The 72,089-nt window shown below is 36.4% G+C and overlaps 1 pseudogene across 1 annotated transcript; it reads left to right on the top strand.

Moving 5' to 3' along the window:
• Positions 1-35,949: 35,949 nt before the first annotated feature.
• LOC311604104 (high mobility group protein B1-like) lies at positions 35,950-69,225 on the top strand (annotated as a pseudogene). Its single transcript has 2 exons — positions 35,950-36,025; positions 68,636-69,225. The product of its transcript is annotated as a high mobility group protein B1-like (transcript).
• Positions 69,226-72,089: the final 2,864 nt, after the last annotated feature.

Here is a 72,089-nt window from a genome sequence, read left to right as displayed (position 1 = left end):
TGGACAGATGTTTTGTTCCTTGCTTTCTGTTTCTTCTTTGTTCTTCTGGTCTTTGTGGCTTGGATTTCTGGCACGCAGAATGACTTCTGATTCAGTAGGGAGTGAACAGGTTGGGGTTTGGACTTCTGGGGGCTGACTTGGCCTTTGGTGCATCAGGGGTCTCTGTTCTTCTGACTGGTACGGCCTGAACCTGAACAACTGAAGTCTTCTAGAGTGTGGGGCAGGGTCTGGGAGCAGTGAGGTGGGTCTTCGGGCAGTGGAATGGGTCTTTGGAAGCCAAATCTATGTAGTAGGGCCATTTACCCACCAAACTGGTCACTTGCCTGCTCTTCTGACTGGTGTACTCTAAGTTTTATTTTAACATGAATTTTACATTAGCTCTTTTTCTTAAATTTTTCTCATTTATAGTGTTATTCTTTCTTAAAATACTGTTTTCTGAATTTTTATTTCTCATTAATCTCTTAGATCATTTTTTTTTTTGCATTGGAGTGAAATTTAAAGGCCCTTTTTTTTCCATTATGCCTTGTCCTGTTTCCTGAAGTTTTGAAGTCAACAAGTTTGCATTTTAATAACTTTTATCAATTTTGATTCCCCTGTGAATTTCTGTTCCCAATGGTTTTTATTGACAGTATTGTGGATTATTACTTTGAAAAATTTCATGAGAATATCACACGTAGTATATTTTTGAATGCCCTCTAGAAATATATAAAAGACAGTAAAGCCAATTCATAGTATAAATTTACTTATGTAGAAATCTCATCAGAAATTTCAACTGGATTAAAGTCCATGAGTTTATTAAAGAAAGCTAAGATAGGTTTTATGAAAACTAAATGAAAACGGTGTCGTGAATATTTATTAGAAAACTTAACCTTGTCAACCCTGAGTCATAAACAATTTAATACTACTGAGGTTATTTGCTTCTTGAGTTTCAGAAATATACCTGTGTGGGAAGCAGAGTAAATACGGCAACAACCTCCAGTTTCTTCCCCATTAACAGGGAGAGATCAATTTTTGTAGTGTATTTGAAATGGCCTGAATCTCGTTTGAAAAGTAAGAAACTGGGGACTTCTGATGTTCACATACTTCAAATGTTAGGTCATCAGAGCTCCAGTTCCCACTTTGTCTCTTTGAAATATTTAGAGGCAGGCAGGAGCAATCAGTTACAAAGTAGGAAGCTTGAAATCATTAAATCCCAAGACGTCTAGAAGCCCACAAGGAAAGAAGCTCAGGCTACACATAGGAGGAGACCACATGGAAGCAATGTGCCCCCAGCTCCAGATCACCTAGCCAACTAGTTTAGACTCCATATCTGAAGTAGGAAGCCAGATTTGGTGCAACACTGACTGAAAACAAAGCATCCAACTTTTAGCAAGAATTGCGTCAATACTACATGAGCATCGGGGAAAAGATAATGACTAGGCTGTGAGGTTTTGTGTTCCTCAAGAAACATGCACTGAAACCAGGTCTTCAGTGCAGAATAACAATAAAAGGCTTTCCAGTGATAATTGGAGCATACAGTGCAGCTTCATGAATGGTATGGGTGCCTTTAACATAGGACAGGGAGCTCATTAGCTACTTTTATCAGGTAAGTATGGAGGAATAGACGGTCAAAAAACGAGACCCTGAGTGTGCACACACCTTGATCTTTGCCTTTTCAGCCTCCAAAACTTAGAGCATGTTCCTACTTACCCAGTCCATGGTATTTAGTTATAGTGACTGTTCTTTTTCTGTAAAGAAAAACTTCTGATGAATAAGGCAAATTATAAAAGAAAGCATTTAATTGAGGGGTTGCTTACAGTTTCAGAGAGTGAGTCCATATCCTTTGTGGCAGGGAGCATGGTAGAAGGAAGGCACTAGGTTGCTAGAACAGTAGCTAAGAGTTTACCTTCTGGTCTGCTTGCAGGAGGCAGTAAGAGAGCAGACTGGCCTGGAATAGGCTTTTGAAGCCAAAACTCAAAACCCATCTCCTCCAACAAGGCCACACATCCCAATCCTAGCACAATGGTCCACAAATTGGGAACCAAACATTCAAACATATAAGCTTAACTACCACAGACCCTAACTCACTATGATAAAAGTCCAGATCAATTGGACACATTTGATAAGAAAGCATACAATATTTGATCAGAAAAACTCACCTTACAAATCCCAGGAAGCTCAGTAAGTTACAGGACTCACAAGAATTCTCCTCATGCTTGTAACAAAGAGTTGACTATTGCTGTTAGGAGACTGCTTGTGCTGCCAGCATGCAGGAGTTTTAGAATTCATGGAGGATTTCCTTAATAATAGCACAAGGGTATATAGAGGATGTAATTATGAAGGAAATAGTGAAAATGAATACATATATAATAGATTTACAAATTTAATACACATTAGAATACAATGGATGGACACTAGTAGTTAAATATCCATTTTCAAATATAATTTCTTTATAAAGGTTATATGTGAATTTGATAAATCATCTATTATCTAGCCAATAGGCAGAATGAGTTTTATCATACAATGTTTAATTTTAACTGTTAATAATATCTGTGTATTTTAGGATAATCTTTAACAACACACAAATAAAATATAAAGAGCAATTTCTTATCTTAAAACTTCCTCCATGGCTTGTTGAGAAGCAAATTAAATTGGATGTTCAAGAGGGATAGTTTTTAAAAGAAAAGAAAAATATGAATCTAGCTACTAGCAAATGTCCTTTGTAAATTATTATTGTTAATTTCAAGAAAAGATGGAATGAAAAGTAAGTTTCTTTTTACAGTGTTTTGAATTAAATTATTGATATAAAATATGACACTCTTTTCAGATATTTGCACTTATAATAAATAAGCAATGAATATTCCATTGCCTTCTACAACACTAGTAATTGGGACACGAAATAATTTGGCTGTTTTGTTAGTCTTTGGTTTATGAGCTTTAAAATGGATTGTCGAAGTATTATGCAGTGGCAGATATTTATCAAATACCTTTACATAAAAGCTATGACTGTTGTGTCTTTTTCCAAAATGTATTTACTTTTGACTTCAACCCTACATGGCACCTTACTGCCTCAAACATGACAGTTAGCATGTGAGTTTTATTCATCATAAACAAGAACACTGAAAAACTGAGTATTTGTACATCCCGGATACTTATAATATATCATTTCAGGGGCCTGCATGAAAAAAATGTGCTGTGATAAAGTTTTTTGTTGTTGTTGTTTTGTTTTTTTTTTGGTTTTTTTTTTGTTGTTTTTTGTTTTTTTGCTGAATAAGGAAAGAGACTTTTACACAATTTCTGTGCAGAAAATTGATTTTAAGAAATCATAATTATCTTTATTATTTCAACCAGAATGGTTGTAAGATTCAGTGTTCCTGCTCAGGAAAAAAGAGCCTGAACTTCTCATTCAAAATAAAACTATTAGAAGTAATCTTGTTAAATATTTTAACTATTATAATTTTTATATATTTATTATTATTAATTGGTATTATAATATAATTATATTATTCTCTCCCCGCTTTTCCTCTCTTCAGCCCTCCCACTTACTCCTTGTCTTCGATCACGTTTCAATGGCTGTGAAGAGACACCAGGATGCGGGCAACTGTTATAAAAGAATGTATTTAACTGGGGCCTTGCTTATAGTTTCAGAGGGTTAGTCTATTGTCATAGTGGAGAATGTGGCAGCAGGCAGGCAAGCAGGCAAGTTGCTGGAACAGTAGCTGATAGCTTTATCTCCTGATCCACAGGTAGGGAGGAGAGCCACTGGGCCTGGACTCAAAGTCCACCCCTAGTGGCATACTTCCTCCAACAAGGCCACATGTCCTAATCATTCCAATTATATCAAGAGTTCCGTTTCCCTAGTGACTAAGCATTCAACTGTATTAACTCCCATTTCTTATGGGAGACATTCATATGCAAACCATCACTCAGGGTAACAAGCATGGAAAGAAATCTTCAAAAATGGGAAGTGGGACATTTCTATCCTATTTAATATTTGGATGCAGACCCTAAGGTAAAATAAAGGGTCTGTAATTGGAATTTGATTCATATAATTGACAGTAATGGTGAGAAACTGTGTTGACTACACTTAAGTTTCAACTTTATTTAACCTTGTAAGGAACATGTAAAGACTGGCAGAATGTAACTGGTACCTTCTATGAGGATTTTCCTGAGAAGATAGGTTTTCCTGGTGGTGTACTAAGTCAGAAGGATCAGACTTCATTGAAGGAGACAGTCTTATCAGTCTGGGGTCTAAATAGAATAAAGACAGGGAGAAAAAGTTCATGTCTTTTTCTTTCTTATGGAAGTGAGTACTTTATTCCTCTTGCCCTTGTGATGCAGGTGTTTTTTAGAACAGTGGGACCTATCACAGTCCAGTTGTGTATAAGTCAAGGATGTAAGATACCAGAAAGTTATATGTGTCTCGGATATTGAGATGTTACACCTTAATCTTTCTTTTAATCCTATCCTCTCTTCTTGCTAATGATCTGGAGTCAGAAACTTGATACAGAGGCCATGGAGGAGTGCTGATAATTGGCTTACTCAACTTGCTTTCTTAAAGTTTCCAAGAATACCAGCTTAGGCTGTGGCATTGTCTACAGTGAACTAGGCTCTCCCACATGAATCATCAAGAAAATGCACTGTAGGCTTTCCAACAGGAGCCCTGCTGAGGGTATCTGTAACACTACAGGACCAGACAATGGTATTTTCTATGGATCCTGTTCCTTTGCACAAGCAAGGCGCCATCTTCTGCATCACTTTGACATCAGCCCCCCCAGGCTTTCTGGCTTCAGGAATCCAGGACTTGTAGCAGTGGTTTTCTGTGTTCTCAGAACTTCACACTTGGAATGAGAATTACAGTGGGCTTTTGTGGCTTCTGATTATTAGGCTCCCAGACTTTATATGAGCGCAAGGATCCTAGCTCTGTTTTCCTGGAGATTCTGGTCTTATTCAAACTCTTTCTGTGTGTTTGTTGCTTCAGCTTTTAAGGCTGGGTATAAGTGCTATGATGGCTAGTTTTATGTAAATGACACAAGCTATAGCTGCTTGGGGAGAAAGGAATTTAATTAAGTAGACCCCAGCAGTTTGGCTTTTGAGAAATTCTACAGTACATTTTTAAATTTTTTTTATTAATTTATTCTTGTTACATCTCAATGGTTATCCCATCCTCCCATTCTTCCCTCCCTCCCATTTTCCCCTTATTCCCCTACCCTATGACTGTTCCTGAGGGGGATTACCTCCCCCTGTATATGTTCATAGGGTATCAAGTCTCTTCTTGGTAACCTGCTATCCTTCCTCTGAGTGCCACCAGGTCTCCCCCTCCAGGGGACATGGTCAAATATGAGGCACCAGAGTATGTGAGAAAGTCATACCCCACTCTCCACTCAATTGTGGAGAATGTTCTGCCCATTGATCTGGGTAGGGGTTTAAAGTTTACTGCCTGTATTGTCCTTGGCTGGTGCCTTAGTTTGAGCGGGACCCCTGGGCCCAAATCTGCCTATCATAATGTTCTACTTGTAGGTTTCTAGGACCGTCTGGATCCTTCTACTTTGCTATTCTCTCATGCTTCTCTCATCTAGAGTCCCAATAGGATTTCCTACCCTCTCTCCCAGTTTCCTGGTAAGTGAAGGCTTTCGTGGGACATGCCCCTTGGGCTAGTATGCAAATATAAGTGAGTATATACCATTTGAGTCTTTCTGCTTCTGGGTTAACTCATTCATTATGATCATTTCTAGCTCAATCCATTTGTCCACAAATTTTGGGAATTCCTTGTTTTTAATAGCTGAGTAGTATTCCATAGTGTATATGTACTACAGTTTTTTTTTATCCATTCTTCTATTGAGGGACACTTCGGCTGTTTCCATGTTCTGGCTATTATGAACAAGGCATCAATCAAAAATGCTCAACGTCCTTAGTCATCAAAGAAATGTAAATCAAAAAGACTCTGAGATTCCATCTTACACCCATCAGAATGGCTAAGATCAAAAACTCAGGTGATACCACATACTGGTGAGCATGTGGAGAAAGAGGAACACTCCTTCATTGCTGGTGGGAATGCAAACTTGTACAACCACTTTGGAAATCTATCTGGCACTTTTTTAGAAAACTGGGAATAGGGTTTCCTCAAGAACCAGCTATTCCACTCCTTGGAATATACCCAGAAAATGTTCCACCACACAACAAGAACATTTGCTCAAGCATGTTCATAGCAGCCTTATTCATAGTAGCCAGAACCTGGAAACAGCCTAAATGTCCCTCAGCTGAAGAATGGATAAAGAAATTGTGGTATATTTACACTATGATATACTACTCAGCTATTAAAAAAACAAGGGAATTCAGAAATTTATGGACAGTTGGATGGAATTAGAAATGATTATACTAAGTGAGTTAACCCAGAAGCAAAAAGACTAACATAGTATATATTCACTTATAATTGGACACTAACCCAAAAGGCATATCCCATGAAAGTCTTTACTTACCAGGAGATTGGGACAGATGTTAGGACATCCCACTGAGACGCTATGTAAGACAAATATAGGAGATTGGGAAATAGAAGGATCCAGAGGATCTTAGAAACATACAAGAAGAACATCATAACGGGTGGATCAGGGCCCAGGGGTGTCTGCTCAAACTATTGCACTAACCAAGGACAATACAAGTAGTAAACACCAAACCCCTGCTCTAATCTAGCCAACAGACAGGATATTCCCCACAATTATGTGGAGAACAGGGACTAACTCTTACATGAACTCTGGTGCCCCATATTTGATGACCTCCCCTTGGTGGGGAGCCCTGGTGGCACTCAAAGAAAGAATAAGCAAGATATCAAGATGAGACTTGATAGCCTGTGACCATAAAGTGGGGGAGGAGATCTCCCTTGATCATAGACCTAGGGGAGGGGAATAGGTTAGGGGTGGGAGGGAGGGAGGAACGGGAGGATACAAGTGATGGAAGAACAATTGAGTTGTAATCTGAATAAATTTATTAATAAAAAAACCAAATGTAGATAAGAAAAGAAAAAGAAAGAAAGAAAGAAAGAAAGAAAGAAAGAAAGCAGGCTGAGCAAGCCACGAGTGACATGCCAGTACGCAGCCCTCCTCCAAGTCCTCTGTATCAGTTTATAACTCCAGGGTCTTGTCTTCAGCTCTTGCCTCGACTTCTCCCAGAGACGGGCTACCATCCAAATGGATAAGCTGAAATAATCCTTTCCTCTCCAAGTTGCTTTTGGTCATGATATTTTATCACATAATGGAAAGCCCAAAAGTATTAGATATGGAAGATACACAATTAGACATGAAAGATAAGTATGGGTCAAAGCAAAGTAGATCCTCTGTGTGAAGCTATGTTGACTTCTTCCTGTCACCCAGAATCTAGTTCAGTGCTAAGCCTGGCATTTAGGAAAAGTTGACATTCTTCATTATGTTTGTAAATATACAAGGAATCACGTGGCTTATAGTTGATTGGATTTTAATGACGTGACAGTCACCTGCTGCTCTACATCAACAAATGGGATATGTAGTGTAAGACAGTGTGTGAGAGATGTAGCAGCTCCTGCCTCTATACCAGTTTCCAGAGATTAGGACTGCTACTTTATTTCCTTCATCTAAAGCTCACACAAAAATCCCATGTGGTCAATCCTACTCAAGAAGCACAAGAAAGACGGCGTGTTGGGAAACAGTTTCAGCTTAACTAAGTTGGCCTCATACAAAGACTTTAGTAATGCACTCTGAGGTGCTCTTGAGTATATCTGGAAAGAGATAGTCTGATGGGGTACAGATGTATCTAATTGACGCTGCAACATAGGTATAGTGTAAGCATTAAATAGCCAATAACCTGCTGAGCTCTTCTTAGAACTTCATAGGATGTGTTCTTAAAATAAGGACTAAGCAAATATGATGGACTAACCAGGACAAAAAGAATCATAGAATAGCATAACATTCAAATACCAGCTGGCCTTTCAGGGAGGGCATTTGGTTGAGAGCTTGGAATCACTGATGTATGTATAAGGAGGTTTGAATCCATTATATTTCATCCAATAGACTTTGATTTGGGGTAAAATATCGAAACACTCATTTCCCTAGTACTTTACCATATCATGCATGAAATGAAGTTATAAGCATTTAAAACAGTTTTTTGAGAATTAAATAAATGTGCTATGTAAAGCACAGGAAACGATAATGTGCAATAAAATGTAAATAGCAATATTTTCAGCTGTGCTTCTATTAAATAGGATACTATTTTTCTATGAAGGACTTATAAAATGGATACATGGGCAAGCTTAGATGCAGGCAGAGTCATTGGCCAAATTCTGCCAAGACAAGGTAAGCCAAGTCCTCAATAGTTCCTGCCTCACAAATACGTCTGTCAGATATATTGGGCTAGAAGGCCAAAGATGATGCTCCAATGTTATAGAGAGTGTTGGGTGACTGTTCAGGCACCAAACTGTCTCTGTCATTTTTTCATTTGGAAAGCTACTAACCTGCTCTTCCTTTTTACTCAGGTAATTAATTTTATTCCTTTTCAAGTCTCTGGGGAGGATTGAAGACTAAATAGTTTAATCTTACATTTAAGTTTATTTGGTTAAAGGTTAAGATTTTTTAGATCAAAATAGATGTTTTAAATTAATAGAGATGAGATATGATAGATATTGATTTTCATTTCTAAATTTAGACTCGACAAGGTAGGAAAGAGACTTTCTTCATGTTTGACAAATACAAACAGCCCAATCTATGAATGTAACATTTATATAATTCATGATTGTCTCATAGTTCTTTCTGCTTATGTAGTTTATTTTATTCATGTGTAATAATATAAATGTATATGTTAAAAATGAAACATAATAAATTAAAAAAATAGATACATGTTGAGAGTCTTTGCAATTAATCCAGGCAGTGGTGGCACAGGCCTTTAATCCCAGTACTCAGGAGACAGAGGGAGGTGGATCACTGTGAGTTCAAGGCCAGCCTGATCTACAAAGTGAGTCCAGGACAACCAAGGATACACAGAGAAACTCCGTCTCAACCCCTCCCCCAAGTTGCAACTAAGCATTTGTATTATTTGTGACAAGATGTCTGATAAAAGCAACTACTGTAAATAGGGTTTATTTTATTCGAGAGTACAGGATATCATGGCAGGGAAGTCTTAACAAGAATCATGAGATGGGTAATCAAGGCAGCAAGAGTATGAGATAGCTGATCACATAGATTCCACAGTCAAGAACTAGGCAGAGAAGACACTGGTACTTAGTTCACTCTCAGTTTAATTTTGTCCAGGCCCCCAGGCAATGGGGTTGTAATACCCATAGTCTGGGTGTTTCACCTCACTTTAATAATCTTTCTAGAAATATTTTTGTTGACACACATAGAAGTGTGCTTCCCAGGCGACTCTAACTCCATTAATATGGGCAATGGCTATTAAACATCATATTATTATAACATTTTTTCCTAAGGTAAATACAAAGATACCATATCTCAGATTTGATGGAAATGCAGATTTACTAAAGACTCTATTTCATGTTGGATCCAAGACAAGGTATAGGGTTTTCTCAAAGGTATTTGTGCTGAGTCTGAAGGTTGATATCCAGACCATGCTGTGAATTCTGCTTTCTATTATTTATGTAGTGAATTTTGTCTTAGTTACTTGAAAAGAAGAGATGACTTGTTTCTAGTTATCATTTTTAATAAAAATTGTGGCTAGCTTCTATTTATAATTTTTAAAATTATTTTATTTTTGTACATATACATTTTTATTATTACACATATATACAATAGATTACCTATGACAAGAAGGACAGTGACATAATCAGGAATTATATAGATGTTACATTCTTAGAGTTTTGGCTATTTGTTTTTGACAGCCTTGAAAAAGACATCTTTCCTATCTTGGTTCATCTAAATTTCTGAATGTAAATCAATCTCTATCACATATTGTCATTATCAACTCAGAACACCTATCTTGACCTAGTCTTCAATTCCCTCAGAGACTTAAGGAGTAAACGACTATTTGAGTATGCTGGGAGTTCAGGTTAGTAGCTTTCCAAATGAAAAGATGACAAAGGCAGTTTTCTACCTGAATAGTCACCCAAAACTCTCTATAACGTTGGAACATCTTTAGCCTTCTGGCCCAATATATTTGCCAGACATATTTGTGAGGCAGGAACTGTTGAAGACTTGCTTACCCTGTTTTGGCAGAGTTTGACCATCTACTCTGCCTGCATCCAAGCATGCCCTTTTTTAGGCAGAATTCTGTCTGTGGTAGAAATAAGGACTTTTGTCCAGTGGCTACTTTGCCACATTTAAACAGCAGAACAAGCAGGTAACATATTGCTAATCCCACCATATGGGGCTAGCTCTGAGACTGGCTGAGTCATGAATGTCTTGTTGACTAAAGAACCCCTATGAATTACTATTAGATGTCATTCTTCACATGGCATGAATGAAGATTTACAGATGTCTTCTTTTCTCGCTCAAACAAAGAGCAGAAATCCAGCCTTAATTGCTCCATGCATCACACACACCTTTTATACACTTATAATTTTAGGACTGTATAATGCGTGTAAGAAATTATACACTTTCAGAACAAAAAATAAAAACAAAAACAAAAACAAATAACAACAACAACAACAACAACAACAAAACAGACACTGACATTGGATCAGACCTGACAGGATGCGTTCCTCCCAGCATACTAGGCATTGGCATCCTGTTTGGAGAAAGTGGATGCAAAGAAAGAAGGGAGAACATAGAAATGTACAGGGAAGATAGAACAAAAAGTAGATTAGTGAATCTACTCTTCAATGCCTCAATTTTCACTCACAAGATATTTGAATTCACTGATATAAAATTTTGTATATAGATACAAAATAATTTCTAGATATAACATTATTCTTCACACATTATATATACATATATATATATATATATATATATATATATATATATATATATATATATATCCTCTAACATGAGTTATTGTACCCATATAACTCAATTATAATACAAGGTTTACTTCCAATGCTTGGAAAGTACCATCAAGCTGCTTAGGAGAAATAAGTTATACAAATTAAAAGTTAGTAGATTAAATCATGGTCATGTCAATTGCTAGTCTACTTTTATCACAAGAATATACATTTTAGGTACAGTAGATAGATATTACTCTATAGAAAGACAAGGTCTTCAAAAACCCCAGAGACATACAGAATATGGCATTTAAAAGTGTTTTTACTACTCTAAAGATTCATTGACAATGAGACATGGTAATTCCTGGCAACACCCAGCCTACCTCAAATAAGATGATGAGCATCTAGTTATAATTTTTAATAAAAATTTTTGACAGGCCTCAATTTGGATATAATACTTTAAAGTTATAGCAAACAATCAGATAGAAAAATCTTGGAAAAGAAAAGCTGCCCAGTGACACCAGATACTCTAACTTTCGTGGAACTTCTTCATCTGCTCCTACAAGTTGGAGGTATTGGTACAACTAGCATCAGGGTGCAGAAGAAGCCTAACCTTGCATGGCTCAGAACACTAACAGGTGGCCTCTTTACTTTGATATCCTCTTTAGTGACAAGCTCTGAGACTATACATTCATTGTTACCAGGAGATATGGGGAAGTGATTCATAAGCTGAAGAGAGATAACAAGGTAGTAGGAAACACAGGAGATTAGAAGACTCAATAGATAAAAATGTATGCTTATCTTAGATTCTATCACAAATTAGATAGTTAAAAAACAGTTTCATCATCCTTACTCCAGAGACTGAATATCCTAATTTTTTTCCCATAAGTTGGATGACTTATTAGAAGGAGGCTAAGAAATTTGGAGTCCTTGAGAAGAGACAAGAAGTGCTGTGATTTGAATATGAGATGTTCCCAACAAACTAATTTTGTGAACATTTGCTCTCCAGCTGGTAATGCTATTTGGGGAGATTCTAGAAATGTTACAAGATAAGGTCTTCCTAGAAAAACCAGGCCACAAGATCCTCTCTGCTTCCCCTCTGACGTGTACTCTTTTGCCACCAACTTCCATTGCCACCACGTTGTGCCCAAGTGCATAGAGCTAAGTGGTTGTAGACTGGTCCCTTTGAAACTCTAAGTGAAACTTTTCCTCCTTTATGTTGTTCTGTTTGGAGTTTGATCATAACAATGCAAACTAAATAATATAGAGAGGTACAAATGCCCAGATCTACCTGTAGGTCAGCTTGCAGGATGAGGTTGAACATTTTCACAGATGGGATTTGAAAGTGACCATAAACACCAGTAAGCAGTAGATTACAAATAAGCGGGTAGCTTCACTCAATACCACATTTTTAAGCTACATCTTGTCTTAAAGCATTGACATTTTGTTCAAATGCCTGTGATAGCTTAGACTTGACAAATATTTTGTTCTTGGTTTTTATAATAATAATAACTCCAAAAACAGTACATAAGGCTGAGTATATGGTCCTGGAAGAGTTCAGTTGCTATTATTATGTCACTAAACAAAGCAATCACAAATTTTTGTATTTCATCAAATTAATATCAAAACAAGAAAAGCACACAATGCTTAAAGAATAAAGAAACAGTTTTAGAGCTTTGTTCAGTGGTGGTGAGCATCTGCTGCTTGTGTAAAGGATGTGGGTCCAGCCCCCAGGTCCACAAAACTCACCAACTGTCTGTTACTCCAGTTCCAGGAACTCTGATGCCTTCTTCTGTCTTCAGATACACATGAGGTATACATACATAACACATAATACATATATACATACATATATACATGCATGCATGCAGGTCATACACCTATACACATAAAAATTATATTTTTATTTTAAGAAAAGAGACATGCATTGGTATGTTTAGAAAAATAGCATCAAGATGTCATCATGGTGAAAAATCATGGTTAAGGCATCCACTGTGGTAAAAGCATCATGGTGAGAATAATGTTCAAACAATCATCCTCCAGGTATCATGATACAGGCATTATGGTTATGGTATCATTATAAGGGCATTCTGGTCATGTTTTTTATGATTAGGGAATTAGTTAAGTTTACCATGGTCAGACATATTGGTAAGTGCATCATTGTAAGGACACTATATTTAGGGCATCATGGCAAAGGCATCATTAGGAAATAATGGTCAGGGTGTTATGGTTATGATACCATGTTAAGAACATCATAGTGAAAGCACTATGTTGAAGGCATAATAGTTGAGTATCATGGTTAGACATCAGGATGAATTCATTGTGGTCAGGATACCATCCATGATCATGGCTGTTTGGTTTTGTTTTCATTCATAGACTACCTAGGCAGAACTTAGAGTGACATCTATTCAGGAGACACACACAAGAAGAGATCAAAGCACATTATTTCACTGGAGCACAGGATCCATACAGTGAATCCGTATGATAAAATTGAACAAATGACTTGAAAGGATCTCATTGTGAATTAAATAATAGAGGTAAGAATCATTCATTTTTCCATTGGCTTGGATATTTATATACTTTACTATATATACCATTATGATCAGCTTACTGAAAACTAATGAAGCAAATCACACTATTAACATAATGCATACCTAATTGAGTTAATTCATTTTTCAATGCCCAGTATGATTCCATTAGCAAGTTCACAAAATTTATGTTTTCTTTTATCTATATTTATTATTAATTTATTCATATTACATCTCAATTGTTATCCCATCCCTTGTATCCTCCCATTCCTCCCTCCCTCCCAGTTTTCCGTTACTCCCTTAGTCTATGACTGTGACTGAGGGGGACCTCCTCCCCCTGTATATGCTCATAGGGTATAAAGTCTCTTCTTAGTAGCCTGCTATCCTTCCTCTGAGTGCCACCAAGCCTCCCCGTCCAGGAGACGTGGTCAAATATAGGGCACCAGAGTTTGTGTGAAAGTCAGACCCCACTCTCCACTCAATTGTGGAGAATGTCCTGTCCATTGGCTAGATCTGGATAGGGGTTCGAATTTTACTGCATATATTGTCCTTGGCTGGTGCCATAGTTTGAGCAGGACCCCTGGGCCCAGAGATGCCCAACATAATGTTCTTCTTGTAGGTTTCTAGGACCGCTAGGTGAGAGAAGCATGGGAGAAAGGGGAAATAGAAGGCTGTATGTTTTCTATAAACTAAAATCTATTGATCTATGCCTGGTGACAAAACACATCAACTAATTAAAAAGAACATTTATAATGTATCTTTCCTGATACATGTAGTATCCCAATTTAGTGTGAAACATGTAAAATTAAACATAAAAAATATGGATGAGGACATTAATGCTTTTAAAGTAGAGATGAGCTTTCCTTGAACTGATGTTTCCTTGAATAGACATGTGTTCATGGCCACAAGGGCAGCGCTGTGCTCCCAGAAAGGGCCTCTAATGTTCAGAACTAAACTAACCTCAACTTCCCAACTTCTGCTTAGCTTTTGATTCTTACCTTCCTCATCTTCAAAGTGAGTATAATGACATATGATTTTTTGTTGCGGTGAATTACTAAAAGCAAAAAATGTATCTTCCCCCCCTTAGCTTAAATAATTCTCTACCTTTAACTTCTATGCCACTAAATATTACTTTGAAATAATACAGAAGTTCAATTTTAAACTGGGAAGTCACCTTACAAATCATATAATTTCACTTTAAAATAAATTATAAAATACTTGCATTAAAATGTATGGATTTTATTATCATTATATGGTGAAGTTTTTTCCCTCATGCAACTCAAAGGATTCATTGAATTACGAAGAAAATTCTAAGAAATCTGTCAAGACATATAAAGTTTTTATCACATTAGAAAGCAACTAAAAACAATATTAAATTTTAATACATTTTGTTTTAATTATGGATTTTTATTTTTGTGAAAATGACTGTCCTGAAGTTGTACTGTCACCATTAGAAAAGAAATGTTTGTTTGTGCTTTTTATTGTTTTTCAAGTGTTTTATATACCTGTGCATATACTATGTGTATGGTGAGGTGAGATTAGGGGCTTCTCACAGAATGTACTGGATCTTTGAAACTAGATTTCCAAGTAGTTTTGAGCCATGCAGTGTGAGTACTTTAAAGTAAACCTAAGCATTCAAAAAGAGCAATGCTCATTCTTTTTGTGTTCTTGTTATTTTTTCCTTTTATGGAAGGAAAAACATATTCTTTTCTCTGCAATACATCTTGATTACCATTTTTCCCACCATCTTCTCTTCCTGGTTCCTCCCCAAGCCCCCCCTCCCTTGTCCAGATACACTCCCATTCTCTTTTTCACTAGAGTAGAACAGGATTCTAAGAGATAAAAACAATATATAACAAAATAAAATAAAATAAGATAAGACAAATGCTATTACATTAAAGTTGGATAAGGCTAACCAATAGAAGGAACAGAGCCCAAGAGAAGGCACAAGAATCAGAGGTTCACTTGTTCATATATTTGGGAATCTCATACAAACAGCAAACTGAATGACATACTATATACACAGAAGACCTGTTACAGACTTGTACACGGACGGTGGTTCCTGCTCCAGTCTCTGAATTCATATGAGCTTTGTTCAGTTGAGTCAGAACATGCTGTTCTCTTGGTAGTCTTCATTTTCTCTGGATCTTATGCTTTTTCTGCTTCCTCTTCTGTGAGGTTCCCTGAGCTCCGACAGGAGGGATTCGACAGAGACATCCCATTTAGAACTGTGTGATCCCAGACATTCCTTCTTAATAATAATCCTGGGATATCTGCATCTGATGGAGGAGGAAGCGTCTCTGATAATGGCTGGATAAGGCACTTAATGATCCATTTAAATCCAACCTAACTCAAATACCAGGTCAATTAGGACGACAAAATTTTACTGTAATCAAGCTGCTGCTGATTGATCAGGGCCACAGAACAGACTGCATTGTGACTTTGAAGGGATGTTGTACAGAATATTTAAAGGACCGGACCATAAGGTGAGGGGGAGTGGGGTGGGTTGGTACATTGTCCAATCATATTTGATATAAGAGTTGAGCAAGGGAGTTTCCATCAATCAGGATTGGAGTAGGTTTCTGGGCCTGGGAACATGACCCTTGCGTGACCCTGCCAATAAGGTGGAGAAGTTGCCCCTGAGATGTCTGGATTCAGACATCTGTTTCCTTTCAAGCTGTCCCTGAGATGGCTGTTCTTAGACAACTGTCTGCTTAAATATCCCTGAGATATATGGATTCAGACAACTGTTTCCTTACAATTGAAGATGTTCAGATATTGGGAAGTCCCCATCTCACCCTAGGGCCTAAGACCTTGAATTCAGTTTCTCCCTATGATTAAATGCAGTCTAAAATGAAATGGTAGTACATAGAATAAGTTTCTTTTCCTGGTTCCCAACACTATGAGTATAGCAGAATATCATTAAGAGCCATTTTATCACTACATTTTTAAGACCAACTACTGTGTTCCCTACAACCCTGGCTTTAGTTTTTCCAGAGAAAACTGCATTAAGATATATTCATTATGCTTAGAATAATGACCATAATCATGAGGTAAAACTATGACCAATGAACTGTGCCTGGTTCTGTGAAGATGGAAAATAGAAATGAAATTTCACTGTACTACATGTGCTCATTCGAGCAGCGTCATTTGTATGAAAAAATGACATTTATATTTTCTAACACAGGAACTATTGTCCTTTTATTTTACATTGTAATAATATATGTGAGTATTCATTTCTGGTACATTGCATTGTTCAAGTAATAAAACACCAAGGTAAGTTTATAATTTATAGACATTGATTGAAAACTTATGTCTTGACTTAGATTTACATCAATTATATAGATTTATTAAGTCAAGAATGGTTTTCTTCTGTCAATAATGGATAATAAAATAACAAAAAGATCATTTGATACATACCTTCAATACCAAAAGTCAATTAAAACAATGGTGTTAAAATGAGTGGTGCAATACTTGTAATTGCAAGCATTATAAATATTTCTTGGTGATTTAACTTTATAGCATTATCATAATATTATAAATGATACTAATTATGTAATTAGAAATTATAGGTACAACTAATTTTCTTTTTAAGATATTACTAAGTCAATAACATTGTCATTAAACTCTTGACATGATTAATAAATGCAATAATATTCATAAGGGAAAAATAGTGTATAACCTTCAGTCCTCATTGTTAAACTTTACAATTAGTCTTAAAATGCTTTAATGGAAATAACCACACAGAACACCCCAAATCCAGTTTCCATGAAGAGAAACTACTAGAGCCACATCACTCCAACACTATTGTAATTATTTTTTTTTTAATTTTTGAGATTATAATACAATTAGATCATTTCTTTATTTCCTTTACTACCTCCTACACCTCATGTACCCTTCCTTCTTCTTTTTATTTTAAACCCTTCTTAGAGTAGTAAAGAAAGTTACAGACCATTGTGGAATGACCCAAATAAGTATCATTTAGTTAAGCCAGTGACTGAGATCAGGGTTTTTCCCCACAAAGAACTTTCAGCACAGAAGTTCTAGAGTAAAGCATTTATCAAGGTTAAAGCCCCAGACTCCACAATGACAACTGTCAGCTATAGGTCCGGGGAAACACATAGCATCAGTTGTTTTGATTGTTCATCTGGAACAATACATAAAACTGACAAAAGCAATCTAAGGGAGAAAGGTAATTTTATTGTTTGTTTGTTGGCTTCCATTACCAGAAAGATTAGTTCCATCATGGCAGAGAAGATATGATGCAAAGAGGAGAAGGGTGGTTCACATGGTAAAGAAGCAGTGAGAAATATATGAAAATTCCTGCAGTTTCCCTTTTCCACTTACTTTGCAGGATCCCATACAGCAAAAGGTGCCACACATATGTCTTCTTGCTTTAACTAGTGGGAAGAAAATGTCACAAAGACATACTTATAGGTTCGTTTGCCAGGTCATTCTAGGTGCTGTCTTGTTGACAGTAAACAATATCTCACTAAGTGACAGTGAACCCATGACACTGAGATATAAATTCAATGGTTTATCTAGTTGTTATTTTTTTAAACAAGGGTGAGAATATTTAGAACAAGTATCTTTTCTATATTGCTATTACTCTGTTCATTACACCAACAAAAGATAGATGATAGATTCATGATTGAGAATATGAGACAGTAAATGTAAAACTTCCAAGTTCTATGATATTTTTTTTTAATTTGGAGCTTAAGAAGGATCACACAACTAAAGTGATTGCTTTGATTAATGACCTGTGTGGTAAGTGGGGCTAAAGGTTTTAGTCACTTTTAATGCAATTTTTACTAAACTTGTTTGATAATTCAACAATAACCAAATGAGATGCATACTGATTTTTGTAGGCTCCCACTGCAACTGTGCACAGGACAGGCTAATGAAGTCTCAGTTGCATATGCATATGAATGCGTTCATGCCTTCTCCATGGTATATATCACTTATCTTCAGTCTTGCTGTTTTTCTCTAGACTGCATTTTTCCCAGAGGATCATCAAAACTCTTCCTGCCTGGGCCAAAGCTTCTGTCATTCCTAATGCCAAGTCATTGAGTGGAACACCACAGGCACAGGTTGGTCTGTGCCAAGTCACAGTAGTGCATGCCTAATGCTTCCCTACCACGTCCTTGGCACATAAAGTGGGCCAAAGCACACAGCGTTCCAGGGAAACACAGAAATACTCTTCCCATTCCTGAGAGTATTCATGTATTATCTCGTTCCAAAGCACAGTTCTCTGAGTTCTTATTATTTCACCCGATTTTTCCATTGCTTCATTAGATTTTCATGTCATAATAACATGGGTTTTAAATTTGGTTAACTTTTTTTGGCTTTGTTAATACATTTTCTCTTTGTGTGATTAATATTTAAATCAGTCAGGAAAGTACCAGATGACACGGTCAAGTGAGGGAGCTACCATATTACACCCAGAATTCTTACCTACTCTCTGTTCTTGAGCTGTTCAAAACCAGACTTGTTTGTTAATTGTTTCTTTTCCATTGAGCCTCAGTCAAATATCTCCCAAGCAGTCCTATCCACCCTAGAACTCAGATATCCTTAATTCCTTAGGCACAGGATTATATTATTTCAAGTTAGATTCATGATATGTTGAAATGGATCATTTCCTTAAAGAGGAAAGGGTCAGTGTTTTGATTTCCTGACATCCACTTAATATTTGTTAGATAGCAAATTATAGATACACATTCACAAAAGGTCATTGCCTTCAGGAATGCTTGAAGATAAACATTCAACCAATAAACAAACACAAAATCAATCAAGATGTAGTTAATATAATAAAAAAACTATATAGACTATGTCAAAGGTACATTCTACTTAAATTGGATCTTAATTGTGAAGTGGGAGTTGGAAAGTAACTTTGAAGAGTGAAAATACTTTTTTGTTTTATATATGTCAGAGGTCAACTAGCAAGATTAAGGTCTTTCCCACAATGTAAATTCCAGGTTCAAACTTAGGTGGTCAGCTTTGGTGGCAAGTCCTTTTACCAACTGAGCAATTTTACCTTCGCAAAGCATTCTAGTTTTTAAAATTGCACAAACTAGTTATTATATTTTTTATCTTTTGCACCTGAAATTACAAAGATTTACCTTTTGTAGATGAATGGCACACATTTCTTAGAGTGATCTGGTAAGAATTCTAAGGATGGATCAAAGAGAAAGGTCATCACTACTGATTAGTATTAGTTGACAGTAATATAAAAGAAGAAAGGAAAACAGGTCCTAGCAGTCCTGACAAGATGATAAAATACAATACACCATTCATAAGACAAAACAGATTTTTAAATTTAAATTTATTTTTTTTAAATTTATTCACTTTACATCCCGACGTAGACCCCTTTAGTCTCTTCCCAGTCCCAACCTCACTTCCTCTTCCTCCTATGCCCCTCTCCTAGTCCTTAGAGAGGGGGAGCCTGCCTTCCCTATCAACTAACCCCGGCCTACCAAGTCTCATCAGGACTGCCTACATCTTCTTCCTCTGTGGCCTGGGATGGCTGCCCCTCCAGGAGGAAGTGATCAAAGTTCATGCAACAATGCCCCACTCCCCTTACCAGGAGACCCCTAGTGAGACTGATCTGCCTATTGGCTACAACTGAGCAGGGGGATTATGTCCTCTGGATGCATTGTTCTTTTTCGGTTTCTATTAAAATTTTTAGACCTTAGAGCTTATTGAAGTGTTTGCCATGTTGCCATGTACCACCATCATCATTTCAAGAATAGAGAAGTGGCTTACAAAAATACGGAAGAAAATGAGACTGTTAGCCAAAACCTATTGTCTCTATGGTAGTTTGAATCGGAACGGCCCCCAAAGACTTGTATATTTGAATGTTTAGTAACCAGGGAATGGCACTATTAGGAGAAGAGGACTTTGGACTAGTTGTGGTCTTCTCGGAGGAAGTGTGTCACTGGGGGGTGGGCTTTACGTTTTCAAAAGCCCAAGCGAGGCCCAGTGGCTTTCTTCCTTTCTGCTCCCAGCAGTTCTAAATGTAGAACTGTAGTTCCCCTCCAACATCATGTCTGCCTGCCTGCAGCCACCATGCTCGCTCCCATGCTGTTAATGGACTAAACTTCGGAAACTGTAAGCAAGCCCTAGTTACGTGCCTTTGTTTATGAGTTGCCGTGGTTGTGGAGTCTCTTCACAGCCATAAAGCTCTGACTCTGACGGTCTCCAAAACGAAGTTCATTCTATATTCTTGTTCAAGTCATTATTCAATTCAAATTCTGCTTTCCTAAGTACATTCACTGAATTGTTCCAGTCCCAAAATGATTTTCCCAGCTTGCTACTAATTCTGATTGCAAGGGAATTGTTATAAATTAAGCAATAAATGAATGCCTGAGTCCAGTGTTGAAATCCTTAACGCTGTTCAAGGGGAGTTAAAGATAATTTTGTATTTCCAGACTATGTTAGACAGACTTGATACAAGTTAAAGTGCCTTAAGAGAAGGGAGGAAGGAACGAAGGAAAGAAAGGATATGCTAGTCAAATCTGGCAGCTAGAGGCCAGCAATGCCACTGTACAGGAAGATCACAGAGCAGTTCCTCAGAACTGAACTCCAGTGAGAAGAGGAAGGAAGCCAAATCCAAACGTTCACCCAGAGCAAAGATTCTTATTCTGATTACATCTCTTTTCCATTTCCTAAGTACTAGACAATAGAAAAAGATAAAAGGAAGTCACTTATGCCAGACTGGCTACAAACACATGTTTTTTTCATTCAGAATACTATAAGAATGGTTAATGTAAATTATGTCTTTGAAACTCCCACCAAGTTTTCTGAAATTTCAACTCAATTGTATTTGTATTATGTAATATATTATATAGTGCTTTTTATGCATAAAGATAAAATATTGACAAGTTGAATGCCTTTGATCTGCCCCTTATTGTCAGTCTCAATCTCTAGTGTGTCATGTCTTTGTGTGATGAATATGATTTCTGCAACACATGCAAAATGCATACAAGGATGGGATAGATTATTTTCCTTCCATGGTGTCTGAGAATTGTCTAAACTCTTAATTCCAGTGTTAAGTTTAGATGTTAGAAAACCTAAGTGTATTCTAATTTATAAAGCCTTGACCTTGCCCTTTCCTCAAACTATTCCCTGTGTGATATGGTTCTATACTTATCTGCAAGTCAAACTCAGTGACCTCTTATTCCTGCATGATTAGAAGTAAAAGTGATAAAAGCTTATTTGAATATTATTACCCGAAAAGTCCACACTATAATTAAAATGTAATGAAATATTAATGTTTCTTCAAACCACCATAATATCTTAGCTAAAAAAATGATCCTATGACATTTCTTTCTCAAGTCAGAGTAAAAACAGTCTTTTTTACAGGGAATGAAGTAAACACAACAATATTAGCATTCATAGATTTGTTAATTGTTATATATAACTGAAGTAAGGTAAATACTTTACATAAAATATGAATTTCTATATAACTGATCTTTGTAGTTTAATTTCTTTGAAATAACCTGAGGATAATGCTTTTTTTTTTTTTACTTTATCTTTCTTTTTCTGAAATTTCAACTCAATTGTATTTGTATTATGTAATATATTGCATAGTGCTTTTATGGATAAAGATAAAATATTGACAAGTTGAATGCCTTTGATCTGCCCCTTATTGTTATTTTTAAATAAATTGTGCCTATAATAAATATTGTAATCTTTTCTCCTAATAAATAAAAGCTTGGTTTAGAGTATATAGATACATAATTAAAATTTGAAGATTTTGACAGATTTTATATTACAGTCTTACAGTAACTGAAATTTTTTAGTAAAATCATGCTGCTGTTTGATGACCGAGTATGCCAGAAATCAAGGAACTATACAGATTTTATAAATTTTACATAGAGAGATATCTCATCAAGGATAAGAGAGCCCATGTTGATAAATATACTCATTGTAAGGTAAATCATCTATTTGGTAAGGAACACTTTCTAGGTCCTATTTTGTCATCATTAATGGTCTTAATAAGCTTTTTTTTTGTCATACTTAGCAACTTTCCTGTAGTTACAAAAATATTTTTCTTCTCTTTTATTCCTGCCTGATAGCCTCTTAGTGTTCAGATCTATGAATGATGTATGACTGTTTACTAAATATCTTAAAACTCTATTGCTTTGTTTCAAAGCAATTCCTACATTGCATTCTTGTTATAACTCTGATTTCATTAACAAAGACAAAAAGTTCTTTATTACCTTGCAACAAATTGGTGGATTTAAATGACAAATACTAGTTATCACATAGTTTCATTGGATACGGAATTTAGAAGTATCTGAGGTGGATGCTTGAGTTATACAGTCTTGTGAATTATCAGGATCATAATGTTCCCAGGGTTTTACTCATTTGAAGGATACCTTCTATCTCCTGATAGCTGGTGAGATACACTTTCCCTTGCTATAAGTTTCCTCCCTTGTTCTCCTGAGGATTTCTTTTGCTGTATAGAAACATTTTAGCTTGGTGAGTTAAGGTGTCTATACTATTTGAGTCCTGTTAGAAATACTTTTTCTTGTCCGTGAGTTCAAGCATATTCTCTCCCTTCTCCTCTATCAGAGTTCACGTTGAGGTCCTTGTTCTATTTGGAGTTAAGTTTGGTTAAGGATGTGACATGAAGTTTTGATTTTCACTCTACTACATGTAGCTATATGGTTTAATAAGCACAGTCTGTTAAAGATGCTGAATTTCTCCAACCTGTATCCTTGGCTACTTTGACTAATGTCAGTTGGCTGCACGAATGTGGATTTGCATGGGAGGCCTCAATTTTATTCTGAAGATCAATGTGTCAGATTTTACTCTAGCACCATGCTGACCTTATTATGCTAGTTGTGTTGTATAACTTGAAATCTGGGATGGTGATGCATCCAGCAGTTGTTTTGTTGTTCAGAATTATTTTGGCTGCCCTGGGTTTGTTGTATTTAAATATAAATTTTAATATATTTCTTTCAGTCTCGGTAAGAATTTGTACTGGAATGCTGATCAGGATAGCATCAAATCTGTAGACTGTGGTACAAGAGAGAATTATGAAGGAAGCCATGTCACTTGTGACCCTCAGGTTTAGTAAGGCCAAGTGATTTCTATTCTTCTTAACAGTGTTGCACTCTCTTATTGCTTCTATTAGTGTTATATCCCTAAAGTTTCTGACAGAACAATTATGAAGTTTATAAAGAGGAACAGTTTGATCTTAGAGCCTGAGCTGTTGATGTTCTGTTCAGGATATCGCCTCCTGTGCCAATGAATTCTAGGCTCTTTCCCATTTTTTCTTTGAACAGATTTAGTGTGTCTGGTTTTATATTGAGTTCTGTAATTCACTTTGGACTTTAGTTTTGTACAAGATGATAAACGTAGATCTATTTTCATTTTTCTACATGTAGACATCCAGTTAGACTAGCACCATTTGTTGAAGATGCTGTCTTTCATCCACTGTATTGACTTGGCTTCTTTGTCAAAAGTCAAATATCCATAGGTGTGTGCGTTTTTTTTTTCCTGGGTCTTCAATTTGATTCCATTGATTAACTGGCCTATTTCCATACCAGTGCCATGCCATTTTTAATCCTGTTGCTCTATAGTACAACTTGAGATCTGGGATGGAGATTCCTCCTGAAGATCTTTTATTGAAAAGGATTGTTTTAGCGATTCTGGGTTTTGTGTTTTGTTTTGTTTTCTCCTTATGAAGTTGATAATTGATCTCTCAAGGGCTGGAAAAATTCTGTAGGTATTTTGATAGGGATTGCATTAAATCTGTAGATTGCTTTTAATAACAGGGCATTTTTTACTGTTTATCCTCCAGATCCATGAGCATGGGAGAGATCCTTCTATCTTCTGATGTCTTACATCTGTCATTAATCTTATTACATTTGTTCATTTATGTTTCCCTTATTTCAACTAAGCATTTTGTATCAATTAAGTACATTTTAATTCAGATAGTATACATGTATGAGACTAGTATTTAATATCCATCAGTAAACATCATGCTAGATATAAAATTATCATCAATGCCTTTTATACTATGGAGGCAATTTTCTTTTATTCACATTTTACTGGTATGTTATACATGTGTAAGAAACTTACCAAGTAATTTTATTCTTGTATTGAATAGATGCTGTGACTGTTCTTTATTCTGTGAATTACATTACAGTATTTACCTGTGGTCATTTATTTATTGTGGCTTTTATATGTTTTGTATTTTAAATACTGTTGCTTTTCCCTTCACAAAAGCCATTTTCTTCTTTTCCTTACTTTCCCACTCCTGAGCTTTTTTCTGAAGTTTTTTCCTGGTGCTTTTAGGCATTAAGTACCTATTTATTGTACATTTTAAGTGTCTTCATACTTGTCTTCACAGAAGCTATAATTTTATACTTTTCTAAACTCTTCCCAGTTCTCTGTCTGCTTACACTTTCTTATTTGCTTTTCAGTTCTTAAGTTGTTTCTCATACAGCATTTTTTATAGACTAGGTTGGTTTTATTTGTAAAACACATATTACTGAGGAAAACCCTGAACTTCTGATCTTCCTGTTTCTAGATCTCCTAAAATATTGCATCTTAATCAAATTCCTACATACCTAGATACTTATCTTGTTTAGGGACAATAGTACTAATTATATTTTATTTATACTGTGATTATGAAATCTAGATAGGACAGAGTGGTGCGAAGTTGCAGGGCCAACATTCAGCAGGCAGAGGATGAAGGCCTCAGTCGCAGATTGAACCTTGTTTGCATAGTGAGTTCAACTCCATCTATAGTTTTATCATGGAAAATTTTAATGTCAAAAGTGGATCCTAATATGTTACACCAGCAAAATTGTGGTTGTTTGCTTTATTCTTTATTTATTTGGTTTTATTATTAAACTTTTCTAGATTTGCACTAAAATGGGATTGTACTTACTCATAACTCATTTCAACATTATTTGGGAATCAGATTAATTCTTGTTATGCATCCCAAGTGTCCACAGTTGTAATATACTATAGAAGACATACAAGGAATGTAAGATTTATAAAAACTACAATGGCCCAATTAAATATTCTGGAGGTGTGGCACAGTCTCTCTCTCTCTTTCTCTCTCTCTCTCTCTCTCTCTCTCTCTTTCTCTCTCTCTGTCTCTCTCTCTGTCTCTCTCTCTGTCTCTCTCTGTCTCTCTCTCTGTCTCTCTGTCTCTCTGTCTCTCTCTCTCTCTCTCTCTCTCTCTCTCTCTCTCTCACACACACACACACACACACACACACACACACACACCCTATCACACACATACATAAATATATACAAATAAAAAAATTAAAAAGAAAAAAAAGTATATCCAGTGACCAATTCATACTGAATTAAAAAAAAAATTCCTGGGTCATCTTACCTCTGACTGTACCAGCTGTACAGTCCTGTATTTGTCTGTGAGAATAAGCTGCCTACATATCAGATATTGATAACCCGAGTAAAGAACTCACCACTAGAGTATCTGGTAAGCAAGGACCATGAAAGGACCCTGAACATGAATGTTTATTTCCAGAGACTCCTGCAAAGTCATAAATACAAAGTAGGGTTCGTTTCAGGCCCACTTCCAGAACGGTTATCCCCCTCCATTTCCAGAAGATATGGAGCCACCATATGCTAGATATGTGATTAATTGTGCTGAAGAGACACATGTTCAGCTATATTATGACAGCCCTCAAGCCAGGCTTCTCAGTATTGGGAAATACAGGATTCCCTGATATTTTGTTGGATTTTTATTTCAAATATGATATTCAAAGCTTCTGTCTTTGCATTCATCAGGGATATAGGCCTACACTTTCCTGTTTGGCTGTGTCTTCATCAGCTCTGCATGTCAGAGTAATACTGTGATCGGGAAGAGCTTACTAATCTACCTTGTCTTCCTGTTTTATAGAGTAGTTGGAGACACGCTGGTGCTCTTTCAGCTCTCTGAATTCAGCAGTGCTTCCACGTGGGTCTGGGCTTTTTGTTATGTAGCGCATATTTTTACTATGTTAATCTCATTGCTCGTAAGTTTTTTATATCTTCCTGGCTGAACTGTGTTTGTTAACATATGTCTAGATACTTAGCCATTTTTCCAAGTAGGTTGATATACAGATTTTTCAAAATGTAGTCTCAATTTCTTTGATATCTGTTCTAGCAGTTCCCTTTTTATTTCTATTTTTATTTAGTTGGGTTTCCTTTCTCTTTCTTTTGGGTTATTTGTGTTACTGAGTCCCAATCTTGCATACAATTTCTTTTTTTTTCCTTGCATACAATTTCAAAGATCCCACTTTAACTGCCATTGACTTACATAAAAATATCATTTACAATTATCAAATTGGATTCCTTCCAGGAATGCAAGGGTTGTGAAACATGAACACAACAACAAATGTAATAAATCATATGCATAGACTCAAAGATAGAAATCACCAGAACATCAAACAGATGCAGAAAAATGCCTTTGATAAAATGTCCAATGCCCTTTATGACAGAAGCCCCAAATCAGTTAGGAATACAAGAAATATTGTTAGGCAAGTACTCATCATTGGCATGTAGAAAAGTTGTTGAATTTTGTATACTAATATACTGATATTTTTATACTATTACCTTGCCAAAAGTGTTTAACAGTTCTTTGAGTTCTATGGTGTCATTATTAGACTGTTTGTCATATCCAGGAAAAAATAATTTGACTTTTTCATTTTGTATTTATATCCCAACTGTGTTTCTTGAATGCCAAGATTAAGCATTATATTGTGTAATATCTTTTCTAATAATTTAGAGGAAATATATTTTTGGATACACATCAATAAATGAATACATAAATAAAATATAACACATATACACAATGGAACTTTATTCAACTGCAAAGAAATATGCAATTATAATATTTAAAGTAAAATATATACAACTGGATATCATCATGGTATAGGAAATAATTCAAACTTACAAAAGCAAATACTGCATATCTTCTCATCTTTCTCTCTAGATAACCATAAATTAATAAATAGATAAGCAGAGAGAAAATCAGAGACAGAGATGGAGACAGAGGTCAGTCAACCAGGAGAAGGATGCTGAGGAGAGGCTGAGATCTTAAGAGTGAAAATAAAAAAAGAGAGTGGTGGAATATTTATGACATGAAAACAGAAAGAGGAATTTGTGGGAGGCGGGACAAGAGACAAAGGGCAAGGGACAAGGGGGAAGGAAATGACTAGAAGGGCATATTACAACAATTTATAACAGCACATATATATAAAATGCCATAATGAAAACCATTATTTTCTGTGCTAACATCTGGGCCAGCTATACTATAGCTGTCCATAAATGCAAAATACTGTCAATGCACAATAATGATGCTAGCATATTTATCTGCCTATTGCAACACTATTCACAGTAGCCAAATTATTGAATCAGCCTGATTTCCATCAACAAATAAATGGACAAAACAATGAAGTATCGTTCATCCAGAGGATATATGCCAATAACAAAAATGAATTTAGGGTGCTCAGTATCAAATAGCTATTGAAACCTAGATCCAATATAAAATCTGTGATTTTCCAAAAATACTTTAAACATAAGTAATTAGATAGCTTTGAAACAGACTTGGCAACTACGACTGAATTTGTACCACGATATGAATGAAATGTTTTTTATTCAGTATGTGTTGATTCAGACACCCACAAATGGAAAAGTAAAAAACAAAACAAAGCAAAAACAAAACAACACACCCAGTGCACTTGAAAGACAATACTTGGGTATTTTAACTGAGAGTATATGCTGTAGACAATGAGAGTACAGGCATATCTGTATGTGAGACAATAGAGGCGGTAGAAATTTTGCCTGTAATATTTAAGTCTAAGAAGTTTTACTTCCTAAGTCACACATTATATTAAGTGGTTTGCCCTAAAGTCCAACAATAAGTATAACAAGTATGAGTCAACAATGGGTACATCAGCATTCTTTGCAGGGATATGTGTAAGGAGTTTTCTAGCTCATTGGCAGTTCTATCATCTACAGCTCATTCTAGTCGGCTTGGGGACTCATGAAAGATGCACCCCCAGAGCTCTCTGAACACAGACTGTTTAACATGTTTGAGAGTCTCCGCCCTGCAGCTGAGTTAGTCACAGAGCCTTCTGCAGGTAACTCTCTCTCTCCTCCCTTCTCCCCAATAATTACTTCCTCCTTCCATAGCATCTTATAAGCTACAGTTCTCCATGATTTGTACTATCCTTTGTGCCTTTGTTAGGCTCCCTCCTCCCTCTGGCAGACATCATATTAATTAAAGGAAATCACTACACCGCACCATTGCAACACTGCCAGGACACTGGGGTCATTGTCATTTCAGTTTTAAAGATGAAGAAGTGAGTAAATTAATCGCTTCACCAATGATCTCTAGAAAGTTGGTGGTGAGCAGGAATTTAAGGCCCATTTTGAACTTTCAGTATTTTAATACACTATAATTCAGGTGTTTGATTCAATAACTTCTTTATAAAAACCTTTGAAAATGTTTTTATTAAGATTAATCTATACTGACAGCCACTTATTATTAATTTTTGCCATTCTAGATAATTGATAATATTAAAAATAACTTAAAAGCACCAGATAGATTTTCAAAGTGGTTGTACTAGTTTGCATTCCCACCAGCAATGAAGGAGTGTTCCTCTTTCTCCACATCTCCTCGCCATCATGTGGTGTCACTTGAATTTTTTATCTTAACCATTCTAACGGATGTAAGATGGAATCTCAGAGTCATTTTGATTTGCATTTCTCTGATGACTAACAACATTGAGCATTTCTTTAAGTGTTTCTCAGCCATTGGATATTCCTCTGCTGAGAAATCTGTTTAGTTCTGAGGGTGTTTTCTCAGAAAAATGGGAATAGGGCTTCCTCAAGACCCAGCTATTCCACTACTTGGAATATGCCCAGAAGATGCTCCACCACACAACAAGGACATATGCTCAACCATGTTCATAGCAGCCTTATTCATAATAATCAGAACATGAAAACAGCCTAAGTGTCCCTCAGTAGAAGAATGGTTAAAGAAACTGTGGTACATTTACACTATGGACTATTATTCAGCTATTTAAAAAAAGGAATTTCCAAAATTTGTGGACAAATGGATTGAGCTAGGAATGATCATAATGAGTGAGCTAACCTAGAAGCAGAAAGACTCAAATGGTATATACTCACTTATATCTGGACACTATTCCAAGGGGCATGTCCCATGATAGTCTTCACTTACCAGAAAACTGAGACAGAGGGGAGGACATCCTATTGGGACTCTAGGTGAGAGAAGCATGGGAGAGTGGGGAAATAGAAGGATCCAGAGGGTTCTAGAAACCTAAAGGAAGAACATTATGACGGGTGGATCTGGGCCCAAGGTTCCTATTCAAACTATGGCACCAGCCAAGGACAATACATGCAATAAACATTGAACCCCTATCCAGATCTAGCCAATGAACAGAACATTCTCCACAGTTGAGTAGAAAGTGGGGTATGACTTTCTCACGAACAAACTCTGGTTCCTCATATTTGACCATGTCCCCTGTATGGAGAGGCCTGGTGGCACTCAGAGGAAGGATAGCAGGCTACCAAGAAGAGACTTGATACCCTATGAGCATATACAGGAGGAGGAAGTCTCACTCAGTCACAGACATAGGGAAGGGGAGTAGGGGTAAAGCAGGAGGGAGGGAGGAATGGGAGGAGACAAGGGATGGGATAACAATTGAGATGTAATATGAACAAATTAATAAAATATTTAAAAATAAAAATCACTGAAAAGAAATTTTAGCTGCATTCAATTATGAGATTCTCTTTAGAATTATTTTCTTTGTATTTCTCTGAAAATCTTGGTCAATAAAAATAGCATTTTTGTGTGTGTGTTAACTCAAATGCAACATCTATGTGCCAGGTGTTGGTCTTGTTAAAATGTTAGTGAAAAAAATATATTTTTGTCAGCTGTTGGAGGCCATTTCCAAGGTGGCATGTCCAGTTTGACTATTTTTAATAATGTAAATAGATGTGTAGAAAGAAAGAACAGATTGCAAAATAAAATAAGCTTTTAGCAATACTGAAACTGAAATAATTGAGCAGCAGGGATTATTAAAGTGATGAATAAAATGATGCTATAAGTTAATTGCTGTAATCTACTTTGAAAATGCACATTATCTGGGCTGGAGAAATGTCTCAGAGTTTAAGAGCAGTTACAGATCTTGCAGGCGACTTAAATGAGAATCTCAGCAGCACCCATAATGGATGGTTCACACTGCTTGTATCTCTGACTCCGTGGGATCATGAAGCCCTCTACAGTTCTCTGAACTCATGTCTACACACACACACACACGCTTCAATTTTTATCTTAAAATACAAAAATACACATTATTTTAAAAGGATATTAATGTTAAAAGAACTGTTATTAAATACATGTTTTAAAATGAGCTTTGCTCTTTTTCTATGTATGAGTATTTTGCTGGCATGCCTGTATGCTGCATGAGGAGGCCATAAGAGAGTGTCAGATATTCTGGGACTAGATTTACAAATGATTATGCCACACAGGTTTTGGGACTCAAACTTAGGTCCTTTGGACGAGCAGAAAGCTCTCTTAACCACTGAGACACCTTTCCAGACCAGATATGTGGCGATGGACATATACTGGACATAAAATATGTTCCCATAGGAAATTCTTTTCATAAGTGAATGTATTAAGTTAGATAATGTGTGTTGGCATTTTCTGGACTTTCAACAAGAGATAGTATGATCATATCTTTCCTTCCCATGGAGGAATTATTCTTTACTATGAGCTTTTTTATACTGATCTATCTAGGATATTCTACCTATATAAATTTCGGCATTTGCTAATTCCTATGGATGTTAATTGATATCACTGGTGAATAAGCTATTGGTTCTTGCCAATATCATAACCATGTTTTCTGCAGACTTTCTTTAAAGATCCAGGAACAGGTAACAAACTATCACCAGGATGTTTCTGTAAAGTCACTTTGCACTAATTTCATCTTCAAAACATTGCCTATCTAATCAAAACATTTATGTTTTTCATGATTTCTTTTAAACAATATTTTATTTTCCAATCATGTAAGACAACTTTTTAGAATTATATATTGCATTAGTTGCTTTTTCTGTGGCTGTGATAAAATGCCATGACCAAAAGCATTTTATAGAAGGGAGAGTTAATATAAATAGATGTGTAGAAGAAGAGTTCCTAGTGGAAGGAGAAGCACCAAAGCGGGTGGCCAGAGCAAAGGGAAGAGCCATTGTATCTCCAGCCACAAACACACAGCACAGAGAATGAACTGCTGTGTGATAAGGCTACAAATTCTTAAGTCCTGCCCAAAGTGTTCGCCTCCGCTGGCAAAGTCACACCTGTTAAAGGTTCCATAGCATCTTCAATTGACAATCTCATGCTCAAATACATGCACCTATGATGATCGTTCAAACCAACCACATCTGTTAAATGTCCTTTATGACTATATAAATACTGTGGCTAAATAATAATGCAATAAATTTATAATATACAGTAATTTGGAATCATCTCTAATTGGCTTTTTCTTGAAAATAGGAAAGGCAAACTCTCACAATCTAGGTTATGGGCTGGTACTAGCCATTAGCTGCTTTCCCTTGAGACACATTTTAATATTCAAAATATTTTAGTTAATGCATATACATCCATATAATGTGTCTTTCTAATGTCTCCTTTATCTCCCTGACCACTTTTCTCTATCAACTGAATGTGATTTCTCTCTGTCTTTATTTATTTTTTCTTTCTTTTGTTAGTGATCACGGAGTCCATACAGCACTGCCTGTCCATGCATGAGAGTGGGAGCATCTTCTGGAACATGGGTAGCCTGACTCTGGTGGCCTGTATCTCTGAAGAAAAAGACTGACTCTCACTCCCCATCTTTGTCTCTCCACTATACTTCCAGTATTACTGTGACCCATCTATATTAAGAACTCTTTCAGGAAATAGCCATTATGTTAGAAAGAAAACTTGAATAGTTTCTTACGTCATTAAAGGATTAAAATCGCCCCAGTTTTTTAGATATATGTAGACATTTTAAGCTTACAGAGATGAGATATAATAGATATTATTTACTTAAGTCCAGAATTTTAGACTCACCAATATAGGGAAAGATGTTTTCTTCATGGTTGCCAAATACAAATAGCCAAAAGACTATGAATATAGCATTTATAAAATTCCTGATTGTTTCCTGGTTCTTCTTGCTGTATGTAGTTTATTTTATTTATGTGTAATAATATAAATGCATATGTATATGTAAAAAAGAAATATAATTTTAAAAACTTCTTAAAAAATCACCCCAGGTAAGCCTCAAACTTTCCACTCTGCTTCAGCTAAACATGTCTGCTTGCAATTCTGAAATATATCTTTCTCCTCATAGAGTATATTCTTTCCAGGTTAGTTTAACTAAAGTTTATCATTTCAAGAACTATCTAAAATTCTGTAATTCAATGAAACATTTTAGGTTACATTGTCCTATAGGTCCTTAGACTTACCTTATACCTGTTGTAATTATATGTAACAACACTAAATTGTTTTAAGAAATTTATATAATGTAAATAGCAGTTACTTGCTTTGAATCTTATTCATTTAATATCTCTAAGGAAAAAGGCAATAAGAAAAAACAGAAACCTTAGAGAATGTTACCTGCACATATTTCATTTTATTTTTTTAAAGATTTATTTATTTATTTATTATGTATACAGTGCACATCAGATCACATTATAAGTGGTTGTGAGTCACCATATGGTTGCTGGGAATTGAACTCAGGACCTCTGGAAGAGCAGTTGGTGCTCTTAACCCATGAGCTATCTCTCCAGCCCCACATATTTTACATAGACACTCAAGCTTTGAGATATTTTGAAATATAGTTAAGCTTTTTCTGTGACAATTCCAATATTTAAACGGTGTATGGATTTTGAAATCTTTTTATTTTTACTGTCTCCAATTGAGATACATGAGAGTTCAAAATTAATGAGGACCAAGAAAATAACTTATTTTTACAATTAAGACCCTTTCCATTGTCCACAGTTGAGCTGAGAGTGGGGACTGACTTTCACACAAACTCTGGTGCTCCATATTTGACCACGTCCCCTGGGTGAGAAGGCCAGGTGGCACTCAGAGGAAGGATAGCAGGCTACCAAGAAGAGACTTGATACCCTATGAGCATATACAGGGGGAGGAAGTCCCCCCTAGTCACAGTCATAGGGGAGTAGGGGGAAAGCGGGAAAGAGGAATGGGAGGATACAAGGGATGGGATAACAATTGAGATGTAATATGAATAAATTATATATATATATATATATATATATATATATATATATATATATAATCCTTTCCATTAAGTATCAGAAACTGAAGAGTGACTGAACTTCAAAGGGATGAGTACTAATGAAATGAGATAAAGAATGTACTTAACAGTTTGATTTATTTTATATTATTTTATTGCTTTCATGGAATTAAAACTACAAAAATGGGTCCCATGGCAATGCTTCATGATCTAAAGAAAATTTAAAGAGGAAGGAAATTAGACATGAAAAATTAATAAAATATTTTAAAAACAATATCCTGCTGAAGTCTTCAAGTGTCTATTCTAGTGAGGACAAAATACTATTGTGGTGTGTTCTTGTTGAAGTAAAACCAAGTAGCAATCGTCAGAGAGCATTATGTAAAATTAGTATAAGAATTTTCCAGCTGCGTGCAGGCTCCCTTTCTATGACCCCAGTCCTACATTGCCTTGTGTTTCTATAGAATTATTAATAAGCACGGGTAAAGGAAATTGAAATTCATGAAAGTGTGCCTACATTATTTCTATAAAATCAAAAAGTACTGCAGCCATTAAGATTTAAAATGAATATGTGCACTTTTTTATTAATAATTATACCTATTTAAGACAGCCATTACTTCAATAATGTGATTTTAATGAGGAAAATACATGAGAATGCTATGAATTTCCTTTCTATTACATTAACAAACCCTTTTGCTGCCTGTAATGTGGGTGTCATTAATAGGGAAAATCAATTAAAGTCAACCAAAGTTGATGAGAACCAAAGAGTAACTTTAATTCACATGTAGTGCTTGCCATGAGACTAATAGAAAATGGCACACAGGTCTGTGGCAATGCAGTGTGTCATAAATACTCAAGGTGGTGACTATTAATACTTCATTCTCGAAGGCACACATTTCATTCCATTCCATTCTTTTTTGTCAATGTAACAAATATGAATGTGAAATTAGTGTGGGGAAATATTTTAATTTTAAAATTTGAAATAATACCATAAACAGAAAATTTATAAAGTAAAACTCTAAAGTATTGTTATAAATAAGTCTTGTAAAGCCTTACCCAGATTTCTGAAGACTACTTTTAAATCATTTTCTTTTTTGTTCTTTTTTAAATTTAAGTAATTTATTTAGACAACATCTCAGTTGTTATCCCCTCACTTGTATCCCCCCTCCCCACCTCTTTTACCCTATCCCCCTCCCATAGATCTGTCACAGAAAGGGATGCTCTCCCCCACCATATGATCACAGCCTATCAGGTCTCATCCTGGTAGCCTACTTACTTTTCCTTTTCCTTTGTTTCTCTGTATTCATCTCTATCTGTGTCTCTGTCTCTCCCTTCTGTCTGCCTGTCTGTCTCTCTCTCTGTGTCTTTCTGTATCTTTCTGTCTCTGTCTCTGTCTCTGTCTCTCTCCCTCTCTCCCTCTTCCTCTCTCTCTCTCTCTCTCTCTCTCTCTCTCTCTCTCTCTCTCTCTTCTCTCTCTCTCTCTCTCTCTCTGTCTCTGTCTCTCTCTCTCTGTCTCTCTGTCTCTGTCTCTGTCTCTGTCTCTCTCTCTCTCTCTCTCTCTCTCTCTCTCTCTCTCTCTCTCTCTCTCTCACACACACACACACACACACAATCTTTTCTGAACTGTTCAGTCATTGTCTCCTTTAAATCAAAATATTTTCTAATAATACAGGTATTGTTATAAATAGTACAATGATCAAAATTGAACTATAATACTGTATTTGTATCCAAAATACACACTTTATTGAAGTTTCTCTTAGCAGTACTTTTATAACAACACTATATTTAACTTTATATATTCATGTGTTCCTGAGGAACCTTAAGACTTCAAAATTACTATTCTTCTCAATTTTTCTCTCATTTTTCCCTAGGAAATCTTGGAATATAGTCTCTTAGACACATTTAATTTTATCTTTTCCCTGACTCGGTGGCTTGATTTATATAATTTATAACCCTGGCTCATATATAAGTCATTCATTTTCTTTCTTTTCTGAACATTCACCTGCTGACACCTAAAAGCAAACAGGAATAAATAATTCATGCATGGCAAGCATGTTTAATTTACGAAGTTAGACGTGCATTTGTAAGGTTGTGTGCCTGCTGACACTGCCTTTACTAATTTTTAATAAGATGGTGAGAAGCCTGGAAACTGTATCAGATTCCTGAGGACCGAGGTGCAGAACTAACACTCAGTGTTCTGTTTAGAGCACTATGTATTCACAGAAGGTTCATCCTGGGAGCTACGGGGATGCAACGCAAGGGCGCATGTGAAACATGCTTCACACTGCAGCTTTGTGTGGTATTTTATGGGCAGCGTCGTATTTGTAATATTTTAATGTTAGTGGCACATACTGCACAAAGCAAGTGTGTGCAGTGACTCAGACTTTATTCCTTAAATAAAAATAGATTTAGAGTCTTGTGTGAAGAAAATACCATTATTTTTTACTGTTCTTTTATAGTCTTGTAGTGGCTTTCTAGCAAAGCTTAGCCTAAGGGCTACTAGATCCTTAAAAATACCAAGTATTAAAAAAGTTCTGAAGTCTTTTATATGCTGTAACTTGAAAAATACCTGTGCACTTTCACCCAAGGGAAGCCTTTTGTCAAATGTTTTCATTAATGTGAAGTTGAGTGCATGCATTTAATGAAAAGAACACATAACTTTTTTTTTACACATTTTTATTGAAAATTAAAAATAATTCCTATTACATCTCATTTTCTATCCCATCCCATGCATCCTCCCATTCCTCCCTCCCTCCCACTTTCACCCCAATCCCCCTTCCCTATGACTGTGGCTGTGGGGGACCTCCTCCCCCTGAATATGGTGCTAGGGTATCAAGTCTTTTCTTGGTAGTCCTCTATCCTTCTTCCGAGTGCCATTGGGCCTCCCCCACAAAGGGACATGGCCAAATATCAGGTACCAGAGATCCTGTGAAAGTCAGTCCCCAGTCTCCACTTAGCTGTGGAGAATGTTCTGTCCCTTGGCTAGATCTGGGTAGGGGTTTGATGATGACTGCCCGTTTTGTCCATGGTTGGTGCCTTAGATCAAGCAGAATCCCTGGGCTCAGATCTAGCCATCATAATGTTCTTCTTGTAGGTTTCTAGGACCCTCTGGGTCCCCCTACTTGCCTATCCTCTATATTTTCCTCATCTAGAGTCTCAATAGGATGTCCTCACCTCTATCCCCGTTTCCTGGTAGGTGCAGACTTTCACGGGACCTGTCCCTTGGGCTAGTGTCCGGTAATAAGTGAGTATATACCATTTGACTCTTTCTGCTTCTGGGTTAGCTCACTCATTATGATCATTTCTAGTTCAATCCATTTGTCCACAAATTTTGGAAAATCCTTGTTTTTAATAGCTGAGTAATATTCCATCGTGTATATGTACCACAGTTTCTTTATCCATTCTTCTACTGAGGGGCACTTAGGCTGTTTCCATGTTCTGGCGATTATGAATAAGGCTGCTATGAACATGGTTGAGCAAATTTTCTTGTTGAAGAACACATAACTTTTATATATAACTTTGTTTTACCGTTAAACCATTCATACAAGACATACATAAGTTACAGAGTTTATTTATGTTTTAATCACATTGTGTTTATCATAATACAAAATAAGGCTATTAATTATCAGAACAATTTTTAAGAAACTGAAATGATATATTTCAAATATTGCAGAGATATATTATTATTAATAAGTAACTTGAAATTATTTCTTAGGTTAAAATATGTACACTTTCACAGGATTCTCAATTTAGAAAACCTTTGACATCCAAAAGGATCTTCTACCTACTCTGAAGAAATTCATTTATCTGTGCTGCTGATTTCAAACTCTTTGGAGCCTTAACTAAAACTAAATAAATAAGTGAGTCAACACAAAGTGTAAGAGTAAGCAGCTGAGCCCCACAACCCTCCTCACCCTGGGTGCCGAGCCCAGCTGGGAGCCAGAATGATGTCTGTGGTACATGTTACCACCGAGGGCCATGCAGATGTCTGCAGTCTGTGCTGCAGCCTAAGCCACGTTGATATCTGTAGGCCATGTTGTTGGAAGGAGGAAGAGAAGGAATATTGGTGTGTCCTTTCTTCAGCTGGGGGCCACATCAGAGTCTTAGGCCCCACTGCGGTGCAGTCAGGGTCCCTGTTGATGCTGTGGTATGAGTTATAACGAAAGTTGTACAGATGATGCTCATGGTCTGTGCTGCAGTCCGAAGCCATATCGATGTCTGTGAGCTGCACTCCAAGACTGTGTTGCAGCTAAGGTCCCTGTTGATGTGTGTTACCTCAACTACCATCTGAGACCATGTTGATGTCTGAGTTTTGGGCTGCTCTGGAGGGCCTTGTCTAGGTCAGCTGTGTTCTGTCTCCAGACCCAGCTGTGTTCTGTCTCCAGAAACCGTGTGGAGTCCCATGATATGTGCTCCCTCTGACTGAGAAGAGCAAGGAGGATACTTTTGCTGCCATATTAATAACTGCAGACACACACACACAGTTGAGAAGATGGGATATGGACTGTTTCTGTGACAACCCCTACCCACTCCAACCGGTCCCTGCCGCTGCCGCTGCCGCTGCAAAAACATTAACAGCCTAGATAGGAAAGCACCAAAGAGAACTCCTAAAACGTTGATGGGAATGCTAGAGTAGCTCTCCATAACTGATGGCTTCTGGCAGAGGTGTGGAAGGGGAAGGATTCAGTTCTCAAGGGACAGCCCACTGGGGGTTTGGTCATGCTACAGTGAGTACAGTATATAGATAACAGAAAGTGGACTTGACATTCTTCTTCATATTTGTAATTTTTACTTGTTCGTGGGTAGGAGGTCACAGATGGGGCAGACATGATAGGACTTGGAAGGAATGTGATTGGGGTGCATGATGTGAAACTCCCAGAGAATCAAAAAAAAAAAAGTATTGGTGATGAATGAATGAATAAGTTTGTGCTAATATTCTCAGAGTGGAAGTCAAAGAGAAGTTGCTGACTTTTCTACTTTGAAGCGCGAGCCGGTGCTTTGGAGATTTCTCACACTGTGAGAGGCAGAGCCAGACCCACAGCTCTTGGAGCTTCAATGTTCGAAGGTGACGTCATAGGCCCTGGATCACAGCTGTGCGTTTACTTTGTCTTTCCTTTGCTCGTTTTATGCTCTTTCCTTATCAAGTGCCATCACATGTCCCCAAGTCATACAATGGAAGCACAGATAGGAATCATTCAGTGTTTCAGTGGCACGTAAAATTCTCTAGGGATGCCGCACTTCTGGCTGCTTCCCAAGTGGTCCAGTCTCTGCCACGCTCATCTCAGGTAATGTTTGTACAAGAAGAGCAACATTAAAATGAAATGTAATCTAACAGCACAAGGATAATTAAAACATTTTGAACACCTCGTGCTCATAGGAATTTTTATTACTTGTTGATTCCTAAAGATTTCAGCTAAATCAATGTGTCAATAGGTAAACTATTGTTCTTCAACTGCCAAACCACTGTCCTTGCTCTAGATATGCAACTAGATTTCTATAAATTCCATTTGCCCTGGTCACTTGAAATTGTACATTGTGCATGATGAAGAACACTGAACGATGAGAAAGAGATTTACATATTCCTATTTATTCTCTCCCTTCTCTCTCTCTCTCTCTCTCTCTCTCTCTCTCTCTCTCTCTCTCTCTCTCTCTCATGTCCTATGAATGGCTGAGGGCTCTGGTGCAGCAGATGTTGATAGTAAAAGCTTCTCTAGTTACTCCTGCAGCCAGTTACAAAACCCTTGCATCAAGGGCATCGGGAGATCATAACATCAGTGTGGACAACCCGTGCTGCCACACTTCCATGTGTAGTTTCCTACTCCTTTGGTGAGATAAGACACTAAAAAGTAAACAAATTTATCCTTAGAATGCTAAGCAAGTCGCTACAGTGTGAAGTCCTTCATCTGGTCTTTTTTGTGATCCCAGCCCAAATGTTTCTTTTCTTTGCCAATCCTAGCTATGATATCTATGGTTTTGTGTTCCTTCTCCTTCCCCAGTATTCCAAGCAATGTGTAGCCAGTTTCTTGTATTACATTATCTTCTTCGACATTCCCTATAACACTTTCTGAATCCCAACTTGATTGAGTGATGTATGACAATCACAGTTTCCTGTTCACTAATGTAACTTCATCAATAAATGTTTTGCCGTTGTTACAGTGGCACACAAGAGAAATCTCAGTGTGTATATGGCAAGGTCAGGAGACCCTTGAATTGCAGCAAAGCTTGTGCTGCCATAGTTGGGTCACACTCTCTAAAACAAAACAAATGTAGATGTGTGTCAACAAACAAAACAGCAAAAGTTTGGTGTTGTGCTTTCATCTGTAAATGTATAAAATGCTTTATAACAAAATAAACAGATGATCTGGATTTTATATGGAAATCTTGAAAAATTGTGTAGCCTTCGTTGACATATCATAAGATACAATGTTGATAGGGATGGAACAGAGTGGATTATTTTTGTTGCATATCTCCATGACATATGTAATACTTTATAAATAATAAAATATCTTACTATTAATTTATTTTAAAATTTCACATATCTGTATTCTATTGACATCATTTTTTACCTCCAACCATTCTCATGTTCCTTTTCCTAATGTTTCTCAAATTCATGGCTTCTTTCACTTGAATTATTACAGTTTCATAAATACATATATACCATTTAGTGCTGCATCAAGGAAGAAGTGTGAAAATCTTTTAAGTGTTAGAGAATCAGAACATTTGCTGTCAGTTGTGATATATACATATATCGCATAATCTCTCAACAATTTTAAACAAGATCTGACCAATGCCACTGCTAACATTCCAATGTGGATGGGGAAAATCTCTGAATGTCCAACCCCTAGATGAAGAGCAGTAACTAATTAAATAACTGCTTAGCATCTGTTTTCATCAGGGATGAGCCCCATAACTGTCCCGTATCATGTGGTAAGTGCTAAACACACACATGTATGTATACATATATATGTTTCATATTTTAATGCTGGGTTTCTCTACAGATACACATACACACACACAGCACGACACACACACACACACACACACACACACACACACACACACACACACACACACGTGCGTGTGTGTGTGATCTTTCGGTTTTTCCATCATTTTTATATGCTGAAAAGAGCAGTTACTTTTATTACTTTTATTTAACAGTTCAGGTACTTTGCAGCCCTCAGCAATTCAAGTGAATTTTCAGTGTACTTGAGACATTAGGAATTTCAGCAGAGCTACTAGGAAACTGGACCCAATTGGCAAAATACATGCAGAATTTAAAGAGCACGTATGACAGGATCTCTCTGACCTCATTGGTTTTGTTCTCCACCCGTGGTGATCGACCCTTCCCTAGGCTTATTTTTCCTTCTGGCCGTGTGTATTCTGTTTAATTTTTGATCATGAAAAGATACTAATTTCACAGGTAGGGCACCAAGGCCTTCGTAACTTCCATAGTTGTTTGTTTTTCTTCCCTGACACCCATTTGTGTTCTTTGTTGTAAAGCTCTGATTTCACTCCACAGAAACTTTGTTGGTTCCATCTTCAGGCAGGGACCAATTCTGCTATGAACATCTGTCTGCAGAAGTGGATTGTTTAATCTCTGTAATATGTGGCTTCCCTTTCTCCATTAGAATTAAGAGCTACAAGTGTTTACTTTTTCCTTATAATAATGAAGTAATCATTCAACTGGAATTTTTCTTTTCAACTTATTCCTATGCCCAAAAAGATAAATTATCAATAAGATATTATAAATGGAAATTAAGACTACAGTGACATTTTAATTTATTTTGTATTAAAAGCATCATTCAAAAGCAGAGATAACTTCTACCACACTCTCCAATTTTATGCCAGGTTGTTGTTTACCTTGTTTAAGCCAACAGCTGCATCTGCACTTGGTATTTGCAGATAATCCACATAAATAAAATGTGTGTTAACACCTTCTCAAGGCTATGGTTTGTGGAGAGCTGCTTCTAAACACTCAATCAGTAATCTCTTGTGATAAGTCACTGAAACATGCTGTATAATGTTTTTAAATCACATTGTAGCTAAAATAAATGCATTATCTTCTAAAATTTGATGACTTTTTTGTAGTTGAGTATTTACTTTGAAAGGAAAGGAGCTGGAGTTCATTTCAGGGTTAAAAAAAAGGTGGGAAGGATAAGGGGAAGAAAAGAAAAGAAATAGAGACTAGGAGAAAAGAGAGACAGAAAAAAAAGGGGAGAAAGAAAAGCGAAAGTAAAATTGTGGTATTAAGAAATGCAGTAAAATGTTAATTTACAATGACCTTTGAGAAGTAATCTTCCCAAAGTTCAAGTACACTTGCATTAAAAGACTGTGCTCTTTAAATGGGCTACAGTGTAATATATGGATGACTTACACTGGTTTTCTTAGTGATTACATTTGGGGGTTGAGTTCATAAAAGGTCTGCCAGTTTATAAGTAAAATACAATTAGGACTTATTTCCTGGATTATAAGAATGCCTAAAGTACTATAAACACTATCTCAAAAAAATCTTGAAGTAGAAAGGTCAGTTTTAAAGAAGTCTAAATGAGAGGAAACAGAATTATCAGAGAACTCTGAACAAAGTGTGGACCAGAACTATGTGGAGTCAGTTCTCAGAATGTTTAACACTGTTTCCGCAGATTATCCTAGCTTTGTTTCTCTCCTTACATGTCTTAGCTGAGGTTTCTATTGATGCAATGAAATACCATGACCAAAAAGCAAGCTGAGGAGGAAAAGGTTTATTCAGCTTACACTTCCACATTGCTGTTCACCACCAATGGAAATCAGAAGAGGAATTCAAACAGAGCAGAGTCCTGGAGGCAACAGCTACTGCAGAGGGATGGAGGGGGGTGTTGCTTACTGGCTTGCTTGCCATGGCTTGCTCAGCCTGCTTTTTTGTAAAACCCAGGACCAGACCAGTATTGCACCACGCACCATGGCCTGAACCCTCCTCCATTAATCAATAATTGAAAAAAATGCCTCAAAGCTGGATCTCATGGAGGCATTTTCTCAACCGAGGCACCTTCCTCTTTGATGAGTCTAACTTGTGTCAGGTTGACACACAGAAACAGACAGTACAAACTTTGTATGGACGCAGGAAGGAGGGACAGGGTATCTACACCCAACACTGTATGTCCTTATCTTTTATAATTCTATGGTAAAAGAACAGCTGGTACTATTGATTTTATATATCAACGTTTATTACAAGATTATGATTGGCTCTGTTTAAACCAAGGGATTTTTTTTTTGTTCTGGATAAATCACTATCAACTACAAAAGAAGTGTTTTTAAAAACATTATTCTCTTTTATTTGTTTTTGAGAATCCATATATCCAGATGAGACCTGACAAACTGTGGTCAGATTGTGGGGGAAGAAGGCCCCACCTGTCAGAGGTCTTGGAGAGGGGAATAGGGCTCAAGAGGGAGGACGGATAGGAATGGGAAGAGACACTCAAGGAGATAACAGTCAGGATGTAGGAGTAATAAATTATAATAAATAAATAAATAAATAAATAAATAAATAAATAAATAAAATGATTGTGGCCAAACTCTGCCAAGACAGGGTAAGCAAGTCATCAATAGTTCCTGCCTCATAAATATGTCTGTCAGATATATTGGGCCATAAGGCTGAAGATTGATGCTCTCACGTTATATAGAGTTTTGGGTGACTACTCAGGTAGCAAACTGTCTCTGTCATCTTCTCATTTGGAAAGCTACTCACCTGCACTCCCAGTGTACTCAGGTAACCGATTTTATTCCTTCTCAAGTCTCTGATGAGGTTGAAGATCAGACAGTTTATTGCTATAATTAAGCTTAGGTGTTTAGGAGTTAAGATGTTTATAGGTTTAGATACATGTTTTAAGTTGATAATGACAGTTATGATAAATATTGATTTACATTAAGAATTTTAGACTCACCAAGATCAGAAAGATGTTTTCTTCAAGCCCTCCAAATATAAATAGCCAAAACACTAAGAATGTAACATTTATGTAATTCTTGACTATGTCATGCTTTTTCTCACTATAACTAGCTTATTGTATATATACATAATAATATAAATGAATATGTGAAAAATAAAAAATATTTTTTAAAACTAGGAGAAACCATATTCAAATACTGTGTTACATCATATCTAGCTGACTATCTACTCTATCCAAGTCATTTTGTGTCATGCTACTTGTCCCAAATTCATGCCTTCTTCCTCTAAATATATATATATATATATATATATATACATATATATATATATATATATATACATATATATACACATATATATACACACACATATATATACATATATATATACACACACACATACATATATTTGTTTTTGTGTGTGTGTGTGTTATTTAGGGTTATCAGTAAGGTAAAAAAAGAAAACCAATGTGAGACAAAAATATGCAAAAATACCATTGAGTTCATTTTGTGTTTGCCTTTTACTACTGGACATGGGTCCGCACTTACATGTGGTTTTATACTCCATGAGAATCTTTTGAAGAAAACTGATTTTTCTATTACAAATGGTGTGTCTTAGAGATACTTTCTTAGACATGGGATTTAATGTCCACTTTTCCCTCTTAGTGCTGGGACCTCATCTGGCTTGCACCTGTGCAACAACTGTTCATGTTCCAAGTCACCAGAAAGAACAATTCTAAAGCATAAATAATAATACTCAAAACTCAGCTCACAGTCTTCACACACAACCCTGAAGTTCAATTCAGGGTCAGACTCCCTGCAATAGCATTCTGGTCTATCACGTTTTGTTTTGTTTTGTTTTGTTTTGTTTTGTTTTGTTTTGTTTGAGACAGGGTTTCTCTGTGTAGCCTTGACTGTCCTAGACACTTTGTAGACCAGGCTGGCCTCAAACTCACAGCGATCCGCCTGCCCCTGCCTCCCATGTGCTGGGATTAAAGGCGTGCGCCACCACCACGCAGCTATATCAAGTGAATTTGGCTTCAAATCCCTGTAACACTAAGGATTTCAGTATTACAAATGTTATGGAAGGTGTTCTTGAAGTTGTTCCATAGAGAGTTGCTGTATGTGTCTGAACTTTCACAAGTGACATGTCCAATTCATAAGTGTTTTTTATCATGCAAATGTCTCCTCAAATTAAATATTGTGTTTCGCAGATAACAAAGATACAAAATTCAGTTATAATGTCATTTTGAGATTTGTGTTTGTGATAGTTTATTGGACTGTGTCAATTTGCTGAATATATATGAGCATATTGCAGGTTTTACTGACAAAAAAAGGAAACATGAGCTATTAATGTACTTGGGAATTTCCTAATTTTTGATATTTAAGTTTTAAACACATAGTGCTCAATACAGCGAGTAGAATAGTAATTCAAATTGTATTTTCACAAGGGAAAAATAGTAATGACACTGCATTCCAAATAGCTGAATATATATATATATATATGTATATGTATATAATGTATATATGTATATACATATATATATGTATATAATGTATATATATGTATATACATATATATATGTATATAATGAATTATAGTACAATACAGTCTCCAATGTCTGGCAAAAGACAATCAGCTTCTCAAAATCAGCCAAGCGCCTTTCAGCATTGCAGGAACAACTGTCCCCAACCTGACCCCCAGATCAACTGCCAGCAGCTGCCTCCAAATCAGCAAGGGAGAAGAGTATTTCCCTTTGCAAATGTTGAGGCCCACTTTCCTTTGAATCCAACATGCTACAGCTTTTCCTGTCTCAACATTTAGCTGTCTCTCCATTATTATTTTTTTTCTTTCATTATGTGCTGCAGACTGTCACTAGCTTTTATAAACTCAGGTTGAACAGGCTGAAGAAGTTCAATTCAGGGTCAGACTCCCTGAAACAGCATGAAATTGTGCATTGCTGGAAGTAGAGGTTTTCATCTTCATGGCAAGAGTTGTAAAACAGGATCATCTGGTCTTTGAACTATTTTTCTTCTGCCACAGATATTCAAGGGACTATTTGTAACTTTTCCTGCCTGAAAGTAGAAGCCATCAGTTGGTTAAGAGGATGGAGAAAGAATTATAAAGTACCACGGATTTAGACTTGATTTACTGAAGTTCTGCCTCTCTGACATGTTCAGTAAATTGTAATTAGTCCTTGTAAACTTAATATTCAGAGGCTTTTGGTTACTGGAGTGTGGCATGAAGGAATCAGTCATGCAAACCAGGGCAATATATTGATGCACATGTGGTACACACTTCAGTGATATTATTTCTGTTTGATTTGATGTTCTTTCTGCATAGCAATATTTTAGCAATTTTAAAAGCCTCTTTATAACTTACAACATAAAAATTCTTTTTAATAATATCATTTAGAAAAGAAATAGAACTTATGTATACAGAACTATGGAGATATTACAAAACTGTATTATACCACAATAGTTTTTGAAATCCTTTCAAATGGAGAGTGGTGATTACATAATTATTAACTTTATGAACATGTTTGATATATTCATTGTAGCATTTGCATTCAAAGAAAATCTTGCCTAATTGATTTTATTTTCTGACATAATGAGGAAATTATAATATACAGTACACACAAAATTTCTTGTGGTACTGGTAACATTTTTTTAAATCATGCAATGTCATTTGGCATTATTAGAATCCCTCTTGTATTTAGAAAAAAATATGGAAAGTCATATTATATTTCCTGTTTGGGGCACTTCAGTGTCTGTCTCTTAAACACTAATTATTCATTTAGAGTCTTAAGCATTATTTTAAGAGTTGAGGTTATAACATAGCATATCATTATGCATAAACAATGGTAAGGTTGTCCTGAGTAATCATGTGATGTCCATCTGCTCGTTCAGCTGAACTTCTTTTTTATTTTTTTCCTCAAAACCCAAAAGACAAGGAGTATTTATGATTCTGTGTCTGAGGTCCTGTACTGATATTCTTGTGGTATCTTATAATTCTTTAATTCATTATTTTGTCTTCATTATACAAAGAAAATCAAATTCACAAAGCACACATTCCCTTTGCAGTAAATATATATATATATATATTCTATGTTTCAAAATTATTTTCAAAAACCACTCAGAATCTATCTCGATCCTCAGAGTCACCAAAGATTTTACTTTCAGAAAAAAGAAAGGAAAAAAAATCCATTTGGCTTTTAAAAACAAAATTGTGTTTCCTAGCAGAATGTGACCTAATAATATTTTGTTATTCTTATTTCAGATAACCTTTGTTGTTTGATGTTTGATTGGGAATATATGCATTTATAATTTTAGGAAAACTTGCTTATTGGTAAAATAAAATCAGGTCTAACCCTCAAAATATTCAGAAGCCGTGATCTGTGAGAAAAAGTACATGTTAGTAAAGTAGGAGAACTGAAGACAAAAGTAAAATATTATCTTAGAGTGAAAGTAAGTTGAGTGTATGAATTAAAAAATTACTTATTATTTGACATTTATTTTAATATTTACTTTTACTCAAAATTGCCATTGTTCTCATAGCTGTATTTTCTCCACATATCTTTAGTCTCACACAAACAGTGAATTATTTGGGGTTCTTGATGCATCTACCTAGCAGTTTTGGTTTTGAGTATCTAGGCTCTTGGATTCTTTCTCTGTTTTCTTTGGAAATCATAGACTATTGAAATGTGTTATCAGGCACAATCTTTTTCAGAGAAACAGCATCTCGTGTATTAATAAACTCCTGACTCAACTTGTTTGCATTTCAACATGACTTAACCTCCTAGTTAGGTCACAAGTTCATTCTTTTGAGTACTTGAGCTATTTTCTGAGTGCTATCCAAAAACTATCAGCAAAAAGTGAGGAATCTGGTCACAAGTTTGAACCTATACTTAACAAAGATTCCCCCAAACGAAAACTTGGCAGTTCCACTGAATCAAACTGAAGAATGATGCCTCCTAAAACTGCACTACACTCCCACTGGGGTACGACCATCACAGTGACAGATCTGGGCTCCACATTATTATACATTACCAAACAGAAGCCCAAATTTCCATAGCTGCTATTAACAATGAAGTGGCAAGGGATAGAATTATTGTAAGACAGATCCATCTGTTGGAGACGGGGCTTGTTGTTGAAATATATTGTTGCTCAGTTGTAATAAACAGCCTTGTTTCTCCTGTAGTTATGGGAGCAAAATATAATTGAAAATGTTCAGAGCTAAAGGAATATGTCAAAGTCCTAGAACTAATTACTTACCACGCAGCCCAAGAACACCCACAACTGGACCATAAGAACAGCTTCTCTACTCTTAGTACTGCTAACACCATCCATTGTCTTTTATTCTTTTCTTATTCCCTTTAAAAGCTTTATTATATACGAAAATATTCTCACCTACAAAATATGCAATAATTATTATCACCGTTATCTACCTTTTCTTCACTAGATCTAATTTTAATATTTAAATCATATGCTATCTTGCCATCTTCTTTTGTCTTATTTCAATTATTTTGGGCTTACCTGCAGACTTAGTACAAGTTCTCTCTTAAATGACTCATCTTTAAAAGTATTTACTTAATTAACTAACTAATTAATTAAATGTGCATGTATATGTTCCTGAGTAAGTAGATATATGTGAGTGCATGTATATGTGTGTGTGTGTGTGTGTGTGTGTGTGTGTGTATGTGTGTATGAGTGTGTCCCATTTTCATGTAGCAGCTCATGGAAATCATAAGAAGGTATTGGATCCCTTGTAATTGGAATTTTAAATAGTACTGAGTCACAATGTTGGTGCTGGGAATTGAGCACAGGTATCTTGCCAGAGCTCTAGGTGTTCCTAAGGAATGAATATCTCCAGACACATCATTTATTTTTAATAAATAGGACATTCTCTTGTGTAAGTACACTACAATTATCACTACTAGGATTTAGATGAACAAAGGACTATTCACGTTTGTATTTCTCCATGAGTCCAGATTTTAAAAGCAGTATATCCTCCTACCTTCAATAAAGAAAAAATATTTCAAAAAACTTTTAAACTTTTTGTTTTAATGTTTTCAACCACAAATTTTCTACAGCAGGCACAGGAAAAAGCTACAGCCTCAGATGCATCTCATTATTTCTTAGATCCTTAACTGCTCTTAACTTAAAATGCAAGATTGTTCTTTGCACACTAGTCTCATGCAATTTACTATGCACTTTGAATAACTTGCCAGAGGTATTAAGGCTAAACTACTGTTCCAGAAATCATGATACCCTTACATGTCTTTGTGCATCACAGAAATACTCTAACCCTTAATTCTTCTCCTCACTTGCCTAATTCATCCTTGTGCTATGGGTCATAGCTAATATATCGGTGTGGATGAAAAATTTACTTGCTGACAGCAGGTAATAAATCCTTCAGTGGTTTTTACTATGTTATATAACACTGCTTTGAATGTACTTGCTTATGTACCAGATTTCCCATTTATATTAAGTTTCTGTAGTGCAGAAACCATGTGTCTTATCACCACCATATTTCTTTAGTTACTGAGTGCTTTCCTCCTGTTTAGTTCAATGAATGCGTAGTAGTGATATACAGTCACTCAACTGGGTAAAGCTGTGATTGAGTAAAGTGTGTAGGACTTAGGTCATTTCTAAGACAAAGAAGATAAAAAAAAATTACTAGTGCTATCTGGGATTGGGAATAATCTGCATGACATAATTGATTTGTCTTTTAAATGATTGTTTATGTGTTGAACTATTGTAACCCTGGACTAGGAGGTGGTGGTCACTGAGGGGTAGGCCAATTGCCATAGTGTGAAAAAAAACCAACAAATTGTGGAATTCTAAAACACACAAGGGGCCTGGAGGAAAAGAAATGGGTTGCATGTTTCAAAACAGCTGATAGAGATGATTTAAAATATTCGTATCACAAACAAATGGTAAACATTGTCAGTTTCAGATTGATAATTAATCTTTTTTTACTTAATGCAATTATTTATCAGAATACCACATGAATACCCAACCATGTACAGTAATCATTCATTGCATAAACTATGAATCATAATCATAGCTAATGATTATGTCAGAAATCACACTGAATGGACATACAGGTGTTCTATGTTATTAAGTAAATTATAAATGTGAAGTTCATTATTTTCAAAATTTTTTCATCCATATATTTGACCAATCATGGATCAAAAATACTAAGAAAATAATTTATTAGTACCCAATATGTACAGATATTTTCCCATCTTCATTCCCATCCCTAACAACCTGTTACATTAAGCTATTTGCATATCACTTTAGTATTCATTGACTTGGTCATGTTTCAACCTTGAACAGCAGAAAGTACAAAAATCAATAAATAATTTTGAAATAATGGATAAATATTATAATTATAAATAAAATTATTTTAGAAATGAATGAAGAGTTTTTATTAAATATTTCTATCAATCTGAAATGACTTCTGCTGGTTTGCAAAGGTAAACGTTAAACACTTTCAAACGTAAGGAGCTTACAAAGGAATGGTGATTGAAAGTATAAATAAAAAGCTTGTCCAGTGAGCAATGTAGTGCACTTGCAGAAGTGAGCCTACAGATGGGTATCACAGGCCTATTGTATAGGAGGGGGTGGAAAAATCATATATAGGAAAGGCTGTGATGTACTATTTTTCCAAGTGCAAACTTTAAGCTTTCTTTAGAACTTTAGAAATTACTTTTATGGGTGAAATGATTGGATGAACATGGTCATTTCTTGATTCTGTGACTCCACTTGACAATGGAGATGCCACTCATATTGGGCAAAGACAATTTTTAATAGAAGAATTTGAACTGTTTCAAGTGCCTAGTCCACTCACAAGGGACACATTCAAAGCTGGTCGAAATAATAGCATTCACTTTTTTTTTCATTGGTTTCTCGCTTATTTATTGACAACAAAGGTTGGTTGGTTTGTGTGTTTTTCTTCAGTTCATACCTAAGCTCCTTAGTTAAATTAAATTTAGTTTCAAAGAGTATAGCACATGGTAGTCTTTTTTCACAAATTTATGCATAATAAAAATCAAAATAGAAATGTTTTAACAATATCCAAATGGTTATCAATACATAGAAGTTGGATGATTCACTATAAAAATGTGTTTCTATCCAGAGGGTCCTAGAAACCTACAAGAAGAACACTATGATAGGCAGATTTGGGCCCAGGGGTCCCGCTCAAACTATGGCACCAGCCAAGGACAATACAGGCCGTAACTTCAAACCCCTACCCAGATCTAGCCAATGGACAGGACAGTCTCCACAGTTGAGTGGAGACTGGGGTATGACTTTCACACAAACTCTGGTGCCTCATGTTTGAGTGTCCCCTGGAGGGGGAGACCTGGTGGCACTCAGAGGAAGGACAGCAGGCTACCATGATGTTTGTAAGATGAACATTTATCTGGAAAAGAATGAAATTATCTTTAATTCTCTTCATGTACACTGACCAAGGGAAAATGTATTGAGGAGTAAATCCTTCCTTCCTTTCTTTCTTTCTTTCTTTCTTTCTTTCTTTCTTTCTTTCTTTCTTTCTTTTTTCTTTCCTTTTCAGGTCTCTCAGACAGGGCTTCTTTGTGTAACCTTGGCTGTCCTGGCCTCACATTGTAGCCCAGGGAGGCCTCAAACTCACAGAGATCCACCCACCTCTGCCCGCTTTGAGTGCTGGGACTGAAGTTATGTTACAGATGCCCAGCCATAATTTCTTAATTATAAAAACAAAAACAAAAGCAGAATAAAAAAAGAAAACTATAAGCAAAGAAAAGAAAGCATAAATGTTAAAAATGAGTTAAGCTCAAAACCGTATTTGCAACTACAATAATAAAGAGCCAAACACCTTTTAGCAGTTATTGAAATAACTGGGTAAAGAACTTTGATTGAGCTGAGTGGTGGTGGCAATCACTTTTAATCCCAGGACTCATGGAGGTGGAGGAAGTCAGATCTCTGAGTTTGAGGCCAGCTTGGTCTACAGAGTGAGTTCCAGGACAGCCAAGGCTACACAGAGCAACCCTGTCTCAAAATAAAACAAAACAAAAACAAACAAAAAAGAACTTTCATTGACATGTATTTAAGGGAGACATAGGATAGTCAATGGATATATGAAAAAGTACTTCTTACCATTAATCATAAGGGAAATTAGTTTTAAAGTGACACATGATGCCTCTCTCCTGACTGAAGAAATGTGTATTACCAGCAAAATAGAAAATAACATCGAGAAAATGACACCTGCTCTGGTCTAATGATGATGTGACCCACCAAATGCTTGGCTGTCAGTGAATGGACTTTTTGATCATGGGGCTTTTAATAAATTAATAGCCTGATAATTTCATAAGTCACAATTTTCTGGAAGTTTTGCACAGTGGTAGAAATAGCCAGTAAGAGTCCATAGTTAGAACCAGTAGTTTCCTGAGGATGTGTCTATGAAGAACACAAATTAATCATGTGATTCTACTCACCCTATCTTTTAAATCATAATCATCATTTTTGTCATTTTCCTTGTTTTTTTCCTTCTCCTCTGGACTCTTTCTCCTTTTCCATGAATTGAGCAGTTGTGTTTCTCCAACCATATTGGTCATGGTGTTTAGCACATAGTCCTGAAACCCCTGTGATCGTGAAACCAAAGGATAGATTTCACCTTATGTTTCATTATACACAATACTTGTACCTTTACTTTAGCAAAAAGTACACATAAAGTCATGTATTACTTAGGGTTATAGGTAGGTGTAGAGAAATTTTAATCTAGCTACCTGACTGTTCTGGCAAGGAGGTAAGAAATAACATCCAAAAAATTCTTGTAGGTCTGTGTGATCCGGTTGGAATGCAGACTTGCCACACATCTTTTATCCCCCTGACAGGAATACAGATACACACTTTTAATCTCTCTGGCTAGAATACAGACACACCTTTAGTACATACCTTTAGTCCCAAATAATAACCTCTAATTGAAGGGCAGACTAAGTGACAAATCAGAGGAAGATTTGACAGAATTAGTCAGAGATAGGATATGCCCAGCTCTCATGAGCCAATAAAGAGAAGCTGCTTGAGAGAAGTTTAAGGATAGAGAGAAGTTGAGTTTGGAGCAATGTTGTGGTTAATTTACCAGTATGGCCTAATGAAGTTTTTTATTAGGCCTATAATTATGATTATAACAGTATTTCTTAACCCAGCAACAATCAATCAAGACACAGACACCTGTTATATTTTAAAATAGACTTAGTTAACCTGGGGCAGGGCCAATATTAATTCCTAAACTACTTCTCATACCTGCCCCAATCCCATGCCATCTGCTTTTAATAATTTCAATCAAGCTACCTCCCATCCATAATTCCAAATACTTGCTAACGCTGGCCATGTGCTTCTCTTCCACATAACCCATGATGACACAGCCTCCTTCTTCCTCTTCTCCTGCAGTCTCTCTCCTCTCAAAATTCTGTCTGTCTCCCCTAGCCCTAGAACCTTAGCCACACCTATCCCATTTGCCCTACCCAGACGTGATGGCCTTTTATTGGTCAAACAGATTAGGCTCTTAGGCAAAGTACAGGTGGAACAGAGAAATCAAGCAGTAATATGGATCAAAATACATCAGACCAAGTTCCAACAGTGAAGTTCAGTTGAGTGCAGTTGAATTCAATTGAATTTGTGCAGTTCTGTTCAGTTCACGTAGTCAGTGCAGTTCAGATCATGGAGTTCAGAGGCAGTTTTTCCAAGCAGAGTAATTCAGTGAGAAGCAAGAGAAGCCAGTTTGAATTAATCAGCTTGGAGAGGAGTTTGGGCCCAATAGCTGAGTTGAACCAACCACCTGGAGTTCAGAAATTGATAGAAACATTGACTTTATTCATCAGTAAGACTTGGACGCTGAAATATTTTAGACCTAGGTAGGCAGATGGAAGCTAAAGCTGAAACTTTAAAAGTCCTGGCTTGCAGAGATTGTATAGAGGCTAGAAGCTTCCAGGCCTCAACCTAGTAATAGTTAGAACAGAGAAAGAAAAGCTCTTGGCTCCTCTCAATCCATGTATGGGTAAAGCTTGAGTACAGGGCTCTCATCCCAACATTGAGGGAATTAAAAGCCACATTTATAGGTATGTTCTGAGAAATGTGCCAAGAGATGATTTTATTTTATTTATTTTTTGCAAGTACTGAACAGTATATTATCTGCCACTTCACTGGGCAACACATATATCATTATATATGCTGTCCATGTTGGCTCAGGAATTGACAGGCAGCACATGACTATTTATATAAATCATTTTCAAACTTTTGTTTAAATTTTAAATCAAAGAATTCAAAGACTTTTTAAAATGGAGAATGAGATAAATGATGGGCCTTGAAGTCTGTTTGTATTCAAACATCAAATACTGACAGACTTTTGAAAACCTACTTTGCTTGTGTTAGCAGGGACTACTACCATGTGTCTCTGACATGCAACTGTAAGGTCTCTCAACAAGGTTTTCCTCTTACTACCATAAAAACACATGTCAGTTTTTTGAGTAATAAAAGCATATTTAAATGCCATATTCTGTAGGTCTCTGAGGTTTTTGAAGACCTTATTTAATTATTTTACCTCATATATCTACAGAATCATATCTATGTACTAGACCTATAGTATATATTCTTGTGATAAAATTAGACTAGTTTTTGACATGAGCATGATTTGCACAAATATACAAAATTCAATACCATTGAATTAAAAAATAACAATTATGGCTTCTAATGTGGCAAACAAGTCACTGGGCAAAATGTCCTCATTTCTGCCACAGACAGAATTCTGCCTAAAATGGCCATGTTTAGATGCAGGCAGAGTTGACAGCCAAACTCTACCAAGACAGGATAAGCAAGTCCTCAATAGTTCCTGCCTCACAAATATGTCTGTCAGATATATTGGGCCAGAAGGCTTAAGATGATGCTTGAACGTCATAGAGAGCTGTCTCAGTCATTTTTTTTTTTTCATTTTGGAAGCTGCTAACCAGCACTCCAGGTTCACTCAGGCATTTACGTTTTATCCCTTCTCAAATCTCTGATGGTTTTGAAGACCAGATAGTTTAGTCTTTCAATTTAGTATGTTAGGGGTTAAGATGTTTTTAGATCTCATGAAAGCCTTCACTTACCAGGAAACTGGGGCAGAGGGAAGGACATCCTATGTGGACTCTAGATGAGAGAAGCATAGGAGAATAGCAAAATAGAAGGATCCAGAGGGTCCTAGAAACCTACACGTAGAACACTATGGTAGGCAGATTTGGGCCCAGGGGTCCCGCTCAAACTAAGGCACCAGCCAAGGACAATACAGGCAGCAAACTTTAAACCCTTACCCAGATCTAGCCAATGGGCAGAACATTCTCTACAGTTGAGTGGAGAGTCAGGTATGACTTTCTCACGTACTCTGGTGCCTCACCTTTGACCATGTCCCCTGCAGGGGGAGGCCTGGTGGCACTCAGAGGAAGGACAGCACATTACCAAGAAGAGACTTGATATCCTATGAGCATATAAAGGAGGAGGAAATCCCCCTCAGGAACAGTCATAGGGGAGGGGAATAAGGGGAAAATGGGAGGGAGGGAAGAATGGGAGGAAACAAGGGATGGGATAACCATTGAGATGTAACAAGAATAAATTAATAAAAAATTTAAGAAAGATGTTTTTAGATCAAAATAGATGATTTAAGTTAATAGAGATGAGATATAGATATCAATCTCCATCTAGAAGTTTAGACCCAGCAAGATAGGAAAGATGTTTACTTCAAGTTTCCCAAATAAAAATAGCCAAATCACTCTAAGAGCAGTATTTATATAATTCTTGATTGTTTCACGGTTCTTCCTGATGTATGTAGTTTATTTTTCTCATGTGTAATAATATAATGTATATGTTAAAAATAATAGAAAAATTTTCAAAAAAACCCACCCATGTTATTTTTCATGCTTTCTGATAAATATGAGATTCTTCCTTGCTACCCCCCAAAATTCTATTACATGAATAATACATCTTTCAATCTACTCTCAAATGTGTGTTCTATCATCAACTTCAACAATGAAGCCCAAAATTTCATTGGAATCTATAACATTTTGACTATGTGCTATTACCACTTGTCCTTTCACTGATTGTTTCCGATTGCTTTTTAAAATTGAAGCTATTATATAAACCACTGTATGATAGTCACATGATCAGTTCTTTTCTTTCGGGACAGAAGGAAGCTCTGAGTTAAGATTTGTGTGTTTCTAGTACTTCCTCTCTAGCTGTTTTCCTTGTCCTTAGAAAGTTGTCAGTTTTAATTTAAACAGATTAAAGATTCATGTAAATGGCAAAATTCTGCACTATATCACAATTACTTAATTATTAAATTTAGAGACTAATTATCACAGCCAAGAAATTTCATTAACAAAATTATAGCACTATGAGAAATTACTTTTTAAAATACTTATGTTAAAGACCTGACATTTTTATGATTTTATTTATTCAGTGTTAATACATACTAGGTCATCACCACACCAAGTTCCAACTCATGCTTCCATAAAATACACTTCTCATTAATAAATCCCACATGTGCCAAATAAATTGTTATCAGTAACTTCTGTAACCATAATCCTACTTAAATTCTCTGTCATTTCCTATAGCCTCAAATTTTATGTTGATTGCTGTGAAATGATTTGAATCCCCAAGTCGCTTCTCTACTGAAAATCTATGCCACACTTAGTTTATAAAATGTAGAGTGTCTCAGTTATTCATACCTCTTGAATACCATAAAGCATATTAGAGTTTTATGAATATGTACCAATTAATTTATTCTAGTATTACTTTATACATAATTATGTCTAATAACCTCCTATTACCTAGTATTAAATGTCTGTTACTGATTTGTTATATGAAACAATCTGAATATGAAATTAAATTGTATATATATATACATATATATATATATATATATATATATATATATATATATCACAAACAATTTAAATAATGTAAGGTAGAGAAATAAATTAGGAGTTTCTCAGGGGCAAGGAGCCCCTCATGACATTTTATATTTTAAACTAGTTCAACTTTATGTGTTCTTACAGACAATTTCATGAATAAGGGGACATACTTAAGTAACATATACACATGAATTTATATGCAGATAATATAGAAACATTTTTTTTCTAATAAGCTAGTACCATGAAGTATTCTTCTGTGCTTTATTTTTTCTCTAGGTGTCAAAGTTGGAGGCAGTATTTCATTCACTCCTTCCATACCCTGGCTTGGCTACACTTTCATATTTCCTTTTCACTATCACAATCCAACCTCACAAGGTAGCAGTTTTCACAGACTGCTTTTCAGTTATACAGTCTCCATAATACACAATACTCACCAATGCTTCTTGATGTCTTTGGGGAGGTACTTCTACGAAGTTTATGAAAGTCACTATTTTCCAAGTCATAAAAAGAAGCTCAAAAATACTATTGAAAAGCCAATATTTAAATAGTAGTAAATTAGGTTCACAACTCAGTAGAAATCTTACTTCTCTTTAGTGGAAAGGATGTTTGCAATGATGTTTTCACAGAGATGAAAATTTTAGAAAGTCAATTTAAAAACCCCAGACATGTAAATAAGATAGTGTACACAATACATCCAAACATTCAACAACTATTTGTCTCATTGACCATTATTAATTGTGAGACTCAAAGTTGAAATTCTCATGCTTTGCTTAAATTAAATTATACTTAAAATCTTTTCCCTCTTTGTATAATTCCATGTTTTCCAGGGGAAATTAATCCAAGTATTTACGGTAAAGAAATATTTATAGCATTAATAAAATAATTTATCACAACAGTAATCCATGTTTAACCTCAATATTGTTTATTCTAAAATAACTATATGCACAGAGAAAGAAGCAATAACTCTAAATATGGAAGCAACATGTTTAACAGTATGAATAGCATACTGTAATAATAATCTATTACTGAGTTATAGAAAATTATAGAAACAAAATGAATGCTAGAAGGAGAAAGAATTAAATATTGTAAATATCATCATCAATATATATATATATATATATATATATATATATATATATATATATATCAATCCAGTATCCCTGAAATCTTTTATTTTAAAGAGATATTTTCAAAAATATTTCATAGTTTGAGATTTTAGTAGATATGTCACATATTGCAACAATTTACATGTTAGTTTTTAAAAGCAAGACATTTCTTAAGTCCAACAAAATAAAACCATATTTAGTTCAAGATATAAATTTAGCTAAGACTTTATGGCGAGAGAGGTTATAGACATTAGAGGAGAACCTACTATGGTCAGTTTCCTAATTTTTAACTATATTCTAAATACTTCTCATTATCCCTATGGGTAAAAGTAGCTTTTGCCATCCATCAAAGTAGATTCTTTAAGCAACAGAATGGCTATTACAGAGATCCACAAGCCATCAAAATGTAGATCATGGCATGCCCAGACCCAATTGGAACATTCTACAATCCTTAATACCTAAGGGCCAGGAAATATCATGAAAGGGCACAGAAAGAGTGTAAGTGCCAGAGGAATAGGACATCGTCTTTGAAAGAATGTTTTCTAGACAGGACAGGAAAGCTGTATCCATGAACTCTCATGCACAAGACCAAATCAGCTGACTGGCCAACTTGGATAAGGGGAATTACATAATTTCATTTTCTATTGCTGTAGCCAGACACTATGGATGAGGTAAGTTATAGAAGAAACTAATTAAACACATGTTATCTGTAACAGCTGAGACCTCACTTTTGGACTCCAAGCAGGAAATAAAGGGTAAAACACTGGGAACGACAAGAAAGTTTTGAGACCTCAAATTTGGCCTCTAGTAGCAAACCTCCTCCACCAACAAGGCCAAACAAACATCCTAATTCTAGTTGTCAAATAGTTCCACCAACTGGGGACCAAGTATTCAAATGTGTGAGCCTGTGTGGGCCGTTCTCATTAAAACCACTACAGGAGAGAATTCACAAGGTGCCGCCCCTAGTTAAAGAGCTAGTGGTGGTTAATAGCTACTGAGGGAGAAAAAATAGTTTCCTTCAGGAATGATGATGATATTTTATCCATTTCCTGTAGTGTAGTCAGTCTTAAACACATATATATGCAGACCCAGCAGGTTGTATATGATGATATATGTGTATGTATGCATATATAGTATGTATGTATGTATGTATGTGTGTATGTATGAATGTATGCTTTCTCACTTGTAGTTTTGTCTTTGGACATATTTACCTCCTCAACAATGCATGTATGGCTTGTCTTCTGCTGGCATGTCTCTTTTAATTAAAGAGCAGAGAATCTTCAGAGAAAAGAGTCTCCAGATTTTAGAGAATTATAGTAATCCCTAGTTTCCCTTATCGTGTATGAATTCTGCAGAATATAGTAATAATCCAAATGTAGAGCACATCTATCACTTTCTGAGTAAATGTTTTAGAAAACAGCACTTACATAGGCTATTTAGGCATAATTCCAGTATCCCTAAAATGGAGCTAAATTCTATGATAGTTTTTTTAAAGTGAAATCCACAGACCAATGATAGAAGCATCACTTGAAGTTTGTCTAACATGAAAATCTCCAACATCCATTTCAGATACATAAAAAAAATAGCTCATGTTAGAATGGAGAAATTTATGTATTTACCTGCTCTCCATTTATTCTGATGCACTTTGAAAATAGCTGCTTTATTTTGTTCTATAAATCTTGCATATGAGAAGTCAATAGAGGGGAGAGAAAAGTAATGCATAATCCTCAAGGAAACACATGTTTAATAAAGTGCTGGTCTCCCACACTCTTCAGTGTAGGACAGAAACCTCTTAGGCCTATAAACTTTCTGAAAGAAGTAGAGGAGAGCAGAGAAAAAATACACATCTTTACAACCTTTAATTTGATACATTTAAGGAAACCAATCACTTAACTTAAAATAAATAAAATGTCTTATGCCTATTCTTTAAGTTGGAAAAGGCAAAATAGCTCAGATGTTATTAAAAAATAGTGAAAAACATGAGCTTGGATACATTTTCAAAGCCTTCTTTGGTATTTTATTTGATTTATTTTAGTTTCTTAGTGTAAAAACCAGGTCTGTTTATATCAAAGTTTCAAACAGACGTATGATTGAAGAGCCAAGAGCCATGCGGTTGTAAGATAGGAGTGATATGAAATTAGCATATTGCTCATTAGCAAGCCTTGCATGTTCAGCATTAATGTTAATTGACTGTGTCCACCACTGAGAAGAAAACTCCATTTCAGAGAACACTACACTTTTGAAATCTGGGTGAGGAAACCGGTCATAGACACACCAGTCACTACTGCTTTTTCTACGATGTCCTCCAATCAATCACATTGGGATGTTTGTTAAAGATTTATCTAAAGTGGGGGGTATTAAAATATGAATAATGGGACATGTTTGTAGAATCTGAAATTTTAAAATATGTATATTTTAGTTTTCCTAAAACTATAAATTCCACAAAAATACCGTTACTGTAATAAACTTAAATGGTGCTTATACATCTCAGTCTAAGTGTTTGTTTGTTTGTTTGAAACAGGATCTCTCTACATAGTCCTGGCTTTACTGAAACTCACTATGTAGACCTGGCTGGCCTCAAACAGAGATTTGCTTACTTTGCTTCTAGAATGCTGGGATTGTAAATATGCACCACCATGCCGTTAGGATAAGTTTTTAAGAAAAAGATTTTACCATGTAGCAGAGATGTACACTGTAGTAAATTGTGGATCACATTATTTCTAAACAGCGTAGTGTACATTTTCTTAAGTGGTAGTTATATATTGACTATTTACCAGTGTGATACTATGAAATGGTACCTTGAAATGTGATGCCATGAAAATGGCAAATACTATATACAGTGTAAATGTTGTTTTTATTTCCTCAGATGTAAGGTAGAGATGAGAATCATACCCAAGCTTTATATGGGCTAAGCCCTTGCATTTCTATCTAACGATTGCTAGGCCTAGTTGTGGCAGCTTTGACTCTCTGTACAAGTTAATCTTCTGCAAGCCCTGATGGTGAAGGGTTCAGCTTCTAGCCTTTGTCTGCTTGCCTAGGCCTAGAGTGTTTTCAGCCTCTGAGACTTACTGCTAAAGAAGCTCACCCTTTCTGTTTTGTTTTGTTTTGTTTTTTTTTTCTGAACTCTTGCTGATTCAACTCAGCTGTTCAGGCTCAAAACTTAAACTGATTGATTCAAACTTGCCTCTCTATGCTTCTCTCTGCAACCAACTGTACTGTAGTGCCTGCATGAACTGAGCTGTGTTCCTGTATTGTCCTCACTTCCTTTCTACTCTCTCTTCTCACTGCTCTTGTCACTTCTCTTTCCTGTCTGTTCTCAGGAGAGTTGGGCCTATCCTATCTCAGACTCATTCTGTCAAATCTTTCTCTGATTGGTCACTTTGTCATTCAATTAGATATACTTTTGGGGGGGATTAAAGGTGTCTACTAATAACATGTCTGGATTCTGGCTGGATCACACAGACCTAGGACTTTGGATGTGATCCTTTCACAAAGGAGACAGATTGCTAGATTAAAATTTCTTTACATTACAGACAAATTCCTTTGGGTCAGTTGACAATGTCTGTGAATGTGTTATAGACTTCCCTCTACGTCCAGAGTAAAACAGGAGAAAGACAATGTTGCCAATGGTAAAGGGTTCTGACCGTGCTACTAGACTGGGGTAAGTTACTGTCTCTCTATGATCTGATGTCAACAATAAATTTGATGGTTACAGCATTGGCCTAGCAATAGTTAGAGAAATGCAAGGGCTTAGCCCATATAAAGCTTGGGTCATCTCATCTCAACCTTACATCTGAGGAAATAACTTGCATTATACTGCAGTGTCTTGGAGTTTCCAGTGCTGTAGTGACACACCATGACAAAAAGCAACCTGAGTAGAGAAAGTGTTCATTTCAGCATTCAATTCCATATTGCAATTCTTCATGGAAATAAACTCAATCAGGGAAAGAACCTGGAGACAGGAAATGAAGCAGAAGCTTTAGAGAAATGCTGCTTCATGACTTTATTCCATGAATTTCTCAGCATATTTTTTTATACAACCTAAGAACAACTGGCCAGGATTGGCATCACCTACAATGAACTGTGTCTTCACATATAAATAATCACTTATGAAAATGTATCACAGGCTTACCCATAGGCCAATCCAGTGGAACATTCTCAGTTGAGATTCTCTCTCCCCAGATAACTCTAGCCAGTATCCAGTTGACATAAAACTAGCCAGCACATGTAGAGTAATAGGAATAATAATCGGCATAAAATATTTATGTGATTCTAACTTTACACATGGTAAATCTTTTTAATAATAAATTTGATGTTATTCAGAGAAGCTTGGATCATATACCCATTAGGAATGTTTGCTCTGGTTGCTACTTTAGGTGTTTTAAATATTACTCTTAAACACATAAATATCTCTTTTCTACACCCTGTTTATCTTTTATAGGATAAGTTATACCATCTATAAAAGTGACTACAGTTTCCTAAAGCAAGTTATAAAAACTCCTGACAATATATAGTACAAACATTTAATATAATGGAAGATATTCTCTAGTATAAAGACTGCTGTCAGGTTTCAAATGGATAAAATAAAAAATATAACTAATTGATGCTAAGAGCCTTTATTCTACATATGGGGAGAAGGAGAGAGAGAGAGAGAGAGAGAGAGAGAGAGAGAGAGAGAGAGAGAGAGAGAGAGAGAGAGAATGAAAACCCATGTTAACCACCACATAGCAGTAGTATCGAAGCTCACCAGTACATGAAGCTTCCATCTAGCCAGTGACTGGGAAGGGCATTTGTTGTTGAAAGTACTTTACTTCAATGTGAAGGCATCACAATATGTAAGACAGTACTGAGTTCTTAGTTGCAAGGCTCTAATGGGGATATATACTTAGATTTCCACAGATCATTTGTTAGTGGGAGACAGTCATCTTAGGAGAAAGTGATATATGTGCCACTGAAATAATATATATCACACATAGCTTAAAGCAGAACACATTTATTAATCCATGCTTTCTGTAGGTCAGGAGCTTTGTAGAGCTTGGCAGAGTTTTCTGCTGTAGTTGGTTTCATAGACTGGTCTCAACAGGAGTAAGCTGAGCTCAGGGCAGCTCTAGGTAGGATGTTATGTTTCCAAATTCCTCAAATTGTTGGCAGAACCTAGCATCCTGTGCTTCCTGGCTCTGTATCTTAAAGTTTCTTCCCTGGGCTTTTCTCAAGCATTTTCAGATTTTGATCTTACATGGATGCTTTGGTCTACTCAAGCTCATGTTTGTACAGAATGGAATGAGGGGGAAATTTCAGCCTCCTGTGTGATATGTAGTTCTGCAGTGGCATTTTTAAAAGATTCATTCTTTTCCATAAGGTGTCTTTTCCATATCATTGTTTAAAATCAGATGGCTATAGAAAACATGTCTTGCTCTAAAGAGGACATGATATAATTTAATAGTACAAGATAGATCATTAATTAAAACCATATCAAATTTAAGACAGGGAAAAGAGATGAATAAAGTGGATTGTGAGTGAAATTCATAGACACAATTCATAACTTTAAATAAATTTCATGATACTTCCTGAAATTGGGTCAAAAATTTGATTCCAAATTTTTTAACATCAAAATATCCATTCAAGGACTGCCAGAAAGTTCTGTTGGTTAAGGAAAGATGAGTAGAGTCACCTAACAGTTCCTTTGTTGTAGCTCCTTAGTGCCCTTAAAGAAAGACAGTGATTAAATATAGGATAATCAGAATAAGAATAACTGAGTTTAAGATAGGCATGGTGGTACACACCCTAAATCCCAGCCTGATCTACAAAGAGAGTCAAAGCCGGCCAAGGAAACCCTGTCTTGAAAAAAAACTATATATATATATACGCTTTAAACCCTGTCAAATTTTCAAGCAAAAATGACTTTGACCTGTTTACTGGCATCTTGAATTTCTGTCTTTGAGCTTATGATTGTAAGCAATGTCTAGTGGGATAAGGATCCTCTGTGAACAGACAAAATATGTGCCATATAGTGCCTGTTGGGGTATGTTGTATTTATTATAATTTTGAAGAACTTGGTGTACATGGACTGAGAAATGCAGAAAGGATATTGTAAGCAAATGTAGGCAGCTTTTCTAACACTAATGTTGAAAGTAAATCTGAGCTATTCCCAGACAATTGAATGCAGAAAGATCATCGCCAAGAGAAAGTTCTAAGAACTTAGGAGAAGGCATTAAATAAGACTTTATGTAGGTCCTTAACTTTCCTATGCCAAAGGACTAACATAAGAAAAGACACTATATAGTATAGTCTTTGGGGCATTGTTTTTACATGTGACTAGGTCCTTAATGAATTTGTTGTATTTTCTCAAGCTATTCAAACATATGTGGAAAAACATCATATCAGTCATTATTTATGTTTCTCTATAGCACTATATATTCTTTTCTTAAATAGTACTGGATTGAGCCACTGTCTAAAGTTTTAAAGAACCAGTTCTTAGATGTTCTTTGTGGTGCTAAACATTAGTTAGAGAAAAATGTTGAAATTGTATTTACTGAAATATCTCTGTGTTAGTTGTATGCTTATATATAAAGTTAATGAATAATTATAATCACACATTTCTCTGTAGCACATTAGTCCTGTTGATAATTGGGTATTTTCTCTAATTGCACATGATCAGAGAGAACTAGAGTGAGACATGTGTAGTCAGTCTAAGTTCTGTTGTGCAAATCGGATAATGTGTGAAGAAATAAAACATGCTGCATTTATATAGAATTGTGTACTAGAACTTACAAATTCAAAAGCTAATGGCTACAGGTCATCTTTATCTTTGTGAAACCTCAATCACATCGTCCTAAAATGATGTTTTTTTGAGAAACATGGAGAATTTTTCTTTTCATATTTTACCACTTTTTAATTACATAAAAGAAATGTTAGAGCCAAATATCCCCTCCATGGGCAAGAAACTCAAGTGGGATTATAAATCTTGTTTTCAGTGTTCCCTCTTTTGGAAGAAAGCACATTAAATGAATGTGCATATGTACTCCATAGCACATGCTACTCCCCTGACTTACTCCACATAGCACAGCTACTCCCCTGACTTACTCCACATAGCACATGCTACTCCCCTGACTTACTCCACATAGCACATGCTACTCCCCTGACTTACACCACATAGCACAGGTACTCATCTGACTTACTTCACATAGCACAGGTACTCACCTGACTTACTTCACATAGCACAGGTACTCACCTGACTTACACCACATAGCACAGGTACTCACCTGACTTACACCACATAGCACAGGTACTCACCTGACTTATACCACATAGCACAGGTACTCACCTGACTTACTTCACATAGCACAGCTACTCACCTGACTTACACCACATAGCACAGGTACTCACCTGACTTACTTCACATAGCACAGCTACTCACCTGACTTACACCACATAGCACAGGTACTCACCTGACTTACTCCACATAGCACAGGTACTCACCTGACTTACTCCACATGGCACATGTACTTATCTGACTTACTCCACATAGCACAGCTACTCCCCTGACTTACTCCACATAGCACAGGTACTCACCTGACTTACTCCACATAGCACAGCTACTCCCCTGACTTACTCCACATAGCACAGGTACTCATCTGACTTATTCCACATAGCACAGGTACTCACCTGACTTATACCACATAGCACAGGTACTCACCTGACTTATACCACATAACACAGGTACTCACCTGACTTACTCCACATAGCACAGCTACTCCCCTGACTTACTCCACATAGCACAGCTACTCCCCTGACTTACTCCACATAACACAGGTACTCATCTGACTTATTCCACATAGCACAGGTACTCACCTGACTTACTTCACATAGCACAGGTACTCACCTGACTTATACCACATAGCACAGGTACTCACCTGACTTATACCACATAACACAGGTACTCACCTGACTTACTTCACATAGCACAGGTACTCACCTGACTTACTCCACATAGCACAGCTACTCCCCTGACTTACTCCACATAGCACAGCTACTCCCCTGACTTACTCCACATAACACAGGTACTCATCTGACTTATTCCACATAGCACAGGTACTCACCTGACTTACTTCACATAGCACAGGTACTTACCTGACTTACTTCACATAGCACAGGTACTCACCTGACTTACTTCACATAGCACAGGTACTCACCTGACTTATACCACATAGCACAGGTACTCACCTGACTTATACCACATAACACAGGTACTCACCTGACTTACTTCACATAGCACAGGTACTCACCTGACTTACTTCACATAGCACAGGTACTCACCTGACTTACTTCACATAGCACAGCTACTCACCTGACTTACACCACATAGCACAGGTACTCACCTGACTTACTTCACATAGCACAGCTACTCACCTGACTTACTCCACATGGCACAGGTACTCACCTGACTTACTTCACATAGCACAGGTACTCACCTGACTTATACCACATAACACAGGTACTCACCTGACTTACTTCACATAGCACAGGTACTCACCTGACTTACTTCACATAGCACAGGTACTCACCTGACTTACTTCACATAGCACAGCTACTCACCTGACTTACACCACATAGCACAGGTACTCACCTGACTTACTTCACATAGCACAGGTACTCACCTGACTTACTTCACATAGCACAGGTACTCACCTGACTTACTTCACATAGCACAGCTACTCACCTGACTTACACCACATAGCACAGGTACTCACCTGACTTACTTCACATAGCACAGGTACTCACCTGACTTACTTCACATAGCACAGCTACTCACCTGACTTATACCACATAACACAGGTACTCACCTGACTTACTTCACATAGCACAGGTACTCACCTGACTTATACCACATAGCACAGGTACTCACCTGACTTATACCACATAGCACAGGTACTCACCTGACTTATACCACATAGCACAGGTACTCACCTGACTTATACCACATAGCACAGGTACTCACCTGACTTACTCCACATAGCACAGCTACTCCCCTGACTTACTCCACATAGCACAGGTACTCATCTGACTTATTCCACATAGCACAGGTACTCACCTGACTTATACCACATAGCACAGGTACTCACCTGACTTATACCACATAACACAGGTACTCACCTGACTTACTTCACATAGCACAGCTACTCACCTGACTTACTTCACATAGCACAGCTACTCACCTGACTTACTTCACATAGCACAGCTACTCACCTGACTTACACCACATAGCACAGGTACTCACCTGACTTACTCCACATAGCACAGGTACTCACCTGACTTACTCCACATAGCACAGGTACTCACCTGACTTACTCCACATAGCACAGGTACTCACCTGACTTACTCCACATGGCACATGTACTTATCTGACTTACTCCACATAGCACAGGTACTCATCTGACTTACTCCACATAGCACAGCTACTCCCCTGACTTACTCCACATAGCACAGGTACTCACCTGACTTACTTCACATAGCACAGGTACTCACCTGACTTACTTCACATAGCACAGGTACTCACCTGACTTACTGCACATAGCACAGGTACTCATCTGACTTACACCACATAGCACAGGTACTCACCTGACTTACTCCACATAGCACAGGTACTCACCTGACTTACTTCACATAGCACAAGTACTCACCTGACTTACTTCACATAGCACAGGTACTCACCTGACTTACTCCACATAGCACATGCTACTCACCTGACTTACACAACATAGCACAGGTACTCACCTGACTTACTCCACATAGCACAGGTACTCACCTGACTTACTTCACATAACACAGGTACCTGACTTACTCCACATAGCACAGGTACCTGACTTATTCCACATAGCACAGGTACTCACCTGACTTACTCCACATAGCACAGGTACCTGACTTACTCCACATAGCACAGGTACTCATCTGACTTACTCCACATAGCACAGGTACTCATTTGACTTACTCCACAAGCACAGGTACTCACCTGACTTACTCCAAAGAGCACAGACTACTCATCTAATGTCCTCCACATAGCACAGGCTACTCACCTGATGTCCTCCAGAAGTCTTTCTCATTCCCAATTGCTCGCCATTACACTAATCACATTCATGGAATTTCTTGTTTGACATTCTATCCCAAAAGAAAATTCTCTTGTAGGACAGTCAAGAGTGTCTGTATGCAGTTCAATGCCAAATGTTCTGTGATATTTTTCAATTTATGAGAATATATATTAAACAACAAATATTAAAATAAGTTTTACAAGCAATTCATATGATGAAATTAAAAGAGTTATGGCAAGAGCTATTCCTGAAATAGAGTAAGTAAAAGACATATAATTTTTAAGCTAAAATAGAAAATACAGTAATGGCAACATAAACCTTAAAAATGTAGTAGAAAAGCTTAAATAGTCAATTAAAAATGAAACTTTGGCTGCTGAATTAAACTTTGGTTTACTCAGACTTGAAAATGTTATAAGTACCCTAACTGCCAGGCATTTTTGACATGCTCATACCAGTGTGATGCAGAGAGGCAAAGATATGAAAACTATAACAGTACTATAGTTTGAGATTAGATATTGCTTGGAATTCCTTTGGCTACCTCAATGAAAGGGTTAATGTCTAGAATATATAAAAGATTCCTAAAAATCAAATGCCATTAAAATGCTACCAATCAAAAAGTAAAATAAAATATAGACTATGAAATAAAGTTAAGCATTAATTATTCGTAAAAAGAAGCAGTAAGGTTATAGCTTAAGACGTTTCGGTCAAGCCACTGAATACTGAGGATATGTAAGAACCTCACCAGGACAGAGCGGAGAGAGTAAGGAGGCTGTATCTGGCTCCAGCTCTTATTGAAGTACATTGAGCTCCATAGAGATAGTGCGGGATAAGCGTCAGCCAGCCAGCCACTGGGTGACTGTGCCTTGTAAATGAAAATCAACTAAACGTGGCAAAAGCAGATGCTAAGAAGCCGAGAGGCAAAATATCTTCATATGCATTGCTTGTGCAAACCTGTCGGGAGGAGCACAAGAAGTACCCAGATGCTTCGATCAACTTCCAAAGAGTTGCTCAGAGTTCCAAGAAGTGCTCAGAGACGTGGAAGATCGTGTCTGCTGAAGAAAAGGAGAAATTAGAAGGTACGCCAAAGCTGACAATGCTCGTTATGAAAGAAATGAAAATCTACTCACCCCTCAAAGGGGAAACCAAAAAGTAGTTCAAGGACCTCAGTGCACCCAAGAGGCCTCCTTCGGCCTTCTTTTTGTTCTGTTCTGAGTACCGCCCCCCAATCAAGGGAGAACATCCCGCCTTATCCATTGGTGATGTTGCAAAGAAACTAGGAGAGATGTGCAACAATACTGCTGTGGATGACAAGCAGCCTTGTGAGAAGGCGGCCAAGGTGAAAGGGAAGTAGTAAAAGGATACTGCTGCCTACAGAGCCAAAGGAAAGTCTGATGGAGTGAAAAGGGGGGGGTCAAGGCTGAAAAAGAGCAAGAAAAAGAAGGGCGAGGAAGAGGAGGAGGAGGAAGAGGAAGAAAATGATGACGAATAAATTGATTCTAGCGCAGTTTTTTTCCTTGTCTAAAAAGCATTTAACCCTCACCCACTGCACAACTCACTCCTTTTAAAGAAAAAAAAAATTGAAATATAAGGCAGTGTAAGGTTTGATTTTAAACTGTGCAGTGTTTTGTTGGTTTGTTGGCTTGTTTGTTTGTTTTTGTATAGTTAACACACCACACACCGCCGAATGTGTCTTTAGCTAGCCCTGTCCTGGTGGTATTTTCAATGGCACTGACCTTGCCTGGTACAGTCTGGGAGTTGAAAATTGGCATGGAAATTTAGAACAGGTTCTTGTCAGTGCACAGAACTCATTGGTGAGATAAGGGGACAGTAGTTTTTTGTTTGTTTTATTTTCATTTTTGGTTTTTATTTTTTTCTTTTCTTTTCTTTTTTCATCTTCAGTTCTCTGTGATGCAGCTTATACAGAGATGATTGTTGTTCTGTCAGCTGAACACCACTCTGTAATTGCTGTTTTGTTGACATTCAGAATGATTCTAAGTAAGTACATCTTTTTTATTAAAAAAAAAAATCTCACCAGTTGTAAGAGGAAAAGGTATCTACAAGAGCCTAAGTGTTAAACCAGGGGTTTAGGAGTCTGTGACAGCATGGTCTGATGCTTTGGGTTTGTTAATTATGTTGCTCCCTAAGGTCTGCTTGCTTTCTTTTATGAGCAGACACTCAAGTACCCCAGAGTAGTTGTGTAACCTTGCCTCCACATTTGACCAATAAAAAAAGGCCTACACCTAGACAGGGCAGAAGGAAGGGACAGAGCAAGGGTTCCTGGGTTTCGGGGGAGAGAAGCATCTTGAAAAGGAGAGAGAGGTTTCCAGAGGAGGGAGAGGAGCACAGTTGCCATGGGACAGAAAAGAGCCACATGGGCCAGGCAGAGAAACTCTAAGTTCCACATGGAAATAAGGGGCCCACGGAAAACAGAAGCAAGTATTTTGGGATTATGGATGGGAAATAGCCCAGGTATAAATTATTAGAAAAAGTGGCATAGGATGGCAACTCAAGAGATAAAGATAGCTCAGGAGGGAATATCTGCTATGCCCCAGGTGAAATAAGGCTATTCTAAAATCTATCAGGTGTCTGTGTCTTTTACTGACTATGATAGTGGGTTAGATAATACTGCCACAGTAAGTACAAGGCTAATAATAAACATTAATAGCCTTTCTATTAAATTAACAACAACAGAGTCCAAGGCCAACCTCAGCTACAGGAATGAGCTTGGGCCAAGCCTGACTACATTACACTATCTCTAAAAGAAAGTAGCTAATAACAATATTTTTTATAAAATCCTAAAATTAAATTTATCAACTTAAAAATTAAAATTAGTTAATGTTACTAAAAATCCAGTTTCATTACTGTTTTTTTGTGAATGGTGATTTTGTATACTGTCATTTAAATTTTCCTCTATCATAAAATACAAAATACATCAGGCCATGAAAGCTTTGTTACATTAAAATGTGCACATTAATTTAGATGTGTATGAATTATGTTAATGAAGTTTGAAGACATAAGAAACAGAGTGAGATAAACAATATCTAGATTGCCTTTAGTGGGAGTTGTAAATTGACTGAGGTTGATGGAAAGTCATAGTGGATACAATTCTATTCTTGTCTCCACATCTCTGAATGCTGTTTTACTCTTGAAAATTTATGTAAAGGAAAAATATGTCTTGAAAGAGGGTGCTAATGCTTGTCCATTCTGGAGTCTGACTCTCCTTGAGTTCTCAAAGTCATATTGATTCAGACCTTAGTGGTACATGAAGGATGTAACTTTATTTCTGTGAGTTTCAAATAGACAAAATAAGAAGGCTACATACACATTCCTTGCATCTGGAACAACATCTCTAGATGTTATCATTCAGGAGTTACTTTTTTCTTAATTAAAAACAAGAATAAAAATTTGGGGAAAAGCAAATTTAAAAACTCTGAATACAAAAAAAGGACAGAACATATAAAGTGCATGATTTTGATAAGGCAGATAAATTAGAACTGAATATTACAATGCCACTGTAAGTTTACTTTCATATATTAGAGGTCAAAACCAAACAACAGAAGAGTAAAAGAGAGTGACGTTTTAAAAAGTACTAAAGTTAGCTTTCAGTGTTCTCTATACGCCTGCTCTTTCTAGTTGGAATATAACAGAAATACGATTTTCTCTTCATTAAAAAAATCTTCTATTTCATTCTATTTCATAAATTTTATAACAGTACTAATTTCACTAAATAGGAAAATCACATTTAATCTTCTTTTTTTTTTAATTAAATGTAGCCATCTGTCTGCTAATAAGTCTGAAAAATGAAGTCTCAGGTCACTTTTGTGTTAAGATACCTCTGTTTATCTAATAATTATTGAAGTGCTTTTAAAAATGCCATATCTAACTTTAAATTGCTTGCACGAAAATAGTTAATAAGCAGTTTAAATATTCTTGAGAGTATTTGCCCTTGGTATTAGTGGACTTTAAAACCCTGGGGATGTGAAAATTAAAATATTCCATGAGCTAATAGTCTGTGTACGATTAGCACATGAGTTACCCTACTCTGAGTTATTCTGAATTACTGAAACTTTATTTTTTCATTAAAAAATTTAATTCCTTTATTTTACATTTTGGTGGTAGCTCCCTCCCTAGTCATCTCCTGATCCCACCCTCCTTTATATCCTCTCCCTCCCCTAATCTCAGAAAGAGGAGCCCTCCTCTCCTAACATCTGACCTCATCATATTAAGTCTCAGCTGAACTGCCTGTGTCCTCTTCCTCTGTGGCTTGACGAGGCTGTCCCACCAGGTGAAAACAATCAACATGTAGGGGCCAGAGCACAGGACCAAAGTAGTCCCTACTCCACATATTATGGG

The sequence above is a fragment of the Acomys minous genome (genome assembly GCF_964271855.1).
Source record: "Acomys minous genome assembly, chromosome: 8".
Lineage (NCBI taxonomy): Eukaryota > Metazoa > Chordata > Mammalia > Rodentia > Muridae > Acomys > Acomys minous.
Note: the sequence above shows the minus strand (reverse complement) of the source record. Positions and strands in the feature narration are given on the sequence as shown.